The 64,615-nt window shown below is 45.8% G+C and overlaps 1 protein-coding gene and 1 long non-coding RNA gene across 2 annotated transcripts; both read left to right on the top strand.

Moving 5' to 3' along the window:
* The first annotated feature begins 8,557 nt into the window (after positions 1–8,557).
* On the top strand, positions 8,558–64,227 carry CTNNBL1 (catenin beta like 1). Its single transcript, XM_055722056.1, has 16 exons — positions 8,558–8,715; positions 16,829–17,017; positions 19,463–19,569; positions 21,541–21,682; positions 25,755–25,850; positions 28,099–28,192; positions 29,080–29,171; positions 32,413–32,485; positions 32,768–32,826; positions 33,554–33,702; positions 39,827–40,008; positions 50,352–50,449; positions 51,549–51,629; positions 57,675–57,812; positions 58,429–58,501; positions 63,970–64,227. The coding sequence occupies exons 1-16, from the start codon at positions 8,686–8,688 to the stop codon at positions 64,056–64,058; spliced, it is 1,692 nt and encodes a 563-aa protein (XP_055578031.1). The 5' UTR covers positions 8,558–8,685; the 3' UTR covers positions 64,059–64,227.
* Positions 21,689–24,732, top strand: LOC114017447 (uncharacterized). Its single transcript, XR_008734132.1, has 2 exons — positions 21,689–24,256; positions 24,336–24,732. It is a non-coding gene; the product is annotated as an uncharacterized LOC114017447 (long non-coding RNA).
* Positions 64,228–64,615: the final 388 nt, after the last annotated feature.

Here is a 64,615-nt window from a genome sequence, read left to right as displayed (position 1 = left end):
AGCTTGGCCTCTTCCTTTCACCCAGGCTGGTGGCACTGCCAGCGGTGAGGGTGTCCTCTGTCCCCTTGGGCATTGCAGGCACCAGCCTTGCTCCCAGTGGGGCTGTCCCCATCCTTCCAGCCCCACCGCAGCCAGGCACGCAGCATGGGTACAGCCTGCCAACCCTCCCCTAGGCATAGCTGCCTCTCCCCTCCCGTGGCATGGTGGCTCGCTGCCTGCCATGGTGCCATCCACAGCCTCGTAGCCAAGCCCCTCCTGGCCGCTGCTGCCGGCAGCCATCCCTGGTGAGGAGCTCCTGCCAGGCAGGTGATGCTGGAGCTGTCGGCGTGATGAAAAGCCTCCCGCAGCAATGCAGATAACATACAAGCACAGGTCAGGCGAGGCCCGTGTAGCCCATCCATCAGGTGCAGCAGCTACAGGCGCTCCCCGTGCCACCATCTGATGCACGTTATCCGGCACAAATGTGTTTCTTCCCCCAAGGTTAAACGGATGAGTGAGGTTCAGGCACTGACAGCTCTGCCTGCCCCGTGCAAGCAATAAACGAGCTGGAAGAACCAGAGGGATAAAAAAGGTTTGTTTTCTGTCAAATGCTCCTTTTGATGGTGCTGACGTGAGGATGGTGGCAACATGGAGACAGACATGAGGACAGGGATCCACTCCCAGCGCAGCTGGCGATGGCCACTGTCACAACCATGTCGGGTGCCACCAGGTTGCCAGTGGTGACGGATGGGTGAAAGCCAAGGCTCGGCAAGACACTGGCGCACCAAGCAGCCTTGGCGGCAGGTGCTTGGTGTAGCCCTGGCATGCTGCTGTGGTGTGCTGGGCTGGAGGGATCGGGTGGGACAACAGCGAGGGAGCACGTCCCCCTGGTATGGCTCCTGTGGGTGGCCCCAGGAGCAGTGCCATGGGCTGGCTGAGCTGGCGCTGCAGGCAGGCGGGGGCTGGTGCCGCCCTTTGCGTCTCCAGTCTGTGATGCCCAAGGGCCTGATTCTGCCTGGGACTGCCTGCCTGCTCTGGGCGCTGCCTGCAGCCACAGCTGAGCTGTGGTGCCCCCGGGTGTGTGCCAGGTGGGGTCTGCCTCCCCGCGCAGCGTCCCCACTGGGCTGCCACTGCCCTCGCTCAATGTCACACTTGGAGCCTGTCAAAGTGAAAAAAGGTTTGCAGCCGATAAGCGATCGGGCTGTCAGCTGTGGAGTGCCGCTTGCTTGTGATTTACTGCAATGTTGCTAACGGAGCACAGATTTTTCTTAATCTAAATTGAAAACTACTCAAGTAGAAAAATAATTTCATTGCTTCATCTTGAAGGGGCGGGGGGAGAAGGGGAAGAGCTGTGCCAGGGCAGGCAGGTCTGGGGCTGGCCATGCTGCCTGTGGTTCTGTACCCTGGCCAAGCAGGGCTGGCCCTGTGCACCATTCCCTATGGCCCTGGGCAGCTCCTATGCTGGGGACTAGTGGCAGCTTCTCTGGATATGGCAGTAAACCCCTTTGCTGTGCTCCATGCTCAGCCTGGTGGGAGCCGCTGGCATGTGTCAGGATGAGGTGGATGGCAGGAGCTCTGTCCTCACCCACGGGGCACAGGAAAGGCCTCAGGGCATCCCTGTGGGGACACAAGGACAGTGTCACATCCCTGCAGCATCCTGGAGTAGCACAGAGGTGGTGTGGAGCCATGGTGCTTTGCTGCGCCACAGAGCTCGCCATGCCCCAGCCCTTCGGTGTGCTGCGGTGCTTTGCTGTGCTGCAGTGCTCACCATGCCCCAGTGCTTTGCTGTGCTGCAGTGCTCTCCGTGCTACCATATGGCATGGCAGAGCACGGTGAGGTGCGTCTCAGGTGTGCAGGTGCCTCTGATCTCAATGAGCAGGCTTTGACAGTGACGGTGTCCACTGGTGCTTTGGGTCCAGCATGTAATCTAGCCAGCAAAGCTGCACACCCATAGCCCCCGTGCTGATACAGTGGGTCTGCAGAGGCTCCTGGGGCTCCGTGGCAAGCACCTGAGTCAGCCCATGTTCGGGAAGGGGCCGCCCTGGCGGTTGGGCACATGGTGGGTAGCAGCGTCACAGGGACGCAGAGGCAGCCACCGTCCTCACCGCACAGTGCAGAGCCAGCACCTGGGCTGCGGGCAGGGTCGTGCTTTAGGCAGCATCAAAGAGCTCACGCTCTGCTTGGAAAGAAAGTTGTTAAAACATTGAGTGCCCCTCATCCCCCCGTCTTCTTGTTAGGGGCCACCGGCACTGGTGGGTGTTTAGTGGGTGACCCATGGGCAGACACACACACGCCTGGCAGTGCTGATATGCCCAGCCCTGATCAGTCTGGATTTGCACCATTAAATACCAAGAGGGGCTGGGAGAGGGGCTGGGAGTGGGAATAGGAATCACCTGTGCCGGTGTGGGTGTCCCGGGGCATCACTGTGCTGGCTGGGGCTGGGCTCATCCTGTGCAGGAGCAGAATCCGGCCATTTTCCACCATCAAGGAGCTGGGATGGCATGGGGAGGGGGCACCCACCAGGGCTCGGCTCTGGGGTGGCAGGGCACAGCCTGGTCCCTGTCCCGCTTGCTGCCCATGGGGCTGCGCCACAGGCCCCTGGTGCCAGTGGATGCCAGCACAGGCAGGGATACACTGCCTCATGGAGAGATCAGTAATTTGGAGTGTGAGTGAATTCTGGGAGCATTTGCTGAGCTGGATAATAACGTGCCCAGTGAGCTGCATCCCAAGCATGCTGCCAAATTAAAGAAATTTTTTTCCCCTTTAATTTAAAAGTCACCGTTGGGAAATCTCTGTCGGCCTCAGCAGTGATTTCCCCCCAGGCTGTCTTTCTGGAGAAATCTTTAATTTTGATTGTCACACTTTGTGGAGTTTAACTCAGGGAAGCAGAGCCACAAATAAGGTGCTGCTCTGGCACCGGCACTCCAGCTGTGCCAGGACGGTGAGCAGTGCCAGCATGGGTGCCAAGGAGGGAGCAGCCCAGCCACGGCCACAGCCACCCCACCACGGCTTGTGGCCACTGGCCACCTCCTTGCACCTCTTCCCCTTCCCACCCTCCACTCTGCTCGCTCCAGCCCCTCACAGCCCGATTTCACAGGTCAGCTCCATTTAATTACCAGGGTCCTGGCCCCCCTACCTGCCTGCCAAATGAATCGGCAGGTTCATGAAAATCTCATTAACCTTAATGCCACAGCTGGCTTCTCCTGCCAGCACCTGCACCTCCCGGCCCCACAGCGCTGTCTGGCTTGGCAAGCACTTGCCCCAGCACCCAGCACCCTGGGACCCCAGCACCCGGTGCCCAGTATGCCAGGACCCTGGCCAGGACCCGCGGCAGGTGTTACACCGAAGCTCTTGGGCTGGGAAGGCGGCACCAGAGAGGGAGGGCAAAGGCTGCATGTTTTGCTCTGTGCTCTGGTCTGTCACCCGGCAGCCCCGGCTTGGCTGTGTGGGGCCGTGGGGCTGTGGGGCCGTGGGGCTGCAGCTGGCGTCACGTGGTGGGGGCCAGCTCCCAGAGCTGCCCCAGTGCCCTGAGCTTGGTGGAACTGGGGTGCGACCCCAGAGAGGGTCCTCTCCTCTCCCTACAGGGCCTTAGGAGAGAATCTCCCGGCAGCTCTATTAGCAATTAAGAAAGTGGAATGAAATGCAGGCGTCTCGGCACAGAGCTGGTGTGGTAACACCGGGGCGAGCTCCAGAAAGGTTACAGTCCATTTGCATTTTACTCTTCAGTAATTTCAACACTTAGGGGTGCAATTAAGAGGCAAGCCTGGCATTACGAAGCTATCAGCGTGGAGAGACCTGAATCCTAACAAACTCCCATGCGGATTCCCATCCCAGGCTGTCCGATCTATCCGTGATAACACCGCAGTAATGCCGGCAGATTTCCACTGGCTGCAGTAATGCGCCTCGACTACTTTAAATGCACATTTTTTAACTTGTCTGATAGCCCAGCCCGCCCCAAGCCATTTGGGTGATGGGTTTGGTGTTTGCTGCGTGCAGGGCACAGACGACTGCGGTTGGCGTGGCCGGATGGCAGCCACAGCAGAACCAGGGCCTGGCGGGTGCCACGCTCATCACGCCAACGAAGTGTTGGATCTAACGTTGCCCTCTGGAAGAAGAGCTCCAGGCCTGCTTTCTTTTACCAGCAAACGCCGATGAGGCAGCACTGGTGGGACCGAGGCGCCCAGTATGGCACCGGTGGCACATCCCTCCCGCAGGACGGAGGCTCCTCCACACTTGGCGGCTCCGGGCTCAGAGAATGGCCATTTTCCCCTTTAAGTTTCATCCCAGTTTAATTGCATAGTTTTGAGCCCCGGCTCATGATTTCTGCAGCAATTTGGTCTGAGATTTCTTTCTTTCCCTCCATTATCCACTCTGATTAACTCAGCTGCACCTGTCAGCTTTTATTCAGCGGTGCGGGGAGCGCCTGCAAGAACCTGTTAAAATGCATGAGTTTTATCACAGCCACTCTTTCCTGACCAGCGATGCTGAACTGGGAGGAAAGGGGCTGCAGGGAGTGGGGCTGTGGCAGGGGAGCCAGGGGCTGCGGGGACCCTCGTGGCTGAGCTGAGGGTGCCATGGGGTGCCATGTCCCCCTCCTTGTGCCAGCGGCATGGAGGAGCCCGGCTGGGAGCCAGCCCGGGCTGGTGGCGGTGGGGAGCCTGTGGGTGCAGGCAGCTGCAAGCAGGGCCCTGCCACCACCCTCCGCTGCCAGGGTGCAGCTTTGCCACTTTGCAAATGCTCATTTTACATTCCAGCTATAACTTGTTCCCTTTTTCTCATTTTAATAAAAACGAAAGCATCCGGAAACACTGCTGCACCCAAGAAAGCGAGATCTGACATAATTAAAAAGTGGCTTCAATCAGGCTGTTTTCCTAATGGTTTGTCATATCAACCCCCACTGCCCTGCACCCCCCTCCCCGTGCTCCCAACCCCCTGAGGCATCATTTACATTTCTTAATAACCCCTCATTAATATTCATGAAATGGGGAGGGTAATAACGGCTGAGTGCACACCACTAATTCAATTTCAGCGAGCCTCAGTGTGTTTAGTTAATCACCGGGGGACCAGGGTTACTCAGTACAATTATTTATTCGGAATTAGATCTCGAGGCGTCTGGATTGAAACCTGAACTCAGAATAAAATTAAACTGGGATTCTCCTCCTCTCCTCCTCCTCCCACTACTGCTCCCAGCTGTGGTGCCGAGCATCCCCCAGCAGCCCCGCCGGGCTGAGCTGAGGAAATGTTTCCATATGGGCACTCGTGCAGTGCTGCTGGGACCATTGTGGCAGCTGGGGCTTCTCCCCACTGCCAGCGGCTGCTGGGTCCCAGCTCCTCTGTGCCTCCACAGCTGGGGAGGCCACAATGCCACCATGCCATCAGCAGCCCTCTGTGCCCATTTGTGCTGGTGTGGTTAAGGGAAAGAAGTCAGATAAGGTCTGTTTTGGGTTGTCCTGAGACACCCTGGAGCCCCCGGAGAGGGGGACGGTGCTGTAGGTCCCATTGCCTCTGGCTGAGCAGTCCTTGGGCTGCAGGGACAGTCAAGCCACGAGGGCATTGGCCATACCCTGGCCCTCGCGGAGGGAGTGTGCCTGGGGGTGTGGAGCCAGGCTTCCCTGGGGTCAGAGGGCCCTCCTGTCCGAGCTAAGTCACAGGGTTTGCTCCAGCTTGTCGAGAGCCTCCAGCCTCTTCCCACAGCTGTGCCACTTGCTCTACTGTTCCACAGGACAGGCTGGCGCTGGCCCCATGAAGAGCCCACCACCCAGGGCAGCCAGCTCATCCTCATCTTTTCATTTCCTTGAGGGCTTTTTGTATACTTTGATTTTGCTCCTGGTTTTGCTTTTTAATTCAATATTTTGTCCCTGTGCTCCAACTCCCCTTATTGGATAAAACTTCTCTGTTATTGAATCCTGCCCTGCAGCAGCTCAGTGAGAATTAGGTTTCCCGGGCAGCAACATGGCTGTTTTGGAGCGTGATGGGGCCGGCAGAGCATGGGGACAGGATTGGGGACGGGAGGAGCCGGCAGAGCTGGGGGCTGTTTTGGTGACAACTGCGCCATGCTGTGCTCATGCCCGAGCTGCCTTCCTCTTGCCCAGCGCCCCGAGGGCTCACAGTGCTGGGCAAAATGGTCACAGCAACAGGAAAGCCTTCACGGGTTGCTTCTAGGTGCCTGTCGCAAATAGAGAGGGGCTTTCAAGACAGCCTGGGAATCAGATGTGTGCAGGCTGGGACCCTCCCCGCAGCAACTGTTGGATCCATGGGGCTCCCACCTGCCCTCCACTGCCATCAGCCCCCCAGTACTGCTGCCTGCCAAGCACTGCCACAGCCGGCACTCCAGCTACGTCCCCGGCTGTGTCCCAGGGGCTTCAACTGTCCTCCCTGCGCAGCAGAAGGGACGGGAGGTGCTGGCACCCAGCCTCTGCTTCGCATTCGTTCCTTTTTCTGTGCCAGTGTTTTCACAATTAATTCGCCTCCACGGGCAAGGGGTGGTGGCCTGTGCCTCCAAGGGATTTCTAGCCATCAGGGTGAGAAATGGCACCTGAGCTGTTGCACCTTTCCCATGAGGTTAGAGAGTCCTGGCTATCAAGTTTTATTTAAGTCAGTTAATGCAGCAGCCACTTCTCAAATTCCTGACTTTGTTTTCCTGAACATCCCCCTGGCCTCACAGTCCTCCCAGGGAAGCGAATCAACCATTTTCTATCCCTTTGTCTAATGAGAAGCTCCAGGCAGGAGGTGCCAGCCTCACTAGCTGTGTTCATGTTTGGTCTTTTCTCCTAACTGAAGATTATTCGATTTTGCCTTCCCCCAGCTCCCATGCAGCACTGGCTGCATTTCCCTGTCTGCATTTGTCAGCAAACGCCTGGTGACCCTGGGCTGCTGTCGCTGCCTGACACGTTCCAAGGCCAGCCGCCCGACACACGTCAGAGGGCTGAGAGTGGGGTGCTTGCAGCTCACCTGCTGGTGGTCCCGCCGCGCCTCACCCCCAGTGCCAACGCTGCACACCAAGTCCTGCGCTGCTGGGGCATGCAGCTGTGCAGCCTGTGCCCTGCCCCCATAGGGCTCGCTTCATTCTGTGCACCAACTGCCTTGACACGTGGGTAAAATACATGTTCAAGGTGCTATTATGGAGGGGAATGAGGATTTTTTGGGAAAGAACGTAATTCAGAAGGGAAGGGAACGGGGAGGAAGAACCTTGGAGCAGAAGCAGATCACCATGCCTGGTGTTTCTGTCCGTAGACGGAGGGTCAGTTCTTATCTCCGGCTGCACTTCACGTGTTTTACAGCGGTTTGTTGTGTTTATTACCATCACAGGTCAGGCTTCCCAATGGCTGCATCATCTTCACGGGTCTGTGAGTGATTGTGAATGTTCTGGTTTCACAGCTGGTGAACAAGCTGAACACTCAATAAAGGAAAGGCAGATGATCCAATAATTATCTTCTATTTATTTCATCTTTAAAATGCAGATTTGTAGAGTTAATTTTGTCATGACTGGTATCTCCTATATTTCACTAAAACAACAGGGGATGCGAGACACTTCTTTGAAAACATTATATATATTTTTAATTTTGTGAGTGTTCTCAAAGCAGACTCCCACCGAGATAACTGCGTAATAGCTACAATCATTATGTTATAAAAAATTATTTTAGCTCAAAACTGGTTTTTAAAGCATAGTTGAAATAAAATCTGTAAGATTTTGGCCAAGTTGACTCTCTTCTAATTATTCATATTTGTTAAATTGAAAAATGCCTCAATCTGTCTGTGGTTCTGCATCTTGTTGAATTACAGAACTATTTGTCACAACCTCATCAAACAGAGGGATCGTCACGTCCCCTCCTGCTGCATTCAGTGCTCAGTTACTGGCCTGTTTTCAAGGTGACAGCGGTTAATGACGCTGTATATAAATAGAAGCATGTTGTCAATAAACACTGGCAACAGCCTTCTGCTTTTCAAAGCCTGCCTCAGCCCCGGGAAAGGTTCGCAGGTGGTTATGGAAAAAGTGTCAAAAGAAACCACCGATTTTCGGTGCCACCGCTTTGCAGCAGGGAGGGTCGGTTCCCGGGGGCCGTGCTGCGGTGCTGTGCTCCCCGGCCTCGGGTGCTACGCAGCATCCAGCCGGCGGCACCGCGGCAGCCGGGCCCCAGGCTCCCCCCGCACCCCCAGGGGCACGGCCGCCCCGCGTCAGCCGGGAGGGGCCCTAACCTCTCCCCGTTCCGCAGCCGGCGCCACCCCCCCGCCAGCCCCCCGCCTCCCTCGGTATCGCTCGGCCCCGCGGCCCTGCCGCTCCCCCGAGCAGGCCGCAGCACCAGGCCGAGCCCAGCCGGCGGGTGGGGGGTCTCGGGGGCGGCCCCGGGCCGCGGTGGCCGGGCCAGCGGCAGCGCAGTGTGCGGCCCCCGGAGCCGCTGCCGCAGCCGTGGGCTCTGGGGTGGCCGCCGGGCCCGGCCCGGCCCGGCCCGTGGGACGCGGCTGACGCCCGCCCAGCACCCAGGCCGCAGCAGGGCCGCCTGCCCTCAGTCACCCGCCAGCCTCCCGGCGCTACTTTGCGGCAGTGCGGCGCCTCCCGTCGCTCGCTTTGCGGCAGCGGCCCTCCCGTCTTGCTTTCCGGCAGAGTGGCGGCCCCCCGGCTCGCCTGCGCTCCCTGCCTTACGGCACGGCGTCGCGCGGCCCCGGAGCTTGGCGACAGTTTCCCGGTGGCGGGGCCCGGTCGGTGCCATGGATGTGGGGGAGCTGCTAAGCTACCAGGTGAGCGGCGGCGGGGCCCGTCAGGGTGACGGGGCCCGGCTGCTCCCGCGGGGCCTGGCCCGGCCGCCCGCGCCGGTGGGAGTGTTCGGTGCGCGGGGAACGGCCCCGGGCCCGCCCCGGCCCTTTCTGCCGCCCCGCTGGGGAGGGTCGGGCGCAGCTCGGGCCGGCCCGTGCTGAGGGTGGCCGAGGCCGCGGTCCCGGCCCGTAGCCCCGAGGCACGGCAGCTCCGGGGGCGGCGGGGCCTGGGCCGGCTGCAGCGCAGGGCGTGCCTGGCCGCTCTCGGTGCGCTCCCACCGCAGCCGGTTAGGGTGCAGCCAACTTTTCGGGGCCTCTCCCCTGCTTCGGAGGAGCTGTGCCCCGGTGGGACCCGGTTACCGGGGGATCTCCAGGAACGTGACTTTGGTGATGCCGTTCCTCCCGCAGATGGGCAGGGTTCCATGTCCTGGCGCCTGTGCGCCTGTTCCTGATGAAAAGTGACACATGACACTGTGCTGGTGTCATGGCTTGTGTTCTTCTTTTGTACCAGTTTTATGACAAAACCCATTTAATTTGATTCTTACCAAAGTATTTTGAAAAAGTTTTCCATTTTATAAAAAATTTCTTTTATCTTCCGAGTATTTTTCTCCTCTCCACATGTGATTGTTGCTTATTTGTTGTTTGGAGGTTGATTTGTAAGCAGATGTGGTAAATTATATATTTATTGTCATGAGAGGGGATGTAGTGTGTTCTCTTGTGGGTCAGGGAACAAGAGCATGGATTTGCAAGAATGTTTTGGTACTTTTGCTGCGATTTGTACATGTGGTGGTGTTGGCTTTTACTTTAGTTCTTGGGCAAACAGCATTGGTGCTTCCCTGTGAGTAGGTGGGTAAGAAAAGCACTCTAACACGTTATCTACTTTGTAAGTAATTGAGTGTGGGAGTAGCGTGAGTGGATCAACTTCTTAATTCAGAATACAGGATTCATTATTGAACTCCTTCTTACGTGCCATCCTGGTACGTGTTATTCTGTGGGGGCACCACATGTTCAGAGCTGAAAAGAGTTTGGTCCATGTTTGTACTTTCAGAATGTGTTCTTTTGAGATGCACGGGGAAAGAGGGAAAGTTACCTTTGGATCTAAGAAATTTCTCATCAGCCTTTCACAGTGGTATCAAAATTCTCTGGAGTATGCCTGTAAGAACAGTCTTTCTTTGAGAACTGTGCTAGATTCTCTAGGATGCTCTAGGACGTTTTCTTCTGTGGCTCACTGTCTCTAACATCCTTCCTACTCCATCCGTTTGTGCAGTGCTGATAGTGTAGTCCTGCTCTTTTGAGATCTGCTCTGCTTTTGTATTTTTCTGCCTACCATTTTTGTTTCTGTTATTTTTCAGTATTGAATTAGAATGATAATTTCTCATGTTCCTTAATTCTTTGGTATTCTCTGCCTCAGTTATGGCTAATGATGCTGTTCTTGTTCTGTGATATAATTTACACCTAAGGCGCAGAAAGGTATACCTGTATTGAGCTGCTGTGTGTTGTAAATTTTTAACCAGGTTCTAGTTTGGGGTTTTGTTTGTTGTTTTTTTTCTTGCTCTGAAACTGTGAAGTTCATTTCCCTTCATAGGATTCCCTTCTGCTCTGGAGGAAAGTGTGCATCCATGTTGCTTTGGTCACTTTGATTTTGTACAGCTTTCTGTTGGCTGAGCCTTCTGTACGGTGATGTGAGTAGTTGCCTGTGACAGCGTGGGGCTGTATTCTGGCGGGGGCTAGAGGTAAAGAAATGCTGCTTAGCTGCTGGGTATGATAAATTTTAATTTCATTCCTTGCTGCTGAAATTATTCTTAGCTGTGGGAAAAAGCATTCTGCAGCTTTCAACCAACTACTGAAATTGTGCCTGAAGGGTTTGTCCTGATGCTGTGCTCTTCTGGTTTCTCACCTGAATACAGATGGCTCTTGTTCAGTGATAACACTTCAGAGTAAGTGTGTTGGATTTCAGTGGCACTGAATTCAGACCTCCAGAATTAGGTAAAATGGTGAAGACATGTGAAAGGAATGGAGGAGCAGAAGGCACGTAAATAGCTCTGATTCTGAGAAAATGAGATTCCCTTCTGTGAGGATGCTTTTGGCTGAAAGATAGAAAAAAAAGTTGGAAACAACAGGTTTTGCTGCCTTCCATCCGGCGCAGGTCAGGCGTCCGCTACGGCTCGTAGAGATGGGTGAAGCGGGTGCCCTCCTGTATCATTTTTAGAAACGTACGTTCTTGTCCACCAAATGAGCAGAATTCAGAATAATCAGACCTCTGTTGGGCCTGTGCCACAGGGAGGATGCTGGCTTGTGCGTGGCAGGTGAACGAAGGGAGTGTTGCTCCAGGCTGCCTGCTGTACCCAGCTGGCTGCTGCTTCCAATAGGAGGGTGGCTCGTACAGCAGCTCTTCACCTGCTCTGGTTTTCTGCTTGCAGAAAACTTGAGTGCAGGTCTGGGAGCTTTCCTGCACTGGGCTGAGGCGCGGGCTGGTTGAGGATCTCCTCCTTCACCCTTGCTGCAAGCTGGCACTGGCTGTCAGGTGGGTGGGCTGGATGATGGGTGGTGTGCGCCTCAACTGTTTGATTTTTAATCTCTTGCTGCATATGAGTTGGTCTTCTCAGTTTCCCTCAGCACAGGCCAAAATAATTACTTTTCTCTTACATTGTTTTGAATTTGTCTCCTCTAAATACCTAATCTTGCCCTTGCTTAATCAAGATGATGGTTCTCCCTTAGTGCCAGGCTTGTCATGGAAGATTTTGGGCTGTGTGCCACCAGTTCAGTATCAAGTGTCTGTCAGAGTGGGAAAAGGAACCTCTTGCAACAAAAAATGAAATTAAGCAGCACCTGCCAGTTTATACAGAGCTCAGGAATCCATAAACTTTATGTGTTGCTGCAAAACAGTTGCAGATGGTCTAAACTGTTGATTAAATACTGCTGCTGTTCTACCCAGAAAGACTGTGCCCAGATCCTCTGTGTCTGGTCTCTGATTATGGAGGGTAATTAAGGGGACAAAGCCAACTCTGGTTCTTTTCAGAGATCTCTTTCAATTGTCTTGGGAGGGAATAAGGGAGATTATTTTAATTCTCATTAAATGCAGATTTCACCACTGTGAGTGATCATTACAAACTGCTAATTTTTTAATGAAATATTAGTAAAATCAAATAACAAAAGAAGCAGTAAACAGGGGATAAGGTCTGACTTCACCGAGCTGGGCGAGCTCACTGTTTGAATGGGTTGAGTGCAGTTTGTAGTGGGATGGTTCTCTGTGTTTCTCCAGAGGCACATAATAACTTCTGCTGCTGGTATAGATAATTTACTGTACATTTGCAAGGTAATTGATGAATCTGATGGCGGAAGCAGCTCAGCTGAGCAGGTTGTTGACTGCTTACAGCCTTATTACCATGGTAGCTCTTGTCCTGCCTGTGGGTTAAAAGGAGGAGCTGTCACCAGCTGATCCACCGGCATCACTGGTCTGCAGCACCTGGCTGAGTTCAGCTCAGCTCCCAGGGAGTGTGGGCCCCTCGCTGCAGAACTTGGGTTGGCACGCTGATGGGGTTGCAAATTAATCTTTAGTTTACTTTTTCTGTGTGTTATCTTTGGCTACCAAACTGGAGCATGCATCAAAGTCTGCGAAGGAAGATCCCTGCCCTGTGCGCCTTACCGCTGGGGTCCCGATGGCCGTACTTCTCGGGGTGGTCTGGAGCCTCATGAGCAAGTCTGGAGAGGACAGGGTTTGTTCTCTGAAAGTAATAATCTGCGTCCATGTAGGTACAGCGCACATCTTTCATTTGCCTCAGTCCGTGTGATTTTGGAGCTCTTGGAACTTGCTGAAATTTCTGGATTTTCCTGATACCAGTTCTTCTAGTTTTTAATGCTCTGATCTGCACCTTCTAGAAGTGTCGTGCTACAGGAAGAAAAAACAGTGAAAAGTAGGATTGATAGTAGCCTGGTTTATCACAAATGTTGGAAATAAAATTAAGAAGTTAGTGAAGATACTTCTGGAGATTTGGGGCTTGCTTTCAGGAGTCCTAAACTGATAGCTAATGTGTAGCTTTCTGCAGTGGCTCATCCGAGCAGACTGCAGCCGACTGAGATGTGGTCGCAAAAGGAGCTGCATCACTTACAGAGATTTATTTCAGATTTCATTAACAAATAATTTCTGAGCTTCACAGTAACAAGGTTACTTACAAAGCAGATGTCTTAGTAATATGAAACTCTACTGCTGAGACTTGTCTAAACCTTCCTGATGTTTGGAGAAGGCTGGAAGCAATCAGTACGTTATCAGATTCTACGGGATACTTAATCCTGATAGTAATGTGCAGTCACTGCTTTGAGGGAGGCCAGGCAGGGGCCATGGGTATCATTGTTCCTTGATTCAGGATGTCATTTCTCTCGCTTTCCCCACACACAAGGCTGGTGCTGATGTTCCTGCTGCCTGGAGGAGTGAGGGGCAGGCTCCGCATTACGTGTCTGTGCACAAATGAGGACTCGTGTCCGGTGTGAGTTTGTAGAGGAGGTCTGCCCCCCGACGCCTCTCACCAGGCTGTAACAGCTTAGGATATGTCAGTTAACATACAAAGCAAGTATAGCTGAAGACTAGAAGAGAAATGGAAAGATAATTCTCCCTTTACCAATCACCAGCCTTTGTTTACTGTATTTTATAAATGTCAGCTTTTTAAAAATGCTTTTGTATTCGTTGTTTTTTGTGCGGTGATATCAGCAGTAGATTTAAATGAAAATGTCTTCTGAATAAATTACTGTGAATGCACTGCATTCAACAGGAACAAAATTAAGCTTAACTAACAAAACAATTTAAAAATGCTTTTCTTGTGCATTTTCTAATGAATTCCATCTTCTTGCCAAATGCACCTTAGCACAACTGAGTAAGAAACCCCACATTTTATTTATGAAATGATTAACTTTCTCTTTTCTACCTGAAAGGCAAAACTTGTGGAGATGTGTGTGTAGCTATGAAATTAATTAAATGTGTTTAGACACAATATATGTGTTTCCTTAGCAATATGCCCCAGTCTCAGTGCAACAATGTACGTGCTTAATCCTTGTTGGTTGGTAACAGTCCTTTAGAATATACAGATGCAAACCAAAGATGAAAATCAATGAACAGAAGCTAATGCTTGCCTTAAATCAGTTGTTCATGACTGTGCATCTCATGTGAAATGGGCAGAAACCCAGGTGTTTCACTTACGCCTTTATTTCTTAGTTTTAATAGTGCTGGTTGGAAAACTGCAATATCCTTAGTAAGGTTTTGAATAACATCAATAACAAAAGGAAAAACCTTAATGCCTGCTTAATAGCGTTTGCCTGGGAATTCAATTACTGTCTATTGCCAATATGTTGGCAGCGTTAATAATTGCATGCAGGGCACTTCCATAATTTATCATAATGATTTCTGTTATGTATTATAGAAGATTCCTCCCCCCCAACAATGCATAAATACAAAAAAGGATAAAATAATTGAGATTGAAACAGAATGTAAATTCTGGTGCTAAGGATTGTGTACTCGGAGGAAATGGGGTTGGTTTCATGATGGAGTTTTAATTTAGATTTTGTTCTGGTGATGTAGTCCCTTTCCATGGTACATTACTTTGCATCTGACAAACCAGCAGCTCCCTTGGTCCCTCATTACAGCTGCAGCCTCATTGAGGGTTTTGTTCCTTTTTTAATGTTTAGAAGTGAGAATGAGGAATGAGACTGACTCCCTAAATTAGGAACATCCAAGAAGGCAAATCTTGTAGGGCTTTTTGCTGTACATTTCAGGATTTCTTACGTCACTGATTTCTATATCTGTGTAACGTTAATCTGTCAAAGGTGGTTTAGAATGAATTGGATATTCTCAAGGAGTGAATGGAAGGACGTGCAAAGGACAGAGACCTATGTGCCATTAAGGGCACTGAGTAAGGAATAACATATTTACTGAAGTTTTTTCCTCAGATAATGACATTTAGAAGAGCACCTTTTTTCTTCATGGGGTTGCTGGTTGCTTGGGGCAGGTTTGAATTATTAGTTGTTGACAATGACACATTTGTTTCCAAATGGATCTATGTGAGATTATACTTTAATGTACCCAGAAGATAAGTATTTGGAATCTGCTTTAAAAAAAAACACCACCACCAAAAAATCCCCCAACCCACAAAACCCTCCAAGCAAATAAATTTTTCATTTCAAAGAATCTCTGGCTATGCTTCTGCTTCACGGCTATTGAATTATGAGCTGAGTAATTGCTTTAAAAGTGCATGGGAGCACTTCAGAAGAGGTTTAAGTCAGGAATGTACCGTCCATAATGGAAGTGGCAGAGAAGATGTAGGCAGAGGGGAGATAGATAACAGAGTTTGAGTAGGTCTGGCTGGGAGCAAACATCTAGAGCTTTGATTTGTGCTAATATGTTGTCCGGGAAACTTGATTCTGCATCTTCCTCAAAGTGGTGACAACACCATAACCCTGAAAATAGTGTGATCTTGGTCAGTCTGCTGGCCAGTTCGCTTCTCATGATAATTTACATTTCAAGTGCCTTTGAGGGGGGGGGGCTTTTTTGGTTAGTGTTTTTGTTTGTTTGTTTGTTTTTTTACCTCTATCCTGAAAGCAGAGTTTTCTTGAGAGCAGAGCTTTCATTTGCTGGCTTTTCATTTATACTGAAATAAAAAAATACATATATGCTCTCTGGGTGGTGCAGAGAAGCAGTCATAGTTGGTCTGCAGCATGTGCATCGTAATCGGAATCACAGCAGGATTGCCTTCTGAGCCTGACAGATTTATTGTCCTTTGAGGTCCAAGAGTTCCCAGCATGCTGGGGAGCTGGAAATTCCCATCTCGATGCCCACACTCGTGCTGGGCCTGGCAGGAGAATGGCACTGTTACCTGTTCCCTCTGCATCTTTCTTAGAATTGAACCCAAGAAGAATCTAAATGTCAGTTAAAAAGCATGCTTTATGTTTGTGAAAGCACAGTGTGACTTTTATGATTTTAGACAAAGGATCCCACAAAGCAGAAGAGCAGTGTCTTCCTGCCAGGTAATGTTTTCTGAAATAGACTGGACAAATGTTAGACCTAATGGGGTTATGAAATCATCTACCAGGCAACTTCTGAGCAGTGGTAGGAAATAAAAATATTCTTTCTTACTGTTTTCATTGTTCTTAACACACAAGCTCCTTTTAAATAGTAAAGAATTAACCTTTGTTTTCCTGTAGTTAGAGAATGGAGTACTCCTGTTCCAGCTTGGTTGTCCTTCAAAAAATGGAGAGACCAGATTTAATATCCTTGTGGTTTATGAAGGGAAAGAGTTTTTCCTTCTGTTGCAAATGCTTTCATCCCTTTTTGCCTAAATTAAAACATGGGATTAGAATTAATGGACTTATTCTTGTCAAAATTAAAGGTAATTTGACAGGGACAATTAAATAGAAATTGTGGAATAAAATAATATGTTGTTCCCAGCAAACCATAAAGGTGTGGGCACCACTTAATCTGGTGCCAAGACCCTGCAGAATTGCAGCAAGCAACAATACTCCTGTCCTGCATACTCTAAATTAGGCTCTGATTCGGCACGCAAGTGTCAGCAAACTTTAGACAGAAGGATGGGGAAAGTCAAGGTGAATTAGGGTGCAGTCAAGAATTCAATATATTCTCATATATGAGGTGGGTAAAAAATTGTTTTTCACTGTTACCTGCTTGAGCTCATTGGTCTTCTGTCTAAGAGATGAGTTTGTCTCAGCTGACTTAGCTGAGTCCAGATCCTTAAGGTGGTCAGCTGCACAGTCACTGAGCGGTTCAGTCTGGCCACTTCTTGTCTTTGAAATAGTGGTCTTTGCTGCCTATGAAGATATTTTCCCATGAACAGTGTTCATAGATCAAACAAGGTAGGATGTTGACATAGCTCTTGGCAGAAACATTCATCTACTCATGTGGTGTTCCACTTCACTAAATTAATTTCCTTTCCAGTTTTCGGAATTGTTAAGTGTTTTTGGAGCTGTTAAGCGTTGTGTAAGCACGTATTTTAAACAACTTGTAAGAATTTCCTCAGTATGTCTTGTAATATTGGTATTCTGGTTTGCAAGGGTCACAAAAGACTTGTATTCATTCACCTTATTTTTCTGACTTTAGCCTAACAGAGGGACAAAAAGACCCCGTGATGAAGAGGAAGAAGAAATCAAAGCACGTCGGAAACAAGCTAGTGCACGAGAGCACAGTCGTCACAGGGAAGAGGAGTCTGTTGCACTGGAAGAAACTGATGATGAGAAGAAGAAACTCCTTCAGATAATTGAGAGGGATGGAGAAGAGGAAGAAGAGGAGGTAAATCACTGGTGTCCTGTGGGAAAGGGGAGGCAGTGGGAAATAAGCAAACACTAAATCACTTCTCTGTGATTTTCATTTCTTACCATGGAGATGATGAAACCAACTGGTGATTTTCATATGCCTCATACAGCTTAAGGTTATGGTTTTACTGTCCTGCCCTGCAGCTTGTTCATTAATTTCAAACAGGGCTTTTCAAAGATATCCTCTGAAGCTTTAAAGGGGGAGGGCAAAAGGGAGGGGGAAGGAGAAAGCGTTCAAGCCTAGCCTCTGCTTTAGGCTGGGAATACCCAAACCAGCTAAAATATATCTTTAGGAAATAGTTTCTGTTATTGTAACCGGTTTCCTAACTCTATTGTTCTCATCAGTACTCCCAGCCATGCAGCTTCTCCCACTCTCTCTGTCTTTGTAGCTGTGCTGCTGCAGCAGCAGCAAATAAACAAACATTCTTCTATACAGGAAAGGTCTTGGGTCAGAGGAGGGGGGTAGCAGCTGTCAAGAGTAAGTGATTTCAAGCCTTGGAGACAGAAATCCAATGCAGCGTTGGCCTTTCTGCCAAGGGCCAGGGAAAAGATCACTTTATAAATGTGACACATGGATTGGTATAAATCTAGAAGATATTTGCTTCCTGCTGCCTGTGTCCTGTTTGATAAAAAAACAAGTGATATTCACCACTGCAAAATCATGTAGGTTTGTAAAGTATCATTGTCCTTTGTATACAGCATTGCTAGCATTTGTCTCTGAAAATCTCCCTCGTTTTTTTGATGTTGAGCTATTGCCATGACAGTGGTTGCTGATAGTGGAGAAGGATAACTCGGGATTTCTGTAGCATTTGAGCTTCAATAGGATGAATGGATGCAGCCGAAAGTCCTCTTGACTGGCCAGTCTTGTGGATTCCTGCAGTGTACAAGTCCCTTGTCTTTGTCAAGTGGAGTTCTCCTGTCCAGACATCTTAAGGGCTGGAAGTCCAAGTTTGTTTAGAACCAAAATCTCTTTGTTTATTTTCTTGAAATGCAGTTAATATAAGTACCATCAAAAAATTTGTACCAGTAAATCTGATGGAAAGAAGCTAATCTGTAAGACATGGTAATAGGGAATGCAAATTAAATAATAGATACAAAGCTGATCCTAATTGGAGATATTGCAGTGATCTGTGTTAGAGAAAGCAAAGAATCAAATGAAACAGAGGGAAGCCACATCAGCATGTGTGACAGTATCTCTGTGGACTGAAATCCCATTGCAGGAGTGATGTGTTTTGGGCACTGTAGTATTGATTCCTGAATGGGATGGTGACATAAGTGGGATGGTGCTAAGACAGGTTGGGCCTGAGAACATAGGAAATCCAATAATAACGGAGAGCTTGGACTGGTAATTATTGTAAATGAGTTTGCTGAAGAAATATAAATTTTCTCTCTCATATAAGATTGTTGCTTAGAGTCGCTAACCAAAGAATCTTCAACACCAGAAAGAACTCTTGATTTAATCCCGAACAGGGGGATGGAACACAATACTTTGTTTACGGTGGGAAGGGTTCAGGGTTTTTTTTGCTTTTTGTTTGAGAACTTCTTTTTAATAGTGATTGTAACAAAGCTGAATAGAGGAGAGGCAAGAGATTACACAAGAAAATCTAGACCATCAATGTTTTATTTAAAGATGTGCATTAAAATCCTGAAACAAGGAAAACAACAGAATCATGTTTGTAGGTGTCAGGGAGGTAGCTAAAGTTACGTTACTGCTGAACAGTAAGTGTATAATGCCAGCTGAGCAACACCTTAGAAGAACTTAAAAATAAAAAGAAAGTGCTAGAGTAAAATATTGATTTTTTTATTTTTCTTCAGAAAAAGGCTTTAAAATAGAAGTGAAAGCTTACCCAAGTGAGGAAAATACAAAAGAACATAAACTCAGGGCAGTTAAATGTAACCTACAAAAAGAAATAGCACAGTGGACTTCTGAAAGGGAACTATCCCTGGGCATAAACTGCTAATGCAGGTTTACTCTAATATGTCAGCAGCAAAAAGCCCCAGTACATGCTGATGGTGCCAGGTAAGAATAGGTGAAAAAGAACAGCTCAAGGAAGATGAGCCATTGCAAAACTGGGGTTCTTTTCCTTGATACTTGGTTTCAGAAAGCATAGGGAAGCTCTTCTGGTTCTCTTCCAAAGAACCTTACATTGGTAAACCCCTGGTTTATAAAAACCTGAATTAGAAGATTTTGCTCTTGGGGAGCTTGCTCAGGTCAGAGTTGGAGTAAGCCAGTGAATAGCAGTGGTGTATGCGTGTCTTGGCAGCTTTCTGCAGTGAGGCTGCTGGGGGCTGCCCTCTGTCCCTGAGGGGTCTGGCCCCGACTGCTGTCTCCCCACGTCACTGTACTCATGCTTTTGTGTTTTGCCGTGTAATTGTTCCAGCCATCCAAAGCTTTGTTTTCTGCCCTTTTGGATTTGGTTAGGAGGAACCTTTGGATGAAAGTTCAGTAAAGAAGATGATTCTCACCTTTGAGAAGAGATCTTACAAAAACCAGGAGCTGCGGATCAAGTTTCCTGACAATCCAGAGAAGTAAGGTTATGCTTAGTCCCTCTCTGTTACCCTTTTTTTCCTCTGATTTTGGGTTTCAGCCCTAAATCAATTACTTGAATATACAGACATTTCAGTTACATAAGGCTTATGTAACAGCAGTCATTGGCATGTAGTTCTTCTAAATTGTATTTGAAACTAACTTTGTTAATTAAAAATAGCATTATCAGGACCCTGGTTGTGGCCAGTATGTAGCTAGCAGCACAAAGAGAATAATTAGCAATGAAGGGAAAGGTTCTATTATTAAATTTTTGCTGTTGTTAATATTATAGATTGTGAAGTACAGATTCAGTACTAAAACTCAAGTTGCTGTTGTTTTTATTTTGTAAGTGCAGAAATTCCATCAGTTTTGCTAGCTTTCAGTTAGGTAAGTGGCTTGGGTCTCAAAAGTGAGCATTGCTGAGCTCTCCCCATCAGTCCCCTTGGCAGCTGGCATCAGAGGGTCACCAGCCATGCCACGGGTCTCTCGTTTTTCAGGACTGTTTTCAAGCAGTGGTCTCTTCCTCACTGATGGGCCCGTGGTAGGTATTTTGGGGGTGGGCTGAAAGATTGAGATCCTGGATTGCTGAGTTTCACTTTACAGGTAATTAAAGATTTCATGCTGTCTTTTTGTATGAAGGTGTTGGGCTTGCATATGCAGTCAGCGGTGTGTGTGGGAAGGAAATAATTTCATATTATGGAGCTGTCAGGTGCTGTGGTGAGCGAAACGGCTGGAGGGGGTCTGAAAGCCAGGCTTTGTGTGTGTTTCTTTCCACACCTGTGGGTCTAGTGAGCCTCTGCCTCCTTTCATGGAGTTTTGTTATTCATGTTAAATGAGTTTCTTTCTACACTTGAGTGCTGTTATTTTTTTTCCAATTTGCGGTTCTTTCCCTTATCCAAATTCTTTTTATGGGCTTTAATTCAGACTAATACAACCCACATACTAATATGTGGTAGCTAGGGAAGGTGCATCGCTCTGGAGAATTTATTTTATATGCAGGAGGGTTTCATGTGTAGCCACAGCCTCTTGATTATTTTTTTTAAACTTTTTAAGTTTTAGAACTGATTTACAGAATTGGAATTGCTTATTTTACTGTATGTAAATTATATAGTAGGACGGTGTCCTGGTTTCGGGTAAGATAGAGTTAATTTTCTTCTTAGTAGCCGGTGCAGTGCTGTGTTTTGGATTTGATGTGAGAACAAAGTTGATAGCACACTGGTGTTCTTGGTTGTTGCTGGGTAGTGTTTATACTAAGTCAAGGGCTTTTCAGTTTCTTGGGCCATGTCAGCAGGAGGGCTTCAGGGGCACGGGAAATTGGGAGGGGACACAGCCAGAACAACTGACCCAAACTTGCCAAAGGGATAGTCCATACCACAGATCATGCTCAGTATATAAACTGGGTGAGGGGGTGCCCAGGGACTGTTGATCCCGGCTCAGGGACTGGCTGGGCATCGATTAGGAGGTGGTGAGCTACGGCATTGTGCATCACTGGGTATTCTTTTGAATTTTATTCCTCTCTTCCTCTCTCTGCTTTTCATTACAATAGTTGTTAGTATCACTATTATTTTATATTTTATTTCAATTATTAAATTGTTTTTATCTCAGCCCAGGAGTTTTTCCTGATTCTCTTCCCTATCCTGCTGAGGGATGGGGAGTGAGTGAGCGGCTGCAGGTACTTGGTTGCTAGCAGGGATTAAACAATGGCAGGCGGCTTATCCTACTGCATCGTTAAACTTCAAGGGGCAGGCATAGGACAGGACAAGGCACAGGCCGTCTTGTCTCTAGTAGTTCTGGACTCAGTGATGATGTGACCACAGAGGATCAGAAATGCTGGGGCCATGTGCAGTAGGTTGATGAGTCTTACAGGGTATCTCCTGAAGGTGATGGTCTCTGCCTTGAAAAGTGCTGTGCCTTGAACATAATTGATGTACTTTGTGCCTTTTTACCCACCATTTTTTTTGGTCTTTCCTCAGGTTCATGGAGTCTGAACTGGATTTAAATGACATCATTCAGGAAATGCATGTGATTGCAACGATGCCAGACCTGTATCACCTGCTGGTGGAGCTGAACGCTGTTCAGTCCCTCCTTGGGTTGCTGGGACACGACAACACAGATATCCTTCAGTTGTTAAAGCAGCTCTCATGTGAGAGGCTTTCTACAGAGTTTTCTGTAATCTCTTACACAGGAACCTGTAAAAACAGGATGTATGTTTTTCTCTTCTTTTGCACAGCACTGAATTTATGTCATCTTTTTTTTTTCTTTTTTTCCAAGTGAAAGCCTTCTTTGTTCAAGTAATATTGATTCTTTTTTTTTCAGTGCTGTTACTCTCCTTTCTTGTTTTATGATCCTTTCATCTAGGTTTGAGTGGCTGCGTGAGAGTGTGAACAATACAGGAAAAGCTAAGGTATGGGCTTAGCAGCGTACAGCCTTGAACTGTGTGCAGACTTTGTCTGAATAGCCCCTGGTAAAAATGAATCTGATTGAGAACTGAGCGGTCATGCTTTCAGCTATTTGCCATGGACTAGCTCACCACAGTGCTACACCTTAATTTGTAAATGTAACATATTCTTCATGTGTCAATACCTTTAATTTGGTGTGCTGAGAGCTTGAGGTTGTGAGTGGCCTGTCTGGTTATGTAAATACCCAGAGATATTTCCATGCTCAGTTGGTTCTTGGGTCACTGAACTGGATCCCTGTGTACATCTGTGTCTTGTTCCTCTGCAGATCTGAGAACATCTCAGAGAATTTTCTGTCTATACTGTTAAAGACTTTGGTAGTTTTAAACAAAAACAGTGTCATTTTTTTAATATCTTGGTGCCTTGATGCATAGCCATCAGCTGATGCAGAACTATGCCTGGCTTACCATTGTGCAGTCTTTAAAGGCAGAGCTCAGCCTGCACTGCTTGTAAAACATTCTACAGTAGATTAAGCTGGAAAATGCACGACGTGATTTGAGAGATCACGTGTCTGTGTCCTGACAAACATTAGTGAATGGAGGGAGTGGTGAAGCCCAATGGAAAGGGCACTGGACTTAGACTTGGACTACAGCAGGCTTTTCGTTTTTTGTCTTTATTGACTCATGGCCTTAGGAAAGTAATTTATTCTTTACTTCTTTATGTGTAAAGAAGGAGGTAATACCAGCTTTTTTGAGGTGCTCTGAAATATGCAGTGTTAAAAGGACTATTAGTGTGAAATGTTGTGGCCCGATGAACAGATCTTGGTTTTCTTTTTTAGCACATTTCTTTATAGTACTATGTATTAAGAATTCATAATTAATTCTTTCTAAGTGGGTATAGTGATCAGAAGATAAAAATGAAACATAAATATTTTATTACATACCAGTTTATATTAGTAAGCACTGCGTATGTGTGTGGGTATTGCAACTTGTATTTAGCTGAACCTTGATGTGGTGAGTGCTGGTCCATGCAAAATGGCAACCACCACAGCTTTCCTTATCTGTGACCTGTAATGGGAATTACTCTCGAGTAAATTTTTGTTAACAATTTACTGTTGTACAGTGGGAAACACCTACCATACATAACCAGTTTCATAGCTACCAGAATTTCATTACTTATTTTTTTGCTAGACACTGCAGGCTTTTTGTTTGCTGTGTGCGTGGCATTAAAAGCTTATACTGAATATCTAATTCACAGGGAAAATATCAGCTACGGGTATTTTGGCTGGGACAGCAGAGCTGGTTCATGGCTGGTGTGCACAGGAATACGGCTTGCTTTGTCCTTTAGCCGTGAAAAGCTGTGTCCTAGGGCCACTGCTGCTGTCAAAGACTTGTCAGTATTTCTACTGTGAACTCTTTTTAATTGGTTTGCAACTTGCCTGTCAGTTAGTTTACCGGGTAGAAATTTGGTCTGTGAATTGCAATTTTGGGAAAAGTATATTTCTTGTTACAAAACTACTCAAGTGTTTTCAGATCCATTGGAAGCAGACACAGGCTGTTGTAATGCCTCTTCGTTGTGCTGCTGCTGCTTATGTACAGAGTAGAAACACTATTAAAGTGATACATCTAGACGTAAAACTAAATTGGTAGAGCTTGAGTTTTCTAATGACTTTTTGTCAAAACAAACAAAAAGATTTTAAAAATGAGCTTTTCAAGGAGAGAACAAAACAAATGGCTCTTCAGATGTGATTTAAGTGTAGTGTCTTGAGGGACTAACGCAAGGAGACAAAAGCATGTCCAGGGGGAGCAAATAATCTGCGGAATGATTCATGCAGTTTTACACAAAACATGTGAATGGAAGATGATCACCGACAAGATTTTATTAATGAAAGACAGAAAAGCTTCAAGTGAGGTTTTGCTTTTCTATCTCCTAAATTCTATAGGACAGCTGATACTTCCACTGGAAGCCTCAACAGAAGCTCCCTAGACGGGAATGCCCTGCAAGATAACCCCTTTGACTGCTAGAGTTCTTTGCTGTGCCCTCTCAGAAAGATCTGACTCAGTTGTCTTTATATCACCCAGTATGTAGCAGTAGTTGGCAGTTAGCTCCTTTCTTAGCCTTCTCTTCCATGGGTTGATCAAGCCCCATCCCCTCAGTCTTTCCTCATATGTCATGTGCTAGCCTCTGAGCATCTTGGTGGTCTTCCACTCTCTTTTGAGTCCAGTATGTCAAGGTCTTTCTTTCCTTGGGAGAGCTCACAACTGAACAAAGCCTCACAAGCACCAAGCAGCAGGTAAGAATGCTTTTTCTTGGCCTGCTGGTTTTGCTCTCTGTAATGCATTGCAGTTGGTGATGAGCCTTCATCGCTGCAGTGGCATACCTTCAAGTGGCGCGACCTTCAACTTGTCCACCAGAACTTGCAGATTCTTTGCTGTTGTGCTGCTCTCTCCAGTCATCCCCAGCACATGGGCTTGTTCCCTCCCAGGTACGGGACTTTGGATTCGTTGAACTTTGCGAGGCTCCTGTTGGCCTGTTCCTCCAGCTTTTGTTAATTAATAGTTGATTCTTTGCAGAATAAACGTAAGGCAGGTTATTTTCTCTTAACTCGCTTATTGGGTTGTGCTCCAGCTTGCTTTAAAAAATTGTACCCTGGCATCTTTGTCTATATTTTTATATCAGTACGAGTGACTGCCCAGTGAGGAGTAACCACCCTTCGTTTGGTTCCTAATGGCAGCTGCAACTGGAAGTGACATCTACCTATCAAGAAAATGTACAGATGGCATTGGCTTCATTCAGGAGTGCTGTAGAGTATAAAGAAAGTAGTAGTCTTACTGATACGCATCTTCTGCAGCACCTAGACATAGGTTAGCTTGGGACCAGGACAGGCAGCTCTGTTACAGTCTTCCCTGAGACTAGATAAGTCATGACTGAAACCTTGCTAAGAAAAGATATTTTAAAATGCTTTTCCTACTGCTGTGTGTCTGAATGAATGCACAAATAGGAGAACTGGGAGGCTGGATTGTTAGCCTGTGCATTTTAAAGAGATTCATCACAAAGTTGTTATATAGGACATGCAGAAAATTGCGTATCCTCTTCTACCCCAGTGGGACTCCGGCAAGATTGATCAGTGTGTCTGAGAGAATGGAGAAGTGGGTCTAATGAGGTAGAATATGTCTTGTCATACAAGAGAGCTGTGTAGCAGTCAGGGGAACCATGTATTATGCAGCCCAGAGTTAATGAGTGAAAATTGGGCTGGCAGAAGCTATGCTGTTCCTGCGAGGTGTGCGGTTAGAGGAGCATGCTGTCCTAATTGGGCCAGGCCAAAGGGGGTGATCGCTCCTGCTTCCTGCGGTGGCCTTGGTAGGTGCATGCCGTATCTGGTTAGCAGGGGTATCGCTGAGAGCAGAATACCCAAATCAGATTATTATAATTCATTTCTCTTTGCTTCTATTCAGTCTTGACAAGGCAAGATGGCTTAGTTATACCGACTCTAGCAATTTTGATTTGAAAAGAATAAGTATCATCAAGAAACAGTAAAATTGCTTGATACAATAAGCACACAATCCCATTTGTTTTTATTGTAGTTGTAATTGTTGGGATTCTCTGATTTTGGTGCTTATGAGGACTGTCTGCTGAAGTGTGCTCTTGGCTCTGGTGTTCCTGTGCCTTGCTGCTGTAACATACTACCAGCCGTTTTGGATTGTGTCACAAGCATGCTGGCCTAAGAGCAATCTACTTTTGATATTAAATGTGTCTGCCTCTGTGTTGGTTGTCCTTAACACCTAGCACATGTTTCCATAGCTGTGGTAGACTTGCTTCAAGAACTGACCGATATAGATACTCTCCATGAGAGTGAAGAAGGAGCTGAAGTCCTCATAGATGCTCTAGTAAGTAGTGAACTCCAGATTTTTTTCAGTGCCTGAACATCTGCCATATATAGCACAGCAGTGAATACCCTGAAGTGCCACGTGCTCTACAGCTGTGGTTACCCCTACTGCCAGCACCACGATGAAGTTAGCCGGTTGAGGAGCCTGCTGTCTCGTACCTGGAATGCTGCGTTGAGGACTGCAGTGGATGTTTTTGGTTGGAATGCCAGAGTTTGGGGAGTAGGTTCCTCTTGCACATTGTTAGGCTGCTTCTTTTTTGAAAAGGAACGCGCTTGTATTGCAAAATTTGTGTAGGCTGGGAGGATTTCTTTGTATGAAGTAATGTTTGTGACTTTGGACAGTGTCCTACTGAAAACAGGAGCTTCATTTGTTTTTTTCTTTTTCTGCTTACAAAAAGGGCTCAGATTGTTATCTGACAGACAGCAGGGCCATTGTGGTATTTCAGTCTAACCTCTTGTGCAAGAGACAGGTAGTCTTCTACCCAGTAACTCACTCTTGTTTCAGACCCAAAAATCTGTGCTCGAACTGGGACATCTTGTTTCAGTGAGAATATGCATTTTTCTTAACAAGAAGTAAAAGCATGAAAGTTTTCATTTAACAGAGATAACACATTTTTTGGGTGGAGGAGGGTTGAGAGATAATGATCCTTTTTGGTGCAGAGATCAAACACCACCAGAACATTATCTACGTGCAGTAGAAGATGCATTGCTCGCTCTTAAGTGCCTGGTTAACTCTTCTGAGCTGGCCTCAGTGATGGTGGATTTCCCCCTTTTTCTGGCATTTGCACTGGATGCCTCCTGCTCCTTGGCTGCAGGAGGAGGATGTCGAACTGAGCAGCTCTCCAGAGAAGCGATGCCCAGCAAAACTTGATTTACATGTCTGTGCTACTGTTGTGCGTCTTCTGCTAGTGAACTGCTGCATTTGTGAATTGCTGTGGCTGTGTCTTGATCTGTAACTATTATGTTGAAATGGAAAGATAGGGAATTACAAGTTTGCTTTGTTTGGCTGCTCTGTTTTCTCCTGCAATCCTTCTTGTCCAGTCACTATAATGTTACCTTCCAAAGGTTAATGACAGTGGCCCACAGCCGAGTTCCTCCAGCTGGCCTCTGAGCTGTTCTTAATTACTCTGCCTCCATGGTAAGATTGCTGGATGAATGAAATGGTAGAGAGGAACTGCTAGAGAAGATGTTTTCTATAAAATGTGTAGAGAGGTAGTAAATCAAGTGAAGTTCTTTCTCTGTTTTCCTTGTCACCAGCCCACTGATAATAGCCAAGTTTTAGAGGTTTTATTGTTCTCTTTGAAAGAAACAGGTCAGGCATATCTCAGGAGAAATGCTTAGATACCTGCTTTTAGATTACTTTTTTTTCCTTCTCCTCACAAAGTAGTAGGTATAATGTTGTATAGTATCTGTGAAGATTGTTGCACTACCTTCCACAGCAGCTGATAATGGTATTTTTCCCATGTGTTCATTGGGCCCAAAGCTAGTTAACAGAGTTTGAATTGGAAATGTTATTTTTAACTTTCCCAAGCTCATGTCCACAATGGAAAGTTAGCCAAAGTCAAGCTGGGCTCTGTCCAACTGCAGCTTTAAAAGTAAACTTTTTGTGTTAGTGTTTTGATTAGGAGGCTCCACCTGCAGATTTGCGTTCCTGCTTCTGCTGTTGGTTTGTCTGGGTTTTGTTAGCTTGCTGAAGTCAGCTTGGTACATTCATCTTACTAGGATTTAAATGTGAGTCTTCAGATGGTGGTCATTCAGCTTTTGCATTTAAATCTGTGTGTGAGCATTGTTCCTTCAGCTTTTTGTACGGAAGATACAACAGAAATGTAGGCAGTAAACAGTTGAAAGTGGAGCTGCTTGCAGAGCTGACAGCTAACCCATCCGTGGTGGTTTGCGGTGCCTTGCACTTCAGAATTCTGAGAGATTATAAATCAATCAGGCTGGTTCAGGAGATAAGACTGTGACAAGGTGCATGTTTTCCTCCAGATGTTTTTCTGTTTAATCTGAAACACAAAAGTCGTTTAATTAATTAGGATAAACATAGTGGCAGATTTACTTGGTGATTCCTTCACTTCCTCTGAGATTTTAGAGCAAGATTGTTAATGTGTTCTGGTTGTGTCTGGCAGGATGTTTCAGTAGGGCTTATTGATTTTTATAATTTATTAAGCCCCCTGTTCATTCTCCTTCATCTTCCTTTTTTCAGTCGTCTTTCTTGTCTTTTTATCTTTCCCATGACCCTGGTGATTTAGGTGGAGGGCCAGGTTGTGGCCTTGTTGGTCCAGAATTTAGAGCGCCTGGATGAAAGTGTGAAAGAGGAAGCTGATGGTGTCCACAACACGCTGGGTAAGTGGCTGTTGCCCAGCCTCTCGCTTCTTTCTGTGTTTTGTACACAGGGTGAGTGTTATCCCTCCCCTTCCTTTCCTCCCTACCTCCTTTCTCCTCACACTGCCAACACTGTGGTGGAGGATCTAGTGCAGCTTTTGTTCAGGTACAGCTTTAGCTCACTGTAGAGCCTAGTCCCTTGAGCCAGTGTTTGTCGTAGGGCTGCTGGTAAGGTGCCTCTTCCCAGAATGGTTACATAGGGAGTTGTTGCTACATGGATGAAATAGCACCAGCTCCGCTGCCTGTGTATTTACTGTGTGCTTATCTGTGAACTCTGCTTACTCTGTTATGAGAGCTGTTCATGTCTTGGCAATATAATATAACTTTCAGGTTGTAAAACATTCGTATTTCTTATAAGTACATCACTACCTCTCTGTTCCCCAGTCCTTGCACAGCACAGTAACTGCTTTGCAGCATGTTGCCGTTATTAGCATTTAGACCATCATCCGCTCACTTCAGTCATATGGGATTGTAATCTCCCAAGGGCTGGAAGAATGAGAGAGGCCAGAAACATGAGATTTGGAATTTTTACTGCCGTTGTTGTTGTTTTGTGCAGTGAGAATTGCTGCTAGAGTAAAGGGAAGTATCTTAGGCTTCTTCCAGTGGGAGCTGGTGTCACACTAAAGATGGACTGTGTGGGCAGTGTTAAAACTGAGAGGGTAGCATATACCTGAGCTTAAGTCTCACTTTTTTTTTTTTTAAAAAAAAAAAAGGTAATTTGCAAATAAGAGGCAACTTTGAGAAGAGCAGTGCAGGCCTGGGAAGGACCTGGCAAAGCAGCGATGATGCAGGCCTGAACTGAACTGTAGGTGGGCAAAAATGGCTGTTTTATGTGTCTTTCTTCTCAGCAATTGTTGAGAACATGGCAGAGTTCCGACCAGAGATGTGCACAGAAGCTGCGCAGCAGGGCCTCATGCAGTGGTTGCTCAAGAGGCTGAAGGTGAGCTTGTTTTCCTGGTGTCATTTGGGAGTTATCACAATAAAAACTGACGGGTTACTGGTCTGAAAGCTGGTGTGCTCGAGACAGTGTTTGGCACAATACTAAAGGCCCAAGGCTATTTATTATTGCTTCTTTCTGTTTGTGTAGGTTATCTTTATGATGAGTTCTGACATTTGTGAATACAGTGAATTCAAAACACCTCAAACTGGGAAGTATGTCCCTTTTAACTTACTGTAAACTAGCAAAATTGAAGGAGTGGCTTTATGTGTGAGAAGTTCTACACAACATGATGCAAGTCTGTGAGCAGAAGTACTCTCATTTTCATAGCATTTGCGTGGAAGACTGTCTGTAATGTTGAGTAGTCTTGAATGTCTTTTGGGTTTTACTTGTTTCTGTGGGAATTCTTTTTGGTAATGTGTCCCTGATTCTTCTGTGGGAACTATGGTCTTTCCTGCAGAGTTGGCCCCTTCCCAGCACTACAAAACAGCACTCGGGCTCCAACCGCTGATGTGGTCATCCCCAGCAGCTGTGATACTGCTGCATTCCTAGCTCAAGCATCAGTAGTGCTAGAACTCTTGCCAGCACCAGCCTTCCTCCTATAGACCAGTTAGTATGAACTTAAAACGTTGCTTAAAATAAGCCAGTGTTGCATGTGTGTGTGTTGGAGAAGCCAAGTTAACAATAAAAGATTAGAATTCAGGGTTTGTATCCTCCGTGGTTTTGGCTTAAACAGACATACTTCTGTGTTTATATTATAAATGTCTTATAGTAGAAAGTGTCCTTTTTCTGTTTGATTCCTGTGTGGTGGATTTCTGGTCCATGGCTGAGACCTGTAGGAATATAAAAGCTGACCAGTGAGTGGGAAACCTGATAAAAGACCATGTTATGCCTTTGCTTCCTACATTTCTAACACTTTTTCAAGTGGGGTCCCTTGTTTAACTGCTGCTAGCGTAGCTTATTCTTTGAACTCATCTAGTCGCCTTTTGAATACCAAATTACTTTTTGATACAGCATCCTGTGGCAGTGAGTCACACAGTTTAACTCTGTCTTGTGTAAAAAGATGCCTAAACGTTCCCTAGAAAATACTGTAGGAAAGGAATGTATAGTTCCACTCTCTTACAGAGCTAGTGAAGGAAATTTAGCAAATAGATTCTGGCTTTTTCCTAACCCTGTTAGTAAGGCATTAGCACTTCTATACTTAAATGTCATTGTGGTTAAAAGGCTTCTGATTCACAGAAATACTTGTCAGCTTTGTAAGCATGCAGATACCCCTCTGTGTACCTTGTATACTTGTTAGCAGCAGTAACCTATAATTTCTCACTACAGGTAGTAATATAATTGTATACCTTTTGCTTAAAAACAGAAAGTGAAGTTAATTTTCTGCCAAGCAGGTATGTACTGCTGCCTGCCTTGTAATTACTTTGGCAGCTGAAAGACTTAGAAACTTGGAAAAGCAAAATAATAACAACTTGGGTTCCCCTGTTTGGTGCCACAGAAAATGAGTGTTCATGGTGTTCAAAACTTGGTGCTGAATGTGTCTTTCCTTTGCCCTGGCATGTATTAAGTGTCTCGGTTTGGGGGTGTCTGACCAGACAGGGCTTTTTTTTCTTGCTCACGCGCTGTCATGGGGAGCTGCACACTGATGAAAGCCCATCACAGGTGCCTTTTCTGTTGACAGTGCTTGGTCTTGAATCTCTTGCCCTGACAGATGTGGTTGGGATTAAACCAGGATCTCAGCATCTGGATAGAGCGTTGTGCTGCTGAAGAATGTCTGTGGGATGAGTTTTAAAATGAGGGTTCTGTCTAGGAATCTATGAGGACATCTGGCATGCAGCACAGAGTGTGAATATCTGTTTTCTGACTACATTTCAGGTTGTGTAATTGTATTCTGACTGTCAGAACTGCCTTGGAAAGCTCAGATGGAGAGCTTAATAGCTCACTTTTCCAAACATAAGCAGGGTTTGATGGTGGTTTGTGCAGCCTTGAGAGAACAGAGCGTTGAGTATTGTTTCCCAATGCTTGCCGTAGGACAGCAGTTGGTATGCAGGGTGACGGAAGCCAGCAGAGCTGTACAGCACTGAGCACCTGCCACCTTCCTCTCCTCGTGCCACTGATTGCTTGGAACTGTTACGTGGCTGCTATAAATACCATCATCTACAGAGTAGCTGGGGATTGTTTGAAATGAAAAGCTTTATTTAAAGTCAATGCTTTGTGGCATTTGGGATCTTCCTGCTTTTTATGTTTTTGTGTTGCATGGTGCTTGTGTATTGTGACCTTTTCTTTAGTAGCAGGTCGGGATAATTGGCCCACTTGTAGCCTTGTGCAGGCAGGTTCGCTCAGTCAAGCCGCAGGTAGTCATGCATTTGTGGGAAAAAATTGTGGGTGAAAAATGGTATGTTTTAAGCCTAGCATTTATTGCTAGCTTTTTTTCACCCTCTGGAACAGTGGAATACAAGTAGCTGGTAACCAATGATTTTTAAAATTGTTTTGCTTATTTTATGAATTCCTTTGGTGAACCAGATTGCATTATTATCTGATCAGTTAATGTTTAGTCTTTTTCTGTAGATGAAGCAGCTTTGGCAGCATGCAAAAACATTGAATCAGGTTCAGAATCCCACTTCAGGGATTATTATTATTTTTTTTAATTTAAATTCAGCATTTTGGTTTCATTATGAGTACTTTTTTTAACATATTTGAGTACGGTGGGAATGTATGAAATGAAAGTTATGTGACTGCAGGTTAAACCCATCTCATGTTCTTCTGACTGTGTCATTGTGATCCTCATACAAAATTCTGGCAGTTACTATTTAATGTTACTGTGATGTATTTTCTGAAATTCTGTTTTTGGTGACAGGTGCAGACTTTCAGAATAGGGATAAGCCACATGCATTCATACAGCTTCATGGAAAATTTGTCAGAGGAAAGAGATTCTGTGTTGCAAACAACTGGAGACTCTTTTCAGAGGTTTTGACCCAACTTGGTCAAACCTACTTATGTAAGACAGCATGAAGGATCAGAGCCGAGTTTCTGCACATGCGTGCACAAGCACAGCCCCCACTGTCACCCCTGAATCAGAGAGAATGATTACTGTTTTGATACTGAGGCATTCTGCAAAATTACTACTCTTGTATTTTGGTTTAAGTGTTGCTCATATGTTCAGTGATTTGATTAATGTGTTCTTGAAATCAGTGAAACAGAGTGCCATGCCCTGATGGGTCTCGTGTTCCTTCTTCACCAACAGGCTAAGATGCCTTTTGATGCCAACAAGCTGTACTGCAGTGAGGTGCTGGCTATTTTGCTTCAGAATAACGATGGTGAGACATGCCTCTGGTATCGATATTCTGTTAGGGTAGGATCCAGGCTTCTTTCAGATCACAACAGCACTCTTCTGCCTTTGGCTTCCCTTTACTGGTGCTCTCTCCCCTGCACGCGTGCTCTCTCGCATATACATGCACCCTCTCTTTCTCTGCAGCTTTTGTACTCTGTCAGGCTGTATTGATTTTGTTCGCTGATGTATCAGTGTTAGATGGCTGTAAAATCTGACAGTTAGCTTCATTTTTCTCTCTCTTTTCCTCCTTCCCCCCACCTCCGTCTAGACAACAGAGAATTGCTTGGGGAGCTGGATGGGATCGATGTGCTGCTTCAGCAGTTATCTGTGAGTAATTCACATACACCCTCTTTACCGTCAGAAGACTTGCAGGCTGGGTACGAGGAGGTGGAACAGATTCTGCGTGTAGCATTGTCCTAGCAATCTGTAGATACTACGGCACAGCAGTACTTTATATTTAGTGCTGGCATAGTCCCTGAATAACTTCCACACAATTATCATCCATGGTAAGTGAGGTTAATCCCTGTTTTAAAGATGTTAATGTTGAGGTACACAGAAGTTAAGTTATTTTGTTACAATTGCATGGCAAGTTGGAGATAGGCGGGGCTGCAATTTGGCCATCTTCAGCATTCTCCACTCCAAGCACTGGGCTGTGTTGTGCCTACATTTGAGCTAGCTGAAGGTAATGTGTTCATAGTTCACTTTCATTTCTTGAGGTAGCACTGTCTGCAGCACGCTCAGGTATGCGTTGTGCCTGGGACTTCTCTGGTAACAAACTTATCCACATACTTTTGTGAATTGCACAGTCGGTGAACTTGCCTTTCCCTTTGGAGACCCCATATTGTCTTTTAAGTCAGGCATTAGACTGCAGCATGTTTGTTGGTATAGTCAGGGCAGTAAAAAGGGCACAAGAATTACAAGAGTGATGTGTACAATTGCTGGCTTATGCGTATCAGATGCTGAAGACTTGTGATGCAGAGTGTTAGTGTATACAACAGCATGGACCAAATTAGGCTGTCCATTTTGGGGTAACTTTGCTTTCTTTGTTGTGCAGGTGTTTAAACGACACAACCCTAGTACAGCAGAAGAACAGGAAATGATGGAGAACCTGTTTGACTCTCTCTGCTCCTGCCTAATGCTCAGTTCCAATCGCGATCGCTTCCTGAAAGGCGAGGGTCTACAGCTGATGAATCTGATGCTTAGGTACCCAAATAACTCTGTGATTTTCCTGCCTGCTTTTGATGTACCAACACACTTTCTGGCTAGATATTTGTGTTTTGCTGTTTATAAAATTTCTGTTTTAGCATATTTGTCTTCTTCTCTTTTTCCAGCATGTAAGTTAGACCTTCTCAGACATCATATAAGCTCCACTTGTTGTCTTTAGCTTTGTTTCCTAAGAACTGGGGTTACTACAATAGCTGCTGGAAGGTAGCAGTGCAGATGCCCGGATGAAAGAATGCTGTAGGTCAGACTACTAATCCTCTAAAGATTTAATAGACCCCTCTGAGGGTAAGAGAGAACCTTTGGATGTCTCTAGGGAAAACACTTTTCCTTCTGTTCCCCAGTTCAGGCTTCATTGTGTTGCATATCCTCTGAGCTGGTGAATTTTTGTGGATTTTGATAACGAAAAATTGCTTTTGTGAAATGGGTGTAAGTATGCATTTCTTCTTGTGATGTGTTTTGTCACACCATTAATCTCTAGGGTTTCTCTACTCTCTTTTCACTTTTACTTCCTAGCCTGGTATTGAAATATGACCTTGGCGCTGAGTGCCTTCCCCCAGACCCCAGAACTGGGTGCAGTGGGGCTCTGTCTGGCTTTCCCTGGTATGCTAGGCTGCGTGCAGGGGCTGGTTAGCAAATGCCAACAAGAAATGATGGATTCAACCAAATGTGGATTATTCAGATAGGAGCACTGGGTTTTCCTGAGGCTAATTAAAGAAAAGCTCCAAAACTAAGAATGAGAGGGAAGCCTCCCTCTGCCTCGAATACTAAGCTGCTAAGCTAGCCTTGCAGAACTGATTACTTGGAGTTCTTGTGCCGTGTGGGTGGGACTTGGTGTTTGGATTTTTAATAGCTTTTTTCCCATTTTTGGACTCTACTGTTTGCCACTCTCTGCACCAGGATCCCAGCTGGAAAATTATGATGAGGAAAATTTCTCCCTGGATGCATTTCCCCCTGCCCCTCCCAGTAGTTGTGAAGGGGTTAGAAGGGACAGAGCATGACTTAACTAATAGCAGTAGCTATGTCTAATGGAAGAAGTTTCCAAGACCTCAGTCTTTTGATGCTTAGGAACCTAACTACAGGCTGAATGGGAACTGGTAAAGTGGCAATGGAAAAAAAGTAACAATTCACAGAGTATTTTCTAGAAACTAGTGTAACTACTGTCCATGAGCATGGACTATACTGACAGCTGATTATTTTACGAGTTTTTTTTAATTTTTCTTATGTAGCTCAGATAAGTAGAGAAGAGTTGGAAGTTGTTTTTACGATTTCCTCAAACAGCCAGGTGAGTTGATAGCTGACTGTTATCCCCAGACCAGCTCCCTTCGGGCCCTGACTTGTCCTACACTGCAAATCTCATTTAGAGAGAGCAGCACCTAGCTGGACAGAGAGTAAACTTCTTGTTTCCAATTATGTCTTCAGACTGGAGCTGAAAGTGTTAAGCTGGTACTTTTATTGCTGATTCTATTTTCTCCTCATTTGATGAGCTGCCAACCACTTTTCTTAGTACTTCACGCTATCCGTGTTGACATGTCAGTTCATTCCTATACACAATTTTCTTTTTTTGTCTTAATACTCCTAATGAATGAAACCTCAGGATTCTGACACAGGTAATCATGCATGTAACCTAAACCATGTGAAATCGGTGATGCTCGGCACATGCCTAAAGGTACTTCCATACTTCAGACTGGCTGGCTGGGTCAGAGCTGCAACGCTGTCCTGAAGTGTTTATTTTTGGTAGGTGTGGTGTTTCCTTATTGGTATTACAAGCTTGCTTCTGGTATGCATAACACAGAGGCGACTGTGTATGTGTTAAGTAGCTAACTCAGATCTTCAGAAGTGCAGGAACGTGGTGCTAAACTGCTGTCTCTTGGCACCTCTTGAAAACCAACTTACTGGGTTCTGTGTTTTGGTGCTTTGTCAGTAGTAAGTAGTAAAAGAATGAATGACATTAGAGTCACAAGCTTTGTAGAGAGCATAAGAGATGATTAAGGTAAAAGCATTGGTTTGTCTGATGAGAATTAGGGAATGGATGTGGGAAGAGGGTGGCTTATTATAAGGAAGAGCTTTGGACATGCTCAGCTGCTGCCATGGCAGGGTACTTGCTTTTGCAGGTCATGGTGTGATTGAAGGTAGAAGGGGGTCCACTGGACTTAGTGCTTTGGTGAGGAAAATAGAGCACGTTTCTGTAGCTTTCAAACTACCAAACAAAGCAAAACATCTGAGAACTGACACTGCAAGGTTTTAGTGTTCGCTTGCTTGTACGTTTTTTATATATGTATTATTATCCAGAAGATATTAAACGGCTATTAATTCCGTTAACCTGTTATCATTGGGACTTCTCTTGTTGTACGCTTAAAAGTTCTTACAGGTGCTCAGTTTTTCTTGGACAGTACTGCTTTGGTAACTGCAGGCTAGCACTGTAAATAGGGAGTGAACCCTGAGAATTGTGATCTAGAGTGCTGCATGGGAGTATTGTACTTCTGTATCCTATTGATACCTTCGTGACAAACAACAAAAAATAGAAATGCCATTCAGTTGTGATTGACCACCTCGCCCAGAAACAAGACAGAATATTTTTCTCTCCTGTCAGTGTCCTCTGAAGACTGGGAGGAGAGATCTGTTATTTTTTGGTTTTACTCTGAAGGCGGTTAATCATTGTACTGTAGTCTGTGCAGATGAAAGGACAAATAAGCAAAGGTGAAAGTTTATTGACATGATGTGAGATAGATAAGCTGTGTGAGAATAAAGATATCAGGCTTGAATCTCCATTACTGTCTTAGGGAACGTAGCATTCTGTATGTAGTGCTGCCCGATACATCTAGCCAAGTTGTTCTGTTAGTAATGGTCATGCACACAGACCTGCAGGAAGGTGTAGTGTCTTTTAGCTGAGCATTTAACGTGCTGAAGAGATTCCTGTAGACAGTAATGAAAACAGGACTATTTTCTGTTATGCTGAGCCTTAAAATGTGTGGCCGACAGCGAAAGATGGTGTATTGTGTGAGCTTCTACCAGTTTATGGGGAGACAGTGGTAACACCTGAAAATGAGTACAGCGTGGCTTATGTGTATTACGTGCGTGTCCATAGCAGGCTGTGCCCTGGACCTGGTGTTGTGGTCTCGGGCTTGCAGTTGGCCATGGGAGCGGAGCTTCACCGAGCAGGTATGTGGGAGGTGTGCAGAGGGGCCTGGGAGAAGACCGGATTGGGAAGGACAGCAGAAACAAAGTCAGAAGTTTTGAAGTAGGATGAGAGCACGTGTATATATAATTGTTTGATTTGCATCTCTGCAGCAATGAAGGCTTGTTTATTTTGTGGACTGTCTTTATCAAAAAAAGATGGTTTACCAAGGCAGTAGCAACCAGTGGAAAGTCTGTAAATGTCACATAGAGTTAAATTCCATTTTTTTTTTTAGGTCAGGAAGCACTTTTTAGTACGCAGTCCCTCAACCTTGCCTTGGTAACCTAAATGCAGTTTACCTTACAAAGCCAAAAGAGAGAAAAACAGGCTTGTAATGTCAGTTCCCTTGCGCGCACTGACAGGAAGCTTATTGCTTTTGCTGTAAAATTGTGTTAAGGTTTGGAGGAGATGCAGCCACTCAGTTCCCAGGGGATCTGTCAAGAAGATTCTCTGTTGCATAGGAAAAATGACATGTGGCTTTCCCAGTTATTAACTGAAGGTGCACGTGTATGCACATAGACAAATGCCGCAAAGGGAGCTTAGGGAAACATGCATCACTTGGGCAGCACAGTTTTCTATTCTGCAGCTATTCAGTGGCATTTCGTGACCCTCAAAAAAGCATTTGCTCCTGTACAGCAAAAACAAGGTGAAAATGGACACTTCTGTACGGCTCCCTAAAGGTTGACTATAGCTATTTCAGGGTATATTTTTTACAGTTATTAAAATCCTTTTATGTTTTCTTGTCCTGCTGTTCCTAATGACCCTATGGAAGCTTAGACTGTCTCTTTACTAAATCTTCTGGTTAATTAAACAGAACCATTTTATGCAGCGTATTTCCAGGAAATCTAGAATTCTGCTTTTGCTAGTATTTTAGAAGGAAATTGTGTTATGTGAGTGTGGAAAGTCCACGTAATGTTAGCAGCTCTTCTTTTTGAAATAATAAATGCACTGAAAGAATTCTCTCAGATGTAAAAGTATTAAAAGGAGGAAAACAATGATTAGCAAATAAAGTTGTAATTCAGAGTTCCCTGTGAAGACTGAGGTCACTCCCTATTTGGCGATACTCATGTATGCTAGTCTTTGAATTAGTGTACAGCTAAAAGTTACCTCAGTAAGCACAGATGAGACTAAGATAAACTGCTTGCCCTCTGGCAGAATAAATATTTCAAATAAAATCAACTCTAGACAGTCCAGTCAAGCAGCTATTGATCTCTAAAAGCCTGAACTTAAACCCAATGAATATTCCAGAGATCAGCTCTGTGCAGCCTTCCTAAATGCTGATCAATATGCAATTACTTCCCCTGAAAACATTTCTTATATTGTCTGTCCTAAGAAGTCTTTTATTTTTAGCTCCCTGTAGAGGTGAGGTGGGGGAGTTGAGCCACCTTCCTGCACTGCTCTTCACTTGTGGGTAGAACTTGCTGCTGCACCAGATCCCAGCTGCACGTGGTGCTTTCAACAACTGCTTCGTGTCCGTTGGAAGCATCCGTGGCTGCACTGGGCAAAGTAACTTTCTTCTAGGCTACGGTGTTAATACATAGGTTTTGAGTTTGCATGTTGGTATGGATTCATGAAGTTTCATCTCTGAAGAGAAGGCGTTTCCCACAGCTCTCTGGAGCTTGGGCTTCAAGAAGCCCTGGAGGAGAAGACCCTGCTGATGGACGTGAGGTCCAGGTGGCTCAGCAGGCGCTGTTTGCAGGTGGGCAGGCTGCTGCTGCACTGCTGGGCTTGGCAGGGGTGTGTGAGGGCAGCGTGAGTACTGCTGCCTGCACAGGGGGAAGGAGGAGGGAGCTGAACTATGTCAGTGCTTTCCTAAACTTTATAGATCCTTATTCCAGGTCTGCAATAATATCTGAGTGCCGTATGGTAATGTGGAGCAACTTGTGTGTCCGAGGAGAACTGTTGTCTCATCATCTCTCCAGGGGAAAAGCACAGCTTGTTTCTGGGGGGGATTTATTTTTATATGTGCATGTAGCTATGTATTTGTTAGAGGATAAATTCTCTTAGAGAAGTCAGAGGAGGTTGCCATGCACTTGGAGTGGAAGGTGGTGGGGCTTGTGACCATCCTGCCGTGGGGGAAATGTCCTCCTGGGCTGACTGGCCTGGCTTTTGGGGACGCTTTCTTGTTCTTCACCTCACGTTAGCTCCTGCTGATGTTTACCTGGTCTGTTGGTTTTATGGGCTGTATTAGTGACCACTTTTGTAGTTCATGTCTCACAGGATATTTTACATCTTTCCCTGGATGAATTACAAATCCCTCTGTTTCTGGTTTGAGAGACACAGGACTTCTGGAGATAATTTTCAGACCATCCGTGTGTTATCAGTTTGAGTTACCAGCATCAGCATTCTGAACTCACCTTAAAACAGAATAGCCCAGAAACTATCTGCATCCTTCCAAATGTGATTTCTGGAGACAGGGTTTTCTTCATTATAGCTGACCACCAAGCTATGTGTACTAAACGTAGTCCTTTATTAAGTTGAATTATTGCTAGATCTAAATCCTAATCTTTTTGGTGTGACAGTGTTTGCCTTGTGTACCCAACCCAGTCTCCCCTGCTATTTTTTTCTAGCATTTGTAAGATGCTGAAGAAATAACTTCTTCAATAGCTGAGAAATAAAAAGTAAGAAAATAAACCCATAACAATAAAATTATAAAATGAAATAAAAAGAAAATAGAAAATAAAAAGAAATAAAAGACGTTAAAAAAAGAAATAACCAAGAGAATACTCTCAACCACAGTTTTGAAAAGAGTATTTCTTAATACATTGTTTTGGCTTTGTGAAGAAAAACTTGCGTAGACCTTGTGCTCAGACTCTTCATACTTTCCTTGTCATATTAATTTCCCTTTTTGTGCCGTCTCTTTAAAGCAGTGTGGTCCAAAGCTCCTTGTGTCCCTGAAAAATTTAACTGGTGTGTTTCTTTCCACAGAGAGAAGAAGATTTCCCGCAGCAGTGCCCTGAAGGTACTGGACCATGCCATGATTGGACCAGAGGGCACAGACAACTGTCACAAGTTTGTTGATATCCTTGGTCTGAGGACCATCTTTCCTCTCTTCATGAAATCACCCAAAAAGATAAAGAAAGTTGGAACAACTGAAAAAGAACATGAAGGTAGCGTGCTCCCAGATCTTTCTTAATGTCCTAGAGCGGGTGAATGGATGCAAGTGGCTGAAAAGTACTGCAGTGAGAGGGAGTGGCACATCACCAGGGCTTTCCAGGGCTCCTGCAGCTTTGGGTGCAGGCAGCCTGCCTGCTCCCTCTCGCAGGTTAACTGTTGATGACACACTTGCCCTGCTTGTCTTGGTGTTAGCAGTTCCTGATGATTCCATTTCACGTGCTGTTAATAAGTTATCTTACCTTTTTTGGGTCTGTTGTTTGAAGCTCTGACTCTGATGCAAAACTCTTTTGAAGAGAGTGATGAAGCAACTACAAAAGTCACCTCAAAAGCAGTGTTTTCATGGCTCTGAGCACTGAAGTATGACTCGATGAACATAAAGCATTGCAGAAAGAAAGTGCATGCTTTTGAAGTTGCTTTTTTTTTTTCTTCTCCCCACCACCCCCCGCCTTCCCTTCCCTGGAAAAGTCTGCTTTAATAGGAATCTACTGTGGAGTATTACTGCAGGACCTTATGCTGAACTGCATCTCGGATCGGTCCCACCTGCTTCTGGTAGCATTACCTTTTCCATTTTGTTGATAATTGTCTATGTCTTGCAACAAACTTTAAATGCTGCCAGTGGTGCTTGAAGTTTTGTGCCAGTTCGTTACTCATCTCTGTTCTTTAAAGGGTGAATAGAGTCAAAAGCTGAAGAGGTGTGAATGGGTCTCAGGCTTGCCTAGTACCCATCCTTAACTCTTGCAGCAAACAAGGTGAGATGGGAGGGAACAGCATCAAAATGGGAGCTCTAAACCCAAATATCCTGCTTTCGTCCTGTCCTCGCAACTCAAGTGGAACCAGGCATGCCAGTGTTCTCCAAAGCAAAGGCAGGGAGGTGCTGCCTCGGGCAGACCTTGTCGGGCACCGGGCTGAGACGCTGGCTGGGGCTGAACAGCCCCTTTTTCTGGAAGAGCTGCAGAGCTAGGGGCAGCTCAGTGGGCGTCTACTTGTCTTCCTCCTTCCAGAGGACAGGGTGGTGAGGAAGAGGAGAGGCAAAATGAGCAAGCAGCTGTTTTCTTCTTGAAAACTGTGCTGCTGGTGGGCTGGTAACTACATTTGTCCTAGAGCACCAACATTAGAAGATGACAATGCCCTTAACAAAGGTGGTGGCTTGGCAAGGCACGCTTAGGCTGCAATAGCTGCAGCAGTGGGCTCTGTGCCTCGGAGGTGGTGGGTCTGAGGCTGGAGGGTGGGTCGAAGCAGGAGCTGGCAGCGCTGTGGGCTGTGTATGCAGGCGTTGCCAAGGCTCCTTTCCTAGCGCAGGTGGAGAGAAGGGGCTTACCTGCAGCCCAGCACCAGCCACTGGAATGATTTACACACAGGCTGCCAATTTCAGCTGCCTTATCTGTCTTGTATTGTGTTGCTTGTCGTGGGTAGATAATGGTGAGCAAAAAATGCTGTCATGTGTTCCTGGGTTTATGTAGTAAAATTGTGGAGACTGCAGTTGCTCTTAGATGATGGATTTAGGGGATGTTTTGAAATCTTCATTTGCAGTATGAAAACAAGGTGGTTTTAATTCCTACCAAGAGAAACCTCAAGCTAGAATACAAGGTTCTGAGTAGAGATCTGGATCTGTGGCTCATGTCATTGACTTAATTTTTCAGTTTGGGAAAGTGAGTTAATCTCAGTCTCATCTGCTTCGTCTTGAGACTGAAGATGACATCTGTGTGCAATCTTGGCTACTGTGAGGATTAGGTAGCAGTCTGGAAAGCCCAAACGGGGTCAGTTCCTAACTATTTCTGTCACAGGAGAAAAAAGCAAATCTGCCCTCAAGAAAATGGAGTGATCTGTGCAAACAGTCTTGTATTATACCTCCATCTCATTAATATTCAGAAGAAATGGAGGATGTTAAGATGAGTCCAGAAATCAGTTTTATTAAAATAAAGTCTCCCTAAACCACTGTGGTGGTAAGTCCAATTTTCTTTGTTTTGCATCGCTGGGCAGGTAAGTTACTGAATTTCTAAAGATGGGAGTTAATTGAGATGTTTAACAGGGGTTCCCTTGGAGCCTGTCACAGCCATTGTCCTGACACGTGTATAAGCAGCATAGTATATGTTTTTACTTTGCCAAATGTTACACCAGCAATACAGTAATTACTCTGTGCTCAGGGGCACTGCTGGTTGATGGTCGGCTGCCAATACTGCAAAAACTCCTTGGTGCCTGCTGGTTTCGAAGGAAACAGTGCAAGTCTAACGTGACTGAGAATTGATGCCCTCTGTGCTGTGTTGATCCTAGGAACACGCTTGTTTCTGCATATCTCTTTGTTTATTTATCAAAAAGAATGCTAATATGCAGTCCTCTCTTGTCATCTTTAATTGTAAAAACTTTCTCTTGTGTTCAAACTCTTAAAAAAATATTAAAAATTAATTAGAATGATCCTCTTCTGCTAGGAGAGCATTCATGTGTATGTCAAATGGAGGAACATTTTCCTTTAAAGGATTAACTAGAATGGCTTTGTAGCAGAGGCATCAGTATTTATTAAAAAGCAGCTCTAAGGAGCTGCGCTGTGCATGCATTCCCTGTAATGCCATTGAGACTGCGTCGGGACAGACACTTGTGGTTGTGCTGCAAAAGATGAAATTCTTAATGGGCTATTAGGCTGCAGGTTTAATTACAACTGCTTAAAGGACAGCCCTGCTAAAATGCTCCAGCTCTGAGCAAGGTACCAACCAGCTCTGCCAGAAGCATTTGCCCACTGAGGCTCTACCTCTGCTGCCTGCCCTGGGCATCCCTGTGTCTGCAGCTGCAGAAGTCTGCATGTACTGGTGCCGGCTGGGCCTCAAGGATGCTTTAGCTGCAGTTAGCTGCAGAGACACTCTTCTCATTGGGCAACCAATGCTCCATCTTTAAAGCACAAAATCTTTTGTATGCGTCTTGATAGTGGCAGGGAAATACTCCCCTTGTCTTTATTTTATAGTAGCGTTGCTTTTTACGTAAGAAAGAGTCTGTAAAATAATGCTTATTTTATTGTCTTGAAGGCGGTGTTCTGAATGTGACAAAATAATAAATGCCCTGGTGAAAAAAAATCTCAACATGACTTGGTGAGCTTTTATTTATTACAGAAATTTATAATCCAAATAAAATCTGATAAAAATAACTTTTCTGTAATGTATTTCTCTCTGTTTTTAAAAGCTAGCATAAAGGTGTCAGTGCTGGTTAGCTACATTTTAAACACTGTCAGTGTTTAAAAATTATTTTACTCTAGGGAGCCTGTGAACAACTTAAATCCAACTGCACATATTTATGCTTTATATACACCATGTAATTAGGAAGAAAAAAGGGAAAATTTCTTAACCATCTTTATGGATGATGTGAGCCTGTACATTATCTACACTTGAATTTTGCCTGACTTTGTACAGATCATGATGTACTTCTGAGGGTATTAGGTTTGGGATAAAAATCTCATTTGAAGCAATTTGCCTTTTTCTGAGGCAGTGAAGCAACTCAAAACAGAAGTGTTTTGCAGTTGAAGACAGAAACGGCTTGGTTTTCCCATGTCTGTGAGGTCAGAATGCTTGTGAGTATCCAGCTGGGTTAGCCAGCCTTACCGAGAACGAGCCTGTCATTGTAGAAGGTAGTGTGTCCTGGGTATGGTTCTGTTGTGAAGTTGTTGAATGGCATTCTGGGGTCTGTCTGACAGGCTGCTTGGAATTATGTGGAGCGGATGGAAGGGTGGATGAGGCAGTTTCTGGGAGGTGGAGAATTAGTGACAATCATTACTGCAGAAATGCATTTAATTCCACTAGATGCTCGGTGTGTGGTTTTGTGATTGCTCCCTGCAATCTTCCTGATTAAGGATTGTGATCCCTCTGGTGGTGTCACCCAGAGGGGCGTCTACTCAGTGACTGAGCACCATGTACGAGGTACAACACGATGTAGCTTGGCTGTAGCCTTTTGTTGTGGCTTATCAATACAGTAAGTAACACAAGGTAGTATAATATAGCCTACCTATAATGAGCATTGGTAGAAAAGTAAAGGCCAAATTGTGGAGGAAATACGCTCTTGGTCAGTCTGAGACCGGGGGCTACATTACATATATAAAAGGGTGAAATCTGCTGTGTTCATGTGTTCTGATGGGGCACCCTGAGGGGAGACCGGCTGCCTCGTGGCTTCAGTGGAACTGAGCTGGGAGGGCAGAGGGGCAAGGATCTAGTGTGTGTGATTGCAGGCACAGAAGGGGAGTTTGGCTTTGGGTGGTTCTTGGCATAAATGTAGGGTAAGATTTGAAATAATGCTTTGTATTGTGAATTTTGAAATGTGGGGATTGCTGTATGAATGTCTGTGTTCTGAAAACTCTTCTGTTGCAGAGCTGAGCCTCAGCTTGTCTTCACTATCCCTAAGGGTGCAGCGGCTCTTGGTACTGGGCTTCCTGCAGCAGCAGTTGAGTCGAGGTGTTGGAGCTAACTGGAAATTGTTTAACAGTCTCGGTGAGCTAAAAATGGAGAAAACACAAATTCCTTCTGAATTAGGGAATCTGTAGTGAAGCAATTGTAGCTTGCTTGATAGCCTGTATATTCTTCAGCTCTTTCTCAGGACAGTTATTTGCAGTCTACTTTTGCTCACTTGTAGAGTCTCATGAATGTTACAATTAAGTTTGTCCAATTCATCTTCATTTTAAATGCCTTCTCTTGACTTAGATGTCAGTTTTACTTAGGAATGCTTAATCTGATAACCTGAGAATTAGTTCAGCCAATTTTGAAATGAGAATTCCTATCACTGTGCTTTTGTTACCTGTTCACCCTCTAAAAATAAGGAATCCTCTTTTAGAAGTACTCGCTATACACTTCCTTGAAACAAACAAATATAGCAGCCTCTTATTTCTTAGTAAATAAGCTCTTACTCCTTTGTAGCATACACTGAAAGGCAGCAAAACCCTTGGAATGAGTATCTGCTGTGGAACTAAGTTCCCTGGGCATGGAAACATGAAGGCAGCAACAGAAAAACAGCCTGATAAAAAGTTATCTTTATTAACTGAACACCCTCTGTCAGCCAGCAGAAAATATTTTTCATCTGGTGGTCTTCTAAGTGAATACCTAGGGAAGACATCAGTCTGTTTAAACAGAACTTTATTATGCCAATTTGTTATTTTACCATCAGCCCTCTAGAATGTGACAGGAATTTGTTATTTGAATGAGCCATGATGCTGAGTACAGTGTTAGATTTATCTCAATTAAAGTTAGCATTCTTTGTTACAAGAACATGACAAAAATAAACTTTCTCAGTCAATAGAAATAATTTTGTTTTACATTCAGTGTGATGGCTGGATTCCAGCTCACCAGGGGCGTTGTGTGAGGAGCTTTTTCAACCTTTCCAGGCCTCACTTTACTCATCAGTGAAATTGGTATTTCTTACTGTTGGCAGTATTTTAAGATAAGATTTTTCTTGGCATAATACTGTGATGCTTGAGTGGGTTACTCTTTTAAAATGCAGATGATTAATGCTTGTGAAAACAGGTAAGCTTATGAGATGCTACACCACTGGAATAGCACGTCCCTGGTACCACCTGTAATCCTGTAACAAACCAGAACACTATGGGGGTGCAGAGTGGTCAGTCTTCCGTGACTGCACTGCAAAGCGCCCAGCTGAATGCATTTCATATGCATACGAAAGCTGTGCAGAGGAGAAACTCCAGGACACCTCCCAGCACTCCTTTTCTGCTGTGGTTTTAGGCTTGGTGAATAGTACACCTGGTCCTGGGGTGTTTTGGCAGCGTGAGAGTTCTCACTGCTGGAGCCAGGGACTTACTGGCCCTTGGGATGTGCCAGGGGCTTTGTCCAGGTTTCCAAACAAACGTTGTGTAGGAAGGGTAGAAGTTTCTGAAAGAGATGACTTTTTTTTTATTTTCCCTCCCTGGTATTTTCCTGCTCCTAATTAGAAACAACAACTTAATCTTAAGAGAGTTTATTTAAGAGCCTTCTGTCTTGTATGTGTTCTGCTGGTTCACCAGAATATCCTCTTGCCCACCTCATGGCTGCTGTCCCCCTGCACCCTGAAGCACGCCTTCCTCTTCCTCGGGGAGGATGCTTGCCTTCTCTGCATCAGTGTTGCAGGGGTGCGTGCTTGAGCTTCCTCCCCTGCTAGGCAGATGTCTGTTATAATGAAATGTACAAAAAAAAAAAAAAAAAAAAAAAGGGGGTGGGGGGTGGGGGGGCTGGGAATAATAAAGGCAGAGGAGTGTAATGTTACGGCTTGATTTGACAGGACCTCCTGCTGTTGCAGCTGCCAGTGCCAGCCATGGAATAGATTAATCTGTATTCCAACACGCCGCAGCTGAAGTCAAGATCGATCTAATTAGGGTGTTTTAAACACTGCTTGCATTCTGAAGTCTTCGTGCCTGTCTGGAGAGGGAAAGGCTCCTGAAAGCCCTGGTGATCCTGGTCTAAGCAGGACTTTGATGCAGCTGGGTGAGCACAGGCAGTGTGACCTGCCTGGAACCAGGGACGTGGCTGGCAGGGCACGCTGCACTGCAGCGGCGGCATCGGGGGGAGCGGTGGGTAAGCCACTTGATGGGGCAGAAAGCAGCATGATCTACTTATAAGAAAGAGGCCTCTGTCTTCCCATATCCATGAAATTGTGAGATTCTGGGATGTTTATATGAAGAAAGTTGTTCTTGATGCATCCTACCTGCCAGCTGATGACTTGTTTCGTTAAAGGGACCTTGGTGGTGCTGAGCGTGGCTCATTTTGCTGTTTGCTTTTCAAAGGAAACATATTTAGTTGTTCTTGGAAACAGAGGCTAGGTAGCAACTTCTGCCTCTGGCCTTGTCTCTTGCCTTCCCTGACAATGAAGCTCTTTGTGCATGTGATGTGGACTTTGGCTGAGTGTTGACATGATTATTGAGAAGTTCCCAAAATATTCAGAGACAGGCAGGCTGCCCGAGGCATCGCCTGAGGGTGATGTGCAGCTTGTGGCCTCTCTTTGTCAGCTGAGATCAAAGCTGGGTAGCTGCAGGTTTTGCTTTCTGAGGACCCAGAACAGCACCAGCTACTAATAATTTTTCCAAAGAAGATCCGATCTGGAGCAAATATTGTGATTACGGGTTTTTAAAATTTTGTTATGTGAGAGATGTGTTGGTGCAGTCTGTGGGAATGTGGCGAGACCCCCACATCTGCAGAAGCCTTCACTCCCAGGTTAACACCTCTGGCTTCTGATTGCTTGTGTAAATGCTTTAACCTGTTAAATAATGGATTCAGCCACTTACCCTGTAGCACTTCTCTTACCCAAGATTTTCCCTGATTTTGGCTGGTGTCCTTGCACATGGATGTTGGTGTTTATTGGGCCAGGAGTTGCATTATAACGTAATTGTGATTTTTAGGGGGGAACATGAAACATGTGCTTCCCCCCACCCCCAGAAGCTGATCAAAAAAAGTTTAGGTAGTTCAGAAATATTCCTGTAAAATATTTTTTTGAACACTTTGACCAGGTAAGTATTTCCTGGATTTTCTGCAGTGATGTGTTGAAAGAATAACCTCATTCTTAAAAAGCCTGCGTCAGCTCCTTTAGACTTCTCAGTAATTTTAAAGATTTTATCAATAAAATGGATAAATATCTGCATATGAGCACCAAAGCAAAAAAGATGGTTAAAATAACATTTCCTAGTAAAGGAATATTGAAATAAAGCAATGAAGATATATTATTGGTGAGAATATTACTACTAAAATACTCTGTCAACACTTCTAAATGCTTCCACAAAAAGAAGGTTTGGGAATAAGTAGTGTGAAATACAGAATGCTGTCTTCTTTCTAAAACAGCAAAGCATCTGTTGGGATAGACATTTATATAAAAAAAAGTCTTCATTTTGTTGTATTTTTTTCACCTTAGGAAAACAGGATCTTGCAGGGACTTCAGAGGTTTACAATATTTTTTTGATGTAGACACTTAATTTGGTGTTGCTTTTTGTGGAATAACTGTTTCTCTGCAGCGAGAGTGTGCACTGACATACCCAGAGCCATCCTTCACCCCCACGTTATCCTGTCAAAATGACAGAGCAGCCACACGGTGCTGGCCACCTGATAAACCTGTTATCTCCCCTGCTCCTCCTGCCAGCAGCTCTCCCAATCTCTTTGGTACATGAAAAATTGACACCACCTCGGGCAGAAATCTGTTTCTAAGGAAGCTACATTTATAAGTAGCTAATGAAATGGGGGGTGTGCGTGCATGTGTACAGCTTCTTCAGTTTGCTGCCCGTATGTAGCATGCAGATAATCTGCGCTGCAGAGAGGGCAGACACAACTTGGACAAGCAGCCTGTGTGACCTCGCCTTTCCACGGCCGCGTAAGCTGGCAGGTAGCGCAGAAGCTCCCTGCAAATATGTCGGGTTTGCTTGTTCTTTATACGCTGGTGCAATCGATCAAGGCTTCTTGTGGCTCCAGGCTAGGCAGCGCTGTGGAAATGCATGTTAAAGTGGTTTGATGGCAATAAAGTGATGATCCTTTTCCTCTGCACATTGCATTTTCCTCTCTGAAAATAACAAATCTTGGCGCCCCTTCTCTCCCCACCACCATGGGTGAGGAAATACGTATGGCTGTTACTTTTCATCAGTCTTTATCAGCAAGATTACAGCAAAAGGACATCTTGGAGATGTTACAGTTTTGAATATATTGAGATATCTAAAACATAAGGTCTGTGCTTAATGCAGACCCATAGGCAGTAAGTAATACCAAATGATTTGGCAAGGGAGAGAGACTCGTACCTCTCATTTGCTTCGTGCTGTTGTGCTTGGGGGTTTTTCCCCTGTATTAAAACCATATACCCTTCGATACCACCACCACCATCATTTCTGGTCTTGGCATACATTTTGCAAATGATCTGTATCTCTGCATCTGCTGTGATACCAGGGTGCGGAATTGCAGTGTGTGGCCGCTCTACTTCCCTTCTGCAAGAAAAAGAAGGCAGACAGCTTCCCTGGCTCCTTCCCTCTCCTCACATGGGGGTGAGGTGGACCCTCCCCCTGGAAACTACTCATGAGCAAAATGAGAAAGAGCCAGAGCATGAGAATTGTTACTTGAGAGCTTGACTTGAAATGTTTCAAACCAATATGGTTTTATAGAGAGAGTATATAAATTGCACATAAAACTGATGAATCCTACTGAGGAAACAAAGACACAGAGAAGCACTGTTATTGTACTTCACTGAAGTCTGGCGCAGCCAAATGTTAGTGGTTAAAGAAGCATATGGCACCCTATGTGGAAAAAGTGTGCTTTTGGAGAAGATCGTGTTGCTTGCTGTCCCTCAAGGAGCAAAGAGCTCGAGGTCCTGTTCTGAGCCCCACTTTGTGCATGGCGTTGGCGAGGGATGGCATCTGGGGGGGTGCTGGGACCTGGGCTCAGGAGGAGCTTCTGAAAGATGTGCAAGCGGCAGTGCCCCGCGACCTTTTGGGACCTCCTTTGGTGGTCTCCCACCAAGGGACAGCCGTGTTCCTGCAGAAGCCCTCAAAGCACTGCTCCTCAGGAGACGGCCGGCACAGCTGTGGGTTCGAGGCACTCGGTTCGATCACCTTTCAGAGCATGGCTGCACGTTAACACAGGTGTCGTCTTGTGTGCTTGCAGTGTTGACTTTTTACTTGGCTCTAAGGTTTGCGCTGTAAAATATGACCCCTAAGCGCAATTGAGAAGACTGTAGAACACGTTTATTTGGTCGTTCCTTGTTTGTTGTGGCACATTCGTATTCATTCCACAGGATTTTCTGTAAATAAAAGCAGTTTGTTTGAGGATTTTTTCCTCTAGCTAATACCCTTTAAGTCTCTGCAGGGGCTGCATGCTGGCACAGTTATTTCTTTCTCAGGCTCTCCTGTTTCAATAGCTGACCCCTCTTTGGTAACCTTGAAGGTCATTTGAGCGACAGTGCTGGCTTTGGCCAGGTTTCCTTGTCACCCCAAGGGAGGAGGCAGCGTGCTGTGCCTTGAGCTGTGATGAAGGGTGTCAGAAGGAGTGTGTGTGCGGCTAGGCAGGCGTGCCAGCCTGGGGAGGTACGCTGGAGCAGAACTTGTGCTTTATGTAAGGTGCTTTTTTCAGGTCACCAAGGAAAAGCAGGATCAGCGTAGCAGGAGCAGTGCTGCAGAGCCTGAGGAGACCTAGCAAGCTGGGCTGCAATGGGCGAGAAGCTGTCTGTGCTCCCTGCAAACATGGCTTGCTGCGCCTGCTGCCGCTCTGCCTTCTCCCACCACTGATGAGAAAGAACCAGGGTTCCGCTTATCAACAGCTACATGCTGGAGTGCTAGTAGTAAATTTAATGCCATGTTATAGAGAAAATAAGCTCCTGTTCCTGATCTCAGCATGCAATTCTCATTTTGTATCTGTAGAACATGTCTGTTCCATCCTGGCCTCCCTTCTGCGAAACCTGAGAGGGCAGCAGAGGACACGGTTACTGAATAAATTCACAGAAAATGACAGTGAGAAGGTGAGTGCTGAGTCTGTGTCTGCAGCCTCTGGGCTGCCAGGCTGGGACGGTACTTGATAACAGCCAGATGCCTGTGTGTGCTCGCTAGGTTACTGCAAAGCTGCCTCTGCACCTGCCTACAGAGGCTTGTGCTCTCACAGGCCATTGTTCTCTCATTTGTGTTATCTACAAACTGGAAATGCCTGTAGTGCTTGGCCTGCCACATCACATGTGCTCTTGCTTTCTGGTGCTCCTGCACATGGTAGTAGCGGTTCTCAGTCTGGGTTGTATGTCTTTGTTGAAGCCTGACCATAGTGTGGTATGACGTCGTGCTGGCTTTCTGAGACCAGTGTGGAAAGGTGCTGTTTTTTCTAGTGAAACTCTTTTTGCAGAGAATTTAGAAATTGCTATAGTACACATCTAACATTCCCCATTGCTCTCCTAAAACGTGCCACTTTGGTGGTGTTTACTTTGGGAAATGATTTCCAAAATATTTACATGGTGGTGGATAGATCAAACAGCTGTAAAACAGAAACAGCAGATTTTGCAAACCAGGAATCCCAAGGAATTTGTAAATTTTACCATTGGGGAAATGCTAGTTTCTTAGTATTCCTCATTAGTGTGTCTTAAAGGTGTTTTTCATACTGTTCTACCAATTGTGGAAAATTTCCCATTACTAGATAGACTCTCAGTTGCCTAACGCAGTTCAGAGGAAGGCAGGAGAGCTGTAACATGTCTGATAAGCTTTACATTTAACATAAGCTTGGCTGCATACAGCGTAGGCAGAAAGGTCTGCTGAAGAAACCAGGGGAACTGGAGAACCACAACGCAGGAGAGCAAGTGAGCGAGCAAGGGACACGTGTCTCTTTGCTGCCTTTTAGCTGGAGCTGACGAGACCATATTGTCATACGGGATTACATTCAAATGCCTGCAGACTCAGCGTGCTCATCCAACCAACACTTGTACCATCCCTCTGTAATGTATTCCTTCCTGTGAGTGACAGAATTGCCTGTTTCTCTGGGAAGACTGCAGCTGGGAGGAAAACAAAATAGCATGAAGGATTAAAGATGATTTCATTGTTCTTTTTTCTTGCTTAGGTCTCTCTCTTCTTCACTTGCAGGTTGATAGGCTGATGGAACTGTATTTTAAGTACCTGGATGCAATGCAGGCAGCTGATAAGAAGATTGATGGAGAGAAACATGTATGTATTGCTTACGTTTTGCCAGCTCATGTCTATAATACCTCTGCACGTGTCATCTGTACAGAACTTCTGGCTCAGCCAGGTCACTCTTCTGAGTTGTGCCCTCGTACTTGTGCTGTTACCTCTTAATTCTTGTTGCCCTGTTCTCCAGCTTCCAGTTAACCTTAGATAAAATGGGCCGAGAACTTCCGTGCAGCAAGTGTTCTGGCCTTTTCTTAGCGTGAATTTTATGAGGAGGCCCCAAGTCCGTGCTTCAATTTGTCTTCACTTTTGCTTGGCTGCAATCTTGCTTGGTTTGGCAGATGGAGAGTAAGTGAAATGCAGAGAGACAATTACATGATAATGTGCGAGGCCTCCTACCCTGGTCTTTAGAGTTCTGATCAGCTGCAAGAAAGCGTCTATTTTGATTAGTTAGATGAGGCTGCAGCCAAAGGCGTGTGTACTCTCTGCACACCAGCAGTGAATCGTTTGAATGACATGAGCCTTGGTACCGCACAGTACTTTCTTGGAACTGAAGCTGGAACAGACTTTCTGAAAGAGAACGAGCTGTTGGAGTCAGGAAGCAGCTTGCAGAGCTGTTAGCGAGCTTGGCCAGCTTCCCACAAGATTATCTGTATCAGCACTGAAGAGGGTGTGAGATTGATTAGCACTGACGGAGAGTAATCACTGCAGCCGCTGTCCCTGCACACGGGTGAGCTCAGCGTGCCACGGGCTGCAGCCCCCCGCCAGGCTCCGACAAACAGCTGTCTGCCCACTGCCAAGGCCGCTTCTCTGGGCACTGGCAAACATTCCGAGGGCATTGGAGCGCTGCTGCTGCTCAAAAAGGCACGGGGGTGAGTGATGAATGGAGTGGCTTTTGCTGCCAGCGTTCAGGCTCCATATGGGCAGCTGCAGCTTCACAAATGAACGGTGGCCTGAAGAAAAACAGCATTTACCCTTTCCTGCTATCCCTCCACACTCCGTTCATCCTTCTCAGAACAGAGCAAGAAATTTATTCTTTACATTTCAGTGTTGGTGTGTGGGATTTAGGACTCAAAAAACAGAATGGATTTTTCTGGCTGAAGTCTTGCGGTGTATTGGCAGCTGCTATCCAGAGACCTTCAACGCAACACACAGAGCAAGTGTATGTGCCCTTTATCCAAAAAGATCCTGAAGCAATCTGCAAATGTTAACACCTGTAGCAAACAGCCAGCACAGTGCAGGGGTGAAGGGAATTTGAGTGTGAAGAAGCTTGTGTAGAAGCTCTTTAATTAATAGTATTAACCCATTCGTGTCTACTGATGCACAAGAGAGGAGAAACCAAAGAACCTCAGGTTTTCCTCCTATATCCAGAAGGCCACTGTGCTTTTGCCCTGGTGCAGGGTCTATAGGCTGAAGCGACTGGAATTAAATGGATCTCAGTTCTTCACTTCTATTAGAACTAATAACAGGATTTGGCAGAAACATCTCATAAGTGCAATGTGTTGGGCACAACGTGTATGAAATATGATGTTGAGGGTCATTCCTAGCTTGGAACGTTCTTGGAATTATAGTTTGCTTTGTTTTGTAGTATCCTCAAATGGTCAGTGGGACACGGTCTCCTGAGATCTGAAGCGTCTGGAGCATTTTCCCCACGCAGAAGTAGGCAAATTCTGTCTGTCAAATCACAGCATTCTCTGGCTGTGACAGGATTTATGGAGCACTTTAATGTTTGTAGTTGTGGCACATGAATCATTGAAGTGGATGGCATGAACACTTCAGAAACTGTGCTCTGTCGCTTGGGGGCTTTTGACATTCCTCTTGCAGTAGAGGACATAGTACCCCAAAAATATGGTATATAGGTCCCTGCCTTTCTCCCTGCCGCAAAGAAAAGTGATACCTGATGATGTTTTACAGGCTGAGCCTATACTGGTGAGAGCGAGATCCAAGTCTGATGGACAGAGTATGCTGGTGTAAGTCTTGAATTACAAGAAGTGAAAACCTGATTAGGCAAGGAATGACTGAGTGTATCATACCTGACGTTTTATCTTGTCCTGGTTTTGGTAGTGATTACCCTAATTGCCATCTGAAAACCAGCAGCAAAGTCCATGGGAGCATTTGTCTCCAACACCTGATGCCTGTCTTAGCACTTTTCTTAGAGTTTTTTAGTTAATGAAACTTAGAAATATCTTGCCCCCTGCTCAAATTCTTTAATTCGTTCTGTAGGAAATTGTGCAAAATCCTGTGGCTTTTAACTACCTCTGAAATGAGGTACAATTACAGGTGGCAACAATAGCCTTAGTGATCTCTAAAGATGGTAGGAAAAGACAGGAGATGGTTTAATATTTTTATAGTTCCACAGAAAATTATGCTCAGCAGGTTTATTCGATAAAATATTCTCACCAGACACTTTGCACTATAATGACTTACAAATTACATGCTAATTGTGCTACAGTTAAGTCATTCCATCCTTTGAAAGGAAGAGGTGGAACTCCTAGCATGAGAGCAAGGCCCACAGATTGGGCTAACTGAAATAGGAATTTGTATTACCCCATCCTTCCAGCTTGGTTTAGAAGGACTGAATTGCCTGGCGTGGCACTGAGGGCAGGACGTAGTGTCCTGGCAGGGGCGGTGTTAGGGCAAGTGCAAGCGTGCAGCCGTGTTCGTGGGAGGGCGTGCGCGTTGCGAGTGTGGCTGTATTCGCGCTGCCGGTGTGGTGAGCTTTGCCAGCAAACGGCCAGCAAGCTGAGGTAAGATTTGAACTTTCTTGCTGAGACTAGTGGGTCTTTCTAGATGACTGTCCTAACATGGCTTCTGCTTCATGCTGCTGAAGTTGAGCTCCTGCTTTTGCAGGAGCTGCTGCTGTGTTTCTCCTGACTCAGAAGCAGTGGTTTGCTTTGCAGCAATCGCAGTGAGCTTTTCAGCCCTTGCAGACTGGTGGCTCAATTTACAGAAATTCAAGCGTGTTTCTGCTTATAAGGCAGAAATGAACAAAGTCCTTCCCACAGCAGAGGGCTCTGATGGTTTCTTGTGTGGTTCTGAGAGCTTCTTGGTCACCTTGGTATGACCTGGATGCGTGCTGGCAGCAGAGTCTGTGCCTGGCTAGGGCTCACTCCTAACCATTCTGTGTTTCAAGGAATGTGGTGGTCGGTCTGCCGAAGAGACCATGACTTCTGCAGCCTCTGCACATGAAAGAGGCTTCTGGGGAAATTATCATCAGAGCTGTGAGCTGAAAGCAGATGGTCCTGGACAGTCCTGGTTACAATGGTGTGATTTCACCCATGACTTCTGCTTGCCCCTCTCCAGTTGCAAGCGTCAGTCTCTTGTCTCCTGCATATCCGTTTAGACCAAGGGCTCAGTGATGACTCTGAGCTTTGCTATTAGCCAGTGGTCTGAAAGCACCTCCTGAGCGTGGCTTGCATCACTTACCCCATTGCCAGGGAGGGGCAAGAGTCTGTACTTGCTGTAAAAGACAAGTTGTGAGAGTTGTTTTCGTGCATGGCCGTTCAGAGCCACCTCCTCTGACCACCTGGACTGGCCTCACTGTCCCACCCAGTAAGGAAGTAAAACCAGGATCCCTTCGGCTCTGCCCAGCCTTGTTGCATGTGCTGGGGAAGGTGAACGATAGGTAAGGGAGGAGAAGGATGTGGAGAATCTTTTGGGCCCTACTCCAGTGACTACGTGGAGCAGATGTGATCTTCTGTATCTCATTGGCAGATCCATTGTGTCTAGGTTTTGAGTCTTGACACCTTGAGGCCTGTCAGTCCTGGCTCATTAGTGTGAGAGAAGCTCATTTTAGCTTCACAGAAGCCCATCTTATTGCTGTCTTCTCCCATCAGCGAGGGGCATCTCAGTACGTATTGCTGGCAGATTAGAAATGGCATCTGAGTGCTCATTTGGAGGTTAGTCACTTGACAGCTTTGAAAGAGAGACAAAGTGGAAAGGTGGCTATTCGGTACTGTACTGGGAGGCAGATTAGCATTTAAAGGGTAGTTGTGATTTTCAAAAGAAAGACTGTGAAAAAGTACCTTAAAACTGTACTTGTCTTCTAATTAATACCTGCTTAATTTACTGGCACAAAATAATCTTGCTTCTCTGTCGAGAGGGCCTGTTGTAACTGTTGCCTTCTCTGTGTAATCAAGACAGCAGTTGTCTGGATTCAGCTCCTGTGATCGCCACGCTTGGATCAGAATACAGAACAGACATGGTCTTTGTTTCCCGCTCTGGAGATTCAAAATCCTGGCCCGTGGATATCTTTCTGTTCAGGAATTTAGCACTGTTGAGAAGAGTAGCCAATAAGCTTGTGTACCGTGAGGAGGGTAAGCGGTAGCTCAGGAATGAGTGCTTGCCGTCTTTTTTGAATCGTTTTTTTTTTTTGAGATTTCAGTCAGTATTCCAATCTCTTGCTAGCCAGACTCAGCATTGCTTAGCTTTAGAGACCAGATTTGATGAGATTCCTGCAATTTGGCAAGGGTATAGGGTGAGGAAAGTCACTCCTTGTGCACAGTTGGATTTTTCTTTTACTGGCAAGAGCTTGCATGCAAGCTTTGCCCAGTCATGCCTGTGCCCATCATTTTGAGAACCTGAAGTAAATTACAGTTGTGCAAATGCTGGAGTCTACAGGAGCTGATGCTAAAGCATCCTGGAGCATAGCCAAAACAATTGACCTTATGGCATTGGTAACTCGGCATTGGTTTTTAATCTGAACTTGGTCTTTCACTGGCAAACTAGATTTCTAAGAGGAAAGGAGAAGTATTTCATTACCTGTGCTTTCCTCTCTCACTTTCAGGAGGTGGTGGTAAACAGCTGTACTTCGAAGTCACTTGTTCAGATTTCTATATGGCGAACATCCGTCATGCTCTCTCCAGTGAGAAGTGCATGGGGTTAATTTTCCTTCATGTGCCTAAAGGACCCTACTTACAATTAGATGCAAGGACTTGGCTTGATAAATCAGGGAAATTTGGTAGCCTGTATCAGCTTTGGTGCTGGTGACCTTGCTTGTGTTTGCCTGGCGCCTGCGCACCCTGAGGAAGCGCTTCTTGTTGAGCGTTCCAGGTACAGTGCTCTCACTGGTGATGGCTCTAATGAGAAAATATTGCTGCGCTGGTATGTGCCCACCTGCCAGACGGCTGCATAATAAATCACACAAGCTGCAGTGAGCCAGCGAGGTCTGACAAGCTGCTTCCTTTATTTAAGAACAAAACCAAAAACCAAACCCCAAAATGCAAAGGGTCGCACATGCGATCAGTTATTTCGGCCTGTCGGTCTCCGTGAAAATGGGCAGCAGGTCCAGTGGCAGACATGGCCAGCCTTTCTCAGGGGGCCGCTCTCTGAGCTTATTGCAGGCTGCCTTTGCAAGTGCTTTGAAGAAGATGCTCTGTCTGAACAAGACGAGTGGAATGGCCTCTTGTGTTCTGCCTTTGGGCAGGTCTCGCTAGTGAAACACCGTTCTGTGCAGAGGAAAAATGAACTGTCGGCATTCCCATGGGAGCCAGTGGTCTTCTGCTAACAGACCCCGGCTGGGGTTTTGCCCCCTCAGTATCACTGACAAATGAAGCTGGAAGAACAAGGCTGGACATGGAAACACTGTACTTGTGCAGGAGATTGTTGGACCTGGTTTCTCATTCATCGGTCACTAATGAAGTTGGAAACCTGATAGGTCTTTACAGCTGCTGGAGTAATGTTCTGCACTGCTTAACAGCACCCTCAAATGGCCAGTAAAAGCGCAGGTTTTTCGTTACATTTTGACAAAGAACTTATAAATAATAGATACACAGGTTTGTTTCATATTCACAGTCTTTAATCGCTCAATTTAGAAATGTAAGTTGTATGTTTAAATCAAAATTTTAATTTGCAGATGACCACACTTCACAACCAGGAAAGGCAAAACCTTGTTCAAAACGAAATGAAATGTTTTGTAAATTTAAATGAATTATTAAAAGTACTTATTTGGTGAGAAATATATGGAACGTTTTGGGGAACAAAGTGTTTCTTAAAAAACTGCAAATATCACCAATATTTTGCCAACGCTAATGAGAACTACTTTGAGAGGCAGTCATCGCACCTTTTCTTTGTGTTGCTTTACAGGACATGGTGCGTCGGGGAGAGATAATAGATGATGACATGGAAGACGAATTCTATCTCCGTCGCCTGGATGCCGGTCTCTTTGTTCTACAGCTCATTTGTTACATCATGGCAGAGATCTGTAATGCCAATGTTCCCCAGGTAAAGCTATATACAAGGTTGGCAGATCATCTGTGTTTACATCCATGATACAAACAGGACACTAAATCCTTGCAAATACTGCCTTACTGAGTAATCTTACCTTTAATCCCTTTGTTGGGAGGAAACCTCCTGCTTATTGCACTTGTGCCCATATAGCTTCATTAAGTTATAGCAGTTAGGAGGGCATTAGTGGGTAGAGAAGCTGATCGTTGTCACTGAATTCATACAGTCTGCCATGAGCGAGGTCACAGTTTGAAATGAAAGGCCCTGCTTATGCCATGCTGAGAGAGTAGTGGAAGGAGAGGTTCTCTCAGAAGGTCTCACAAAGGCACAGGCTACAACAAGTGACTTTTCTTGATTTGTGAAAAATGCTGCATCTCTGCTGGTGTGAATACAGTGGGGTTTGTGAATATTGTATGTGGTTACTTGTACCCGTGCCACATGCCTTCCTGAACGTTTCTGAGTAGGTGCTCTGAGACTGTGGGCTAGCAAGCCTGAGGTGGGTTTTGTGGTGTTCAGGGTTTCTGCTCTTCCCTCAAAATGGGAAAAAGTGGGGTTATGCATGGTTTTGTGTTGTATTGAAGACTACTTTCTTCTCTTTCCTATCCTACATCAGATTCGTCAGAGAGTCCATCAGATTCTGAACATGAGAGGCAGCTCCATTAAAATCGTTCGACACATCCTAAAGGGTGAGTTGAGATATTCCTGTGCATGTGTCTCATCTCTACCAGGGATGGCTTGGTCATCGCTTTGCAGAACGAGCCTTCACATGTAATTCTCCTTGACTTCATGAGCACCTTCAGGCAGCAGTTGAGTAGTGTTCTGAGATCTGGGCAAGGCTAGAATCACCCTGATGAGAGGTGTGCTTTACCTCGGAGTTAGGACACTTGGTGTTGGCTGCTGTCATGGAACAGCACATCCGTTTTCATGCTGCCATCAGCTGCAGACTGGCTGGAACTCGCTGCTAACATTAACACTAGAGTAAATATTTAAGAGAAGTGTATATGCATGCTAGAGGGAAGAATAGTGGAGTCTCATCTTTCATTAACATGGCCCTGCACTTTACCATCTGCACCATATTAGTATCCATGGTGTATTTGTCTTGTTCTTAGCGTCAGATTAATATGGATTATAGCATTAAAGTATCCTCTGTAGCTTTAAAACGTAGCTGTTGTTATTTGCAATCCCAGTTTTAAAGTACTGCTTGTTATTTTTAATGCTTATGTTGAATTAGAGCAATGCTTATTTGAGCTGTGGCTCTCAGCTGTAGCCTGCTGTCCTTCAGCAGAAGCAGCCAATTGAACTGGGGAGGAAGACAGGGCTCAGACTCTCCCCACGGCCCCCTCTGAGCTGCAAAGCTTAGCTGGAGCAGCTGGTAATCTGCTGCCCACCACAGATGCCTCCTTATTTAGCAGAGGGTTGTGCAGGATGTCTCTGCTCCTGAGGGGCTATGCTGTTTTTGGTGAGGGGTAAGAAGTCTCTTTTCTGGAGAGAAAGGAAGGCTGGCAGCAACTCTGGGGTGCTGGGCTATGGGTTGTGTTGTTTCCGTGTCTCTGCTTTCTTTGGCAGTAACAACGATGTTCTCCTGACTGTTTCTGCCCCCTCAGCCCCCTCATCACTGGCCAGTACAGGCAGCTTTTTTCTTGCAGATCCTGTTGGTTTTCTTCCTTCCTGTATGCAGGAAAGAAGGGGGATCAGAAGGATGGCTGGTATGATGAAATTAAGAGTGATTTTGCGACTGTGTGAGATTACCTGCAGGTATAGGCAATCTCTTTGGCCCTTGTCCTTTGCCAGCAAGTGCCAGTTAATGCCTGCTGATGAACAGGGGGGACTGGATAGGATATCTTTGCTGATGTTAATTATGATACTTGACAGTGCCTGCCTCCCAACTGTCCATTTCCAGATTTAGAGCCTGGCTCTCACCCACGTTCAGATTCTCATGCTTGACCCAGGCCAAGGGTGCCCAAGGGATTCGTCTGCACACCTCGCTGTATTTACACACCTCACGTTCATGTCTTTGGTTTGTTGATTTACATACCAAGATGAATTGGTGGGCAGCTGCATTAAAATTTCATCTGATTCTTTCTTTCACAGACAGTGACTTGCATTGTGAAACTTCTTCAGTGGTTTTATCATGTCTTGCAAGCTGTGGATTGTACAGTAGGTTCAGTACTCTCAGCAGTAACGTTTTCTCTGCCTGAAGAGGCCACACGTGGCTTGTTAATAATACAGCTGACAGACACAGTATTTGGGGCTCTGTCTCCAGCTCTCCCCAACTCTTATGCTTGCCAATTTTAGAGACTTTTGCCATTGCAACTGTCAATGACCTTAGAAATAAATTTGTTGGCAGGCCCTTGTGAAATACTGCAGTGGGGCCCAGAAGATTCCTGCCAGGTAGGAGCAGCACTGAGTCACCTGCAGTCTGTGCTGGTGACATTTTTTCCAGTAGTTACACACCTGTGTCCAAATATGTTGTCAGTGTAGATTCACCAACTTTCAATGTAAGTGACAACACGGACGAGTTACCTGCCTCTCCAGAGTTGTCAGTTTGTTGAATGCTGCCTGGCTGCTGGAGTGGTGGGTTTGGTGGTGGACCCTGGCAGTGTGCCTCCCGGGGGGCTGGGGGCCAGCGGGGGATTTCCAGAATTTAATTGGTGTCAGAACTGTACGACCCTATCCCAAATGACTGAGAGATCAGGAGCCCTGAGCCTTGGCTGGAACATTTCCAGGCCCCTTTCCAACTTGCTGTAGGACAGATGAGGGCTGATTTATTTTTACTTTTTGTTAAGTGTTTTGCTCTTGTTCAGTTTTTATTTTCTATTTTTGCATACTAATTAGGTGCTTGGTTTTTAGTTTGATTTTTATGGCCTACATATTCTCCATGTTTCTCTGGCAACCTGACAGCTGATGGATCCCTTGGGGTTGCTCAGAATTACTTATGATGCAAGCAAGGAAGCAAGACTGTTTTCTTTTGGTAGGGCTTTCAAGGGGGAGGAGTGGGCAGGGAATAAGTGAAGGCTCATTAAATGCATTTCTGCAGACTGACCAGTCCTCCCACAGTTCCTTTTTCTTGAAGATGAAGCATCACTTGTAACGGGACAGTTAGTTTATCCTTTGGAAGAAAATGACTGACCAGTGTGTGTGCCTTGGCTGGGGGGATGCTTTGGGGATGGAGACTGGTCTTCATGACAGCAAAGTGGTGTCTGCATCTTGGGGCAGCGCATGGTCTTCATCTCTCTTGTTGGCAATGGAGCGAGGCATGGACCTCTCTAAGTAGCGATACTCAGCCCAGGAATGGGAAGGTGCACTGTTCCTTATGGATCGGCAGAGACCAGCCTTGGCACCTGCTGCCTTTGGGAGCTGCTGTCAGAGGAGCCCTGCAGAATCGGAGATGCAGAGGTCCCTCGCCAGAAGCGCTGCAGTGTGATGCCTTGTTAAACATCTGGTTTCAGTGAAGGTAGTGGGCCCATCAGGGAGCCCGGGGGGGTGGAATGCCTACTGAATGTTATAAACTAAACCTGTTAGCATGGGTAATCAAAAAGAAAAGGTAGGTATGTTATGAGGACTGTGCTAAATTTGGCCTGTGGTCCCTCAGTATGTGCAGGTTTTATAGCTTCCAATATCCATTACAAGCTTCAATATTTCCCTATTGATTTTTACTGTTCTGTAACCATTGTATTTTGTCTAATGAAGCAGAAACCAATCTTAGGTCCTTTCCCTTTGTGTAGCTACAGCAATGTGTAAGCTCTGTTTAACTGTTGGCAGGGGGAGCTTACATTTGATTTTTTTTTTTGCTGTCTCACTGAAGTGGTGGAATTTTAAATAAAAAAAAGTAAATACATAAAACCTCAGTGGAAGATTATTTTTTTTTAAGCCTCATTCTTGGGGGGTTTATCTGGTCTCTTCAAGTCAGCATTAGCAACTGTTGGTAACCCAGCAAACAGTCTTGCCTTGGGAGTCACTGGGATTTTAGTCTTACAAACCTTAAATATTTAGAGGGGAAAATGCTGAGCTTTTGGGCAATCTTAGAGGAATTTGTGGCTTACTTTTGTCTGAGTGATCCCACGGGGATGATAGGGCAGTGTCATTAGCGGCACTGGCAGTTTCCCTGCTTGAGTTGTATTGTGTGTTCAAGTACTCTGGCAGTCCTTAAAGCTAAAACGGGCGCTGGGCCAGGAGCCGGTGGGTGCCTGGGGCACAGGGCTCTGCCTGCAGCCAGGGCTGCCCCAGCGCCGCGCCAGGCTCAGGGACCACATCCATCCCTCACGCGGGTATCCTGAGCTGTCGAGAGGTAGCAGCAGACAGGGAAACGTTGCCCTTGGGCTGCAATAAACACAGGCAATTGCAGTTGCTGCATCTGTTTCAGAGGCACTTACTCTGACAAAGCACGGCTGGGGACAGAGCCTGCCTCCCCGCCAGCTCCCCATGGGAACACAGCTGCTGACAGAGCGCTGGTGCTGCCTGAAGGGGACAGGAGAACCTGAGCTAAACGCTGGCCTTAGCTGGCACTTTTTCCCTGGAAGGTAACCCCGGGAGACTGCCACAGTGGGGTTTATCTCCTGCCAGAAGCGGGTGGCAGGTTTGGATCCCCAGATGCTGCGGTGCAGCCCTTTGCTGGGGTGTGGAAACCGCAGCAGAGCTGAAGCTGGGTTGCTGGGGCCTTGTCCTTATGCAATTAGCTAATATGCAGGTGGCCACAATGCACCTATTCGCTTTATGCTGTCTTTAAGTGCAATGGAGAGTTTCCCCTCCATGGGAGGAAGAGTGCCCTGTGCTGGTCCCCCTTCTCCAGGGCAGCGAGGAGGTTAGGTTCACTTGCAGCAAACCTCAGCATTACCCACCTGCTCTGGTTACAGGTACTGTAGCAGTTTATAAATATTAAAAGGATTTCTCCCAGAGGCCCTGGCAAAGAACTCCGCTTCTTGTACATGGAGAGAGAGAGCACACACAGGAGGGAAGACTCCCACATCAGCTAACTTCTCCTTGTCCTCACTCTTTTCAGTGCTCATATAATAAAGGCTTTGATGGAGCTCAGAAGCATGTAGCAGTGCTGAACATATAAATATTAAAGCAAACTTTCTACAGCAACTTACCATTCAGATGCTGAATACAAGCTGTTCTGTTTGTTTAGGAAGAGAGGAAAGAATGTGAGAAGGCGGAGGCTGGAAAACACTGTCTAACCAGGCAGTCTGCTCCTGATTTACTAAGATTTGTTCAGCTCCTTGCTTTTGCAGCTCAAAACCTGCTTTTTTTATTTTTTCTTTTTGAACCATCTTTGAATATGCAGGTGCTGGTGGCAGGAAGGAGGGAGCTGGTACAGGCATGAGAGCTGCCAGCTTTAAATGAATGTCAGGAAGGAGAGCTGCAGAGGACGCTTTGTTTCCGTGGAATTGGTCCTGTGTATGGATGTGCAAGACTTTGATCAGGGTCTGGTATCCTCTGCCTGAAGACAAAGAGTTTGTTTTGTAGTTAAATCTGAAGTGGTGTTATCTTCGGTATGGGTTAAAAGCACTTGTAGATTGGGGAATTGGTCTCTACTTGACAAAAATCCTCATTCAGGATGCTTGGATAACAGACAGGTTCATGTCATCGGGGTTAGGAATGTTTAATGGTTGTGTAACAGCCCCTGCCTGACCTTCCTGTGTGGTACTTGGGGTTAGAAGGGGCCTGGAAAGCCAGCGGTGTCCAGGACTGTTTGCATTTTGTGGGCTGAAAGAGGCCATTGATAGGACTGTCCAGTTTGAACAGCTGCCAGTGGGCTGCTCCACTGGGATAGCTGAGGAGTTAGGAGGAGCACCTAGACTGTCACCTTTCTGAATGGTGAGGTGCTGCAGAACGCGGAACGGGTGCTGCTGCCTCGTGGTGCTAGTGTCTGCTCGGGCTCGTAGTGCTGCTTAGTGATGAGAGCAGGATGTTCCTCCTACCGTCTCTGTTTGCTACAGAAGCTTTTAATGAGGGGTCAGTAGATGTTTGTTATGCAGAGCTTTAACCCTGGGGATGGGGAGAAAAAACATAAATGCTCCTTGCATAAATTCCTGTTCAGTTGTTCGCAGTGGACGCAGATTTAGATTCTGCTGTGTTATCTGCAAGAGAAGTTACCCATTGTTCATTAGTGTCTCACTCAAAGCCTCTTGTCTGTCTGCTTTCTCCCCCGCAGAGTATGCGGAGAACATCGGGGATGGGAAGAACCAGGAGTTTCGGGAGAGCGAGCAGAAGCGGATCCTGGATCTGCTGGAGAATTTCTGAGGACTCAGGGTGGGACAAATTCCGTGTCTGCCCATGAGGATGCGGCTTCTGGTTCTCTCTCGTTCTGCTACCCTCCTCCAGCCTTCATTGCACGATTAAAGCAATGTTTCTATGAAACTGCTTCCTAATGGGATTTTCAAGATATTAAAGATAGTTTGCTTTTTTTTAATTCCTTGTTTCTTATTGAAGTAGTCTGCTGTGAGTGGGATTGCACCCGCATGCCTTGCATTAGGACAGCTCAAGATTCTTCCTTTTATTTATTTCCCGCCCCACCCCCATAAGTCAAACTGCTGTGATCAGTGTGAAACAGTACAACAGTATATGTATCAGAGGGAGGGTAGAGGAAGCTCAGATAGCTCAGGAGATTGTTTGCAGGTGATTCCAGCCTGATACGTTAATGAAAATGTGCAACACCCTGTACAGATGTGAAATGGGGAGGCTGAGACATTGGTATGTGCCCAGTTCAGCTGTTCCTCAGTGGCAGAGGGAAACCAGGAATCAACCACATTAGCCATTCCTGTTAAATCTCCCCGGGGCTAAGTCGGTACTGTTTTGGC

Source organism: Falco cherrug, chromosome 10, assembly GCF_023634085.1.
Source record: "Falco cherrug isolate bFalChe1 chromosome 10, bFalChe1.pri, whole genome shotgun sequence".
In the NCBI taxonomy this organism is placed as follows: Eukaryota; Metazoa; Chordata; class Aves; order Falconiformes; family Falconidae; genus Falco; species Falco cherrug.
This window is presented reverse-complemented; position numbering and strand designations above follow the sequence as displayed.

Bases quoted from the DNA above. Each gene is read 5' to 3' on its own strand.
- CTNNBL1 (XM_055722056.1), top strand. From the start codon at position 8,686: ATGGATGTGGGGGAGCTGCTAAGCTACCAG. The intron at 19,570-21,540 runs GTAAGGTTATGC...GTCTTTCCTCAG, and splicing joins TTTCCTGACAATCCAGAGAA to GTTCATGGAGTCTGAACTGG. The intron at 32,486-32,767 runs GTGAGACATGCC...ACCTCCGTCTAG, and splicing joins TTTGCTTCAGAATAACGATG to ACAACAGAGAATTGCTTGGG.